Genomic DNA, 64,415 nt, shown 5'->3' with positions numbered 1-64,415 from the left:
TGCAGGTCCCTGGAGAGGACGCTGCACGTTAACAGACTTCTGCCGTGGTAGTAACTACATATCACACCACTACACAGAACCTTTATTTATAGTATCTTTTGTTGTTTATGGATTTTCATTTGATCTTTTCTGAATGGAGAATAAAAAACACTTCAGCACAAACTTGCCTCTCGCTTCATCTGTTCCGCTAACATCACACTCAAATCTCATTCAAACCAAATTTCACCCAAATTTAAACAGTGAGGAAAATAATGGAAAACGTGTGAACTGAGTATCACGGTATGACATCATACATGGAACTTCACCCTGTTTTATTCACTTCAGAGTTACAGAAAATGGACAGAAGAGGAGAGAATGTTGAGGAGAAAGACAGACTTCTAGAGGAGAGAAGCAAGCAGCTGCAGGAAAGGACAGATCCAGACTCAGTCAGGAGAACATGCAGTAAAGAGCTGGACCCTCCAAACAATGAGTAATTTTATATTTAAAAAAGAACTTGAACAAGTTTAGAAGGACAGTAGTTACACATGCTAAGCTGTAGTTAATTCAGAAGCAATTGAAAAATTATAGCTAGTATACTTTGGCACCTATCCTAGTAGATATTTAGGTCAAATACAATTTAACCTTTGAAAATAGTTACTCATAGTCTATCATATTTATTTAAATAATTAAGAGCTTATTAACTTTACCATTCTGACTTGTTCTGCGGTATTATAGTGAGTGGAGAGACTCCAGACTCAGCAGCACCACTCAGGAAGACAAACAGTATGGAGGGACTTCCTCCAAAGAGTAAGTGATTGGTACTTCATATACTAGCTTTAGAATTCTCTGGACAGCAGAGTCCACAGAATTTAGTACAGAATTATTAGAATAATTTGATACATTCTTTTTCTTTCCCAGTGGATGGAGAATCCTCTAGTTCAGACTCTCCAGTACTGATTCCTGTACCAGAACTCAGGCTGGTGCTGCTGGGGAGGACTGGGCCTCAAAAGAGTGCAGCAGAAAACACCACCCTGGGCAGAGAGGAGAGGAACCAGGATGGTACATCAACAGTGACCCAGCAGAGTGTCATACCAGTGAAGCAGCCTCCATGAGAGGAGAGAGTGATGCTGGAGAACATGAAGAAGATTTTTGGAGAGGGATGTTGGAGAAACACCATAATTCTTTTCACTGTTACTGATGAACATCAAGAGAAAAACATTAAACTGTCCATTCAGTCAGAAAACTAGGAGTTCCAGAGGCTTGTAGAGAAATGTGGGAACAGGTTTTATTATCTCAAAATTAAGGAGACTGAGGCTTGTTCTCAGGTCTCTGAGCTGCTGGAAAAATAGAAAAGATGGTAGAAGGGAACAGAGAGAGGAACATTCACAAAGGGAAGAGATGAGAAAAAAAGAATGTGAAGAAAAATAAATGATTGAGAAACAGGTAAAGGAGGTGCAGGATACTCTGAAACAGATGGAGATAGTTATACACGTGCATGAACAAGATATTGGACAACTTAACAAATGAAAAACTGAACTGGAAAAAAGTATGAAAGAAGAGAGGGATGAAAAGAAAAAGAGAGGGCTGGAAAAAGAACTAGAAATAGAGGTAGAACTAAGAACAAAATTGGAAGAAAAGTTGAAGACACTGAAGGTAAAGAGGAAGAGGGAGAGGAGTGAGATGGAAGAGAGACACAGACAGGAGATGGAGGAGATTAGGAAGACATAAAGTAGAGACCAGGATAGAGGCAGGACAGAGAAAACTCATAAAGATCTTCATGCGTCCCTTCAGCCAAACCTGCTGGTCTCCAAGTCAAAAATGCAGGAAGTGCGCTCGCAGATGGAAGAGAAGGACAGAGAACTGGAGACACTGAGACAAAGACTCTCAGAGATCAGTCAGTTATATTCACAGGTACTGGAGAGAAGCAGAAGGGTTGAAGTATGTGAGGAAGAGGGAGGAAAAAGAAAAGAAAGAAGAGAACCCAGGAAGAGAGAAGTGAAGTTGGAACTAATAGAATATACAATAGAACACAGAGAAGAGGATGGAGGAAATGAAACACAGGTACCAGCGAGACAGTGAGGTACAAAGAGAGGAGAGCGAGGAGGACAGGAGGAAGAAGGGGCAGAAGCAGGACCTACTGCACATCAAATGGAGGAAGCAGATGAGGTTGAGGATGGAGGAGCAGGTGATGAAGGGGAACAGAGAGATGTTATTTGGGAGGAGAGCATGGAGCTGATAGCCAGGTTTAGACAGATAATCTGTTGATGTTGTGGCTACCAGTCAAATGAATCTTCAAAGTATGCAACTTTGGTGCCAGACTAATCAGCTTAAAATCACAGCAATACTGAACATTATGATTATGGTCACATTATTCATACTCTCATCTGATCACTGGGTAGGAAGACTACAGAGATCAGAGAACAGGTGGATCTAGTTATCGCCCTCAACTAAGACTACGGTGAATTTGACGCAGCAGTTAAGAAATTATTTTTAAATTATTTTTAGAAAATTTGCAAAGACTGTAAAAGGCTCAATGTTTATTTGTATGTGGGAAGTATATTCAAATTAGTTTTCTAACAGCAGAGTAGAGAAGGAGAGATAGATCGTGGTATAGGATGATGTGGAGAGCCTCATTTCCACTAAACTTCAGCTCAGCAGAACCAAAATACACTGGAATAGAACAATTTATTCTCTCTAAAATTGCATAAGGAGGACTGCACACAAGTCTTAAAGAGCCAAAGACTGTAAAAACTACAAACCAAGTGAGTTTACTCTTATTTTTAAAAATTGTTTTTGTTGCTGTGATCTCCATTTTCATTCCAAACATAACAATAGAACTCACATAAATGCCACAAGGCAAACAATGTCAGAGTGGCTCTCTGCCAACACAACAAGTAAAAGAACCGTTAACTCCACCCCAAGACACTATTTTACTCTCACACAGAATTTAAAAAGTACAGACATTCACTAACCCAACTCAACAATAAGTAACTTAACCAGAAGAAAAGATGAAACAAAGAAAGATGCCATCCACACCTACAAGTTTTGAATAAAAAAAAAAGGACAAGAAAAAATTAGTTCCTAGATAATTACAGAGAGAGAGAGAGAGAGAGGGGAGAGAGAGAGACTTTAGGTCTCTTCATGTGTCTATCACTGTTGGAAAGACCACTCTTAAATGTACACCTACATTATGGAGGGACGACACATGCTACAACAGAGATCTGCGACGATAGGTCCAGAAGAGACATTGGAACACATGTAGCCAGTGACTGTTCTTTGTTATCCACATTCTGTGTGTAAAGCATGCATCCTTGACCTGAAGTAAGCTGATTACTTACTGTTTATTATAATTAGTATATGTTTTGCTATTGTCAATGTATAGTTGACATTACTGAGAATTATCTGTTGTAAACACGTTGTGAGATTAGCCTTCTGCATTGCTAATTCAATACTGATATTATTAATCCTCACTAATCACGTTACTTCTCACTAGTAATGTTGTAAATCAATACTAGTGTAGATATATATGGCATATCACTTTGAGTAGAAGTGTTAGCTCTTCATTGAGCTGGTTCTAGAACTTCACATGTAAGGATAGAGAAGAACTACTGCAGAGAAGAACTACTTAGTAAAAACTGTGATTGTATACATGTGCATAGCATTGATAATGATGGAATTATTATTGGACTGTATCTTGTTTCCAACTCTAGACCATACTTCTTATGTTCTTCATATCCTCCACATACTTCTCATTTCATACCTCATTCTCCATACCTCAAGTACATATCCTGTTGTCAATAATGGACAAACCTGAGTCTGTATATTAATGCTGCCTATTAAACATGCTAGTGTGTGAATGTGACTAATGTGCTGCATTGTTGAATCTTGTTATAGAATTGAATATAATCACTAACACTCCAGTGTTCTGACCGACAGTCCAAAGGAGGACAAATCACCCCTTCGAACCTGCCTTACTATACAGTCCACTTACCTTACCTCTATCGAACAGTCTGGTCCTTTGAGCCAAATTTGTGTTTCTTTGGCTTTGTTTCTACTAAGACACTGCTTAGATCCTTGTGTAGTGGTGACTATTCAGAGACTGGAAGACCAAGGGAATATTCCTACATACCTCAGGGATTATGACCTCTCATATCCAAGCCTTAGAGCAAGCTTCAAAGCCTGCTTCCCAGCACACATACAGGCTCGTAGAGGAAAGCCTGGTCACTTCAGAAGATGCCGTTAGGACCTACTTTACCTCTCACTAGGTGGAGTTTCAGTCCAATAAGCTAAGGTCCATGGGATACAGTAGATCAATGGCCAATCACATTGGAAAGCATGCACAGGTCACTACACACACATTCATGAGCTGCACAAGAGATTAGTTCACAATGCTTCTCACCAGCTTACAACAGTGGCTCCCACACTACAGTCTATGCCCTTCCACCTACCATGGGAAGACTACCACAGAGACCAAGGTGAGGGACCTCAACACTATATGCTTGAACAGCAATCCTACAATGAGATTTTTTTTAGTGAAATGTTCACTAAAAGTGGACATTATGCTACAGAAGTATGCAATCTGAGACACAACCTATGGCTAAGGAAATTACTGTGAAAGTCTTGTTAAATTTAGAAGTGAAAAAGTGTAAGAGAAAAAAAGGGGAAATATAAATTACACCATCACTATCAATATATATCTCTGTCTGTGTTTATTAGCATATATATATTCTCAAATGTTTGGTTATAAGTGCATTTGTTCTGAAAGTCTAAAAATTAAATTTGGTGAAATAAATGTGATCTTTCATCATATTACTGTTATTGTTGCTTAGTGTGACATTTGGTGAGGAGTGATCTTACACTGAGGAGTGGCTATTACACATTCTGTTCAAGCATTAATGAATTTTGAGATTTTGGTGTAAGATTGTAACAACTGTTTATACTAGCTGCTTCTTTCTAAAGCAGCTTTTCACTCAGTCATAATTTTGAAGTCTTATCTTTTTTTAGGCATTACTCTCACTGGCATATGCAATGTTTTTTATGTTTAAAAAGAGAAGGAAATCTTTTAAGAGAAAGATTAAATATCTGAATGCAGTAAAACATCTGAATATCTCTCTTTAGGGAATACCTTTTAAAATAATCTAAATACATTGGAGTAAGTAAAATTAAAATAATTTAATTAACAGGATTCTGAACTTCAGGTCATCACACGCCAGGTGAGTGTCATTTTAAGTATCTATTTTAAGTATCTGAAAAAATGTCTTCTGTATACAGTAAGCTGAGTAGGTAAATAGAGCATTAGCAGTTCAACATTATTCAGTTTGTGTTAAAATGAAGCCATTGTATGCTGGAAGGATATCCATGTTTAATAGTTTTGCACATAGTCTTGCACTGGACTCACATTGCTTCAAACCTCTCCCAGCCTTGGTCAACTCAGACTTGACCACTAGTATTGTCAACACCACTTGTCAAGTATAGTATTGACGGTGTTTATTAAAGGTCGTTCTTTTTTATTAAGTATCTAAATAAATGTTTTTGAAAATGTAATGCCTACTGAATATGGAATATTTTTCTATTCTTAAAATATACTGTCCTGTCCGTCCTTATATTCTGATACAATCCAACTCTGGTCATGCACGAGACATTTTGATATTAAATTTTATGTTCCATAGTGGAACATGAAATGGACAGAAGAGGAGAGAAGACAAATAGAAATATCTGCTCTGATAACTGCAGGGATGACTGGTGAGAGTAACACTCCCAAAGATGCATTTACAAATGGATAAAACATTCTTAGCATTCCTATCCACTTGTCTGTAAACAGGTAGACGTAATTCACTATGTTTTATTTTAACCCTCTTGTTATGTCTGGGGACAGTTAGCCACATTCAGAGTTCAACATGTCAAAAAATGGAACCTTACTTGATGCTTGTTTTTTTTTTTTGTTTTTTTCTCTCTCTAATAGGGTTGGTTAAAGGTCCAAACATACCACAATATAACACAAGCATTATGATATGTTTCTGAAGTTCTCTACACACTCTGATTTAGTGTCTCATGTGGTAGATGTGACTCATATGCTAAATATGAGCATAAATCTTAGACTAATGGACTAATAGCACATGGACTATTGTCCAGCATCCTTTCTGTTCTTTGTGTAATTTTTGTTGTTAATTGACACAGACACATTGACGGGCACAGGCACAGACATAAAGGGGGACAAAGCAACCAGTACAGTGATCGAGACAGGGATAGGTATGGTAATCGGGATGGGTATGAGAAATGACTACATAAAGCACTACTAAACAGTCCAGGGAAGGTAGCCGGAGACCCAGCCAGTCCTCCACGTGATGGTTGGGTTGGAGTCCGCCCCGCCAGCTTGTATGGTGGCAGCTACTGCGTCTTCAGCGCGCGTACATCTGGAGGCGCACCAGCTGATTGGGCCATCTCGGGGCCAGGCTCTGGTGATGCTGTCTTCTTACTTTTACGAGGCTCCAGTGTAGGCGCCTGAGCTCTGGAGCTGCGAGCCTTCGCAGGAGGAGTGTCCTTATCGGAAGACGACGACTCCCTGCGAGCCCCATTGGGCAGCCTACTTATTCTGGGTCGGCATCTCCTGGGTGGAGCCTCAGGTGGTACCTTAGGTGCCGGAGGCTCTTTGCTCTCGGAATCTGCTGATACGGTGTCCATCTCTGGAAGAGAATCCCTATGGATGGCCTCCTCAACCTCCACTGCCGGATTCTCCACCTGATGGATAGCGGAGCCCGATCGAAAGGTGATGTCGGTACATTCCGATCGGAGGCTGACGTCTGTATAGCTCCCACTTTATTCATACTCCCCATAGCTCTTCCAGTAGTCCCAGTAGGGATAATTGGACCCTGCGGACTCCGGACCTGGGTACTGGTCTCCCTTGTACCAGTTTTCATATTCCGTCAGGGGCCTGTAGGGCTCTGCGGAGTCCTCCCCTGAACTACACCCAGGGCTCCCCCAAAATTTTCCAGGTGCACTCTCCCCTGTCGTTGTGGTACTGAGAGTGCTGAGAGTGCATATGGAGGATTTCCCCATAAGGGCTGGGGAGGAACGGTTTTGTGCCTTCTTCCCCTTCTTGTTTTTCTTGCTTTTCCTTCCTGGCATCCTTCGGCAGACAATGTTCCTGTGATGAGGAGGCTGAGCAGGATGCAGGGAAGAGTTCGTAGGACAAACACATACGTTTATTTAGACATGTAAATATGAGCATAGCACGCAGACTATTGGGTTCAAACATTGACCCACACAGACTCAAACACAAGACTTATATGCAAGCACACTAACGCAACACAATGAGGAGAAGGTGTGAAACACAAGGAGGGTGTGGCCATACAGATAAAAGTGCACACACACACACACACACACACACACACACACACACACACACACAGATGTTCGGCAGGAGGGGCCGTACCGTGACAATAGGGTTAAGTAAATACAGTAACAAACCTTCTAAAGACTATTTTGACTATTGTGTTCTTTACTTCTAAACTACTAAAAATGTATAATGATAGAATAAACATAAAATAAAAATATTTTGTGCATGTAAATCTGTGTCTTCACTGATTGATGGGTGGAGCTTTTATTTTTAGTTAGTTTTATTTATACATTTTCAAAAATATTCATTAGCTGATCATGTTGGCTGTCACTGTCATTTGCATTTGAGGAAAGCTGTCATTGTTCCCCCCCCTGGTATCACAGTTACCAAGACGATGCGATGCAGCTATTGTTTTTATTTCAGTTTCCACTTCTTCTTGTATGGTTGACCTCCACCCCCTATACCTGTTTCACCTATGACTTGTTTCTATTTAATCATTTGTTTATTTATACCCTGTGTCTTCTGGTATCTCAAGACAAAATGTGTTCAGTTAAATGAAAAAAAAATAAATAAATGTGGAATTTTAGTATGACATTGCTGCATAAGTCATGTAGCCTACACTAATGAAAATATAATTACCCTGAACTTTCCACATCCCTAGGAGTCTCTGGATTTTGATATTACAATGTGTAACATTGATATGCTTTAGAACTTTACTGACTGTCCCCTTGCACATCTTTCATTTTTAATTTTTTTTTATTACAGAAATCCATTCTAAAAACAGTTGGCTCACACTGGCTCATGACAATGCCAACATTCACATTCACCTGAATTCTAGTGTCTCTTCGCTGTGCGTTTCCTCCCACCCATTCTTTGTTCTGTCTTATGAAAGATACAAAATCACTACCCTGCCCACTTTTCACACATTCTAATGGCAAGAAGTGGTGCACACGAAGAACACAACCCCTCATATACACACGAAGTCAAATCTGACTCGCCAACCTGCAAAACGTGTCCAGAGGTTCATTTTTTTTTCAATTAGATTTAAAACAAAAATATGTTGTTAAACTTTATTTCAAGTGGCCTTTTGCCAATTGGCCTGCAAAAAATATTTCCTGCACCAGTCAGATTATATCAAACGTGGATATGAGCCACATGTTTGAGCAAAGCCATAATCTTGGAGAATAAAACAGATTCTACCTTGACTGTCATGCATCCCATAAAGTACGCCTGCCCCAGCACGGCCGCGTCCACCCCCTCTTCCCACCCTCTGATCTGGTTCTCCAGAGTACTAACTAGACACACCTGTTGCCCATTCTCTCCCACACCTATGCTTCCTATTTAAGATCCCCTCTGCCCTTTTGGTGATTCTGACACAACTTTCCTGTACATGTTAGTTTTCCTGGTTACTGAACTCTGCCTATATTCTACGCTCTGTGTTCTGCTTGACTCTTGGATACCTCCCAGACTCTCCCCCTCGGCTATGACCCTGGACTGGTCTGACTTAGAGTACAGAAAATCTCCCTCCTGCCTGACTCACTACATTCAGGATCCTACTGAAACCTCTTTGTTCAGTAGAAACCTGCTTCAAAAAACTCAGTATAACTTCTTGCATTTGGATCCTATCTCTCGTGTGTTTGCATTTGTTACATCTACACATTCTACACATTGGTGAAGTGAAAGTGTTTTAGGTTTTCTCCCAGGGCTGCATCTACTCTTGACCTACTGTGAAATTATGATCTCACAAATGTGGACACACTTCACCTAAAGCAGTGCATATAAAAACAGTGTAGCCTATGTAAAACAAATAAATAAATAAAAATAATGGTAGGGTTAAGAGGATTTATCATCATACTAAAGCACTATTAACATGAACAATCTAGAATAAAATAACTTTAAAGTGTTAAAAGCAATATAGACATTTTAAGTATTTCAGCATTACTTAAAGAAGTAATAATGTTGAATTCTAGCAGCATTTGTCCTGGTTGGACATGCCCACTGCTGCTCAGGATCACACCACACACCTGCCTTGCTCCCAATCACCCACCTATTAACCTTCCTCACCTGTTCCTTGTTTTCTTTCTTTGCTATTGAAACTCACAGGTTCCTGCTGTCAGCACTGCACATTAGCTGACCACAGCGCTACTTGGAATGCCTGTTTCGGTTTCGGTTTCGGTTTCCTTGTTTGTCGCTGCTTTGCAGATGTATGAGTAATGGATAATAAAGAACTCTTTCTTTCAGCCTTGTCTCTTGCTCCCTCTGCGCCACCTCCTTCTCAGCATTAAGTATGGCAACTGCAAGCATAATTAAGTAAAACCTCCACACTTATCAGTACTTTGTTTACTCTACTTATGTTGTCCATTTAATACAAATCAATATTAAATCAACAGTTGTTTGTTTTTGTTATATAAAAAGGCAATTAAATTCAATTTGTTTACATACCTATCTCTATAGTGTTTAAACTGAAACTCTGCACTCAACATTGTCCAGCTGTCACTCTCATCCAGGTTCAACATCGTTCAGCTGTCTCCTAAAATCAGTGCTGTTGCCATGGAGATCAGATGGTTTAAGGGGACATACTGTATTTGCCCCTATAAGAACAGACAGGTGACAAAGGGGAGGGGCTACAAGGACTGAGTGAATCTCCTCATTGAGAAGCTACATGAAGGAAATGTCTCCTTTCAGTTGACTCGATGCAGGAGTTTTTCTTTGTTAGTTCATCAGTGACACATCACACATCAGAGATTACATTATGAATATATTGGGGTAAGTATTACAGGGCTCTACATAAGTTCAGCATCCGTGTCTCATCTCAGAATATGACATGAAAACAAACAAACAAATAAAAACACTGACATTGATATTTCTATATAAATATTCATTAATAATTACAAATCTGAGCAGATATCGCTAATCACATTATCAGAGTAGTAGTCTCAAATAAACAGAAGTGTGTTTGTTCATTTTGGGACTGTAATGGAGGCAGGAGGAAGTGAAATGCAAGTGTTTGTTTGGACCAGTGACAAGCTGGCAAAAGCAGAAACAGCCCAAAACAAAACAGTGCTGGCAAAATAACTTGAAGCATTTCAATTCAACACAGCAATAGCCTGTAAGGATAGCAGGAAGCAGACTCTGTGCATGTGGAATGCAGCAGCAAGGATTAATACACAGCACTGGATGAGCATTCCTGTGGGATTAAAATAGAGGGGAGAAACAAAGAAAAGCAAACAAGGGACAGGTGCAGGTAATCAGTAATTAGGGGATTGGGAGCAGGGAAGGTGCGAGGTGTGTGTGGGAGGGGGCAGTGGGTGTATCCCACAGGCTTGGTGCCTGGTGTGCTGTGACAGCCCCCAAGGGCCTGTCAACCTCTGAGAATGGCGCCTGCCTGGGTGATGGGGAGCTGGCTTAGACAGGTGTACCTGATGGAAGATGACGACAAGGTTTGGGTCCAGGATCTGTGAAGTGGGCACCGAGCTTCCCTCCTCTGGGCTGTGCACCTCCAAAAGACAATCCCAACTGGGTTCCAGCACCGTATGCAAGCTCCCATGATACAGAAACAAAAAAAAAGGAAAGAGGTTGAATCCAGTAAAAAGCAACTGGAGACACTGGGAAAGAACTGTAGGATAAAGGCAGGCAACTAAAGGAGATGATGAAAGACCAGCAGGTTTGAGGAGAAGGACAGACTTCTACAGGAAAGAAACAAGCAGCCGCAGGAGAGGACAGACCCAGGCTCATCAGTCCCAGTCAGGACAACACACAGCAAGGAGTTGGACCCTCCAAACAGTGAGTAATTTTTTTATTTTAAAAAGAAGCCTAAAATGTTTAAAATGACAGTAGTTACACAGTCACACATAAGCAACACAGCTACTGTATTGTAGAACTTAATAAGCTAATGGATATTTAGGCCAAAATGCAATTTATCCTTTGAAACTAGTTAATAATGGTCCATCATGGATTACTTTAATCATTTTGGCTGTATGTGATCTCTGCCTTCTGAAGAATGTGTTCCCCATTCTAACTGGTTCTGCTGTATTATAGTGAGTGGGGAGAATCCAGACTCAGCAGCACCACTCAGGAGGAGAAACAGTATGAAGGGACTTCCTCCAAAGAGTAAGATTAATGTTTCATCTAGTGCCTTTAGTATTTTATTAACAGCTCATTCACCAGGTTGCAGTAAAATATTCCATATTAAATTATTTATTCTTGTTTATTCTGAGTGGGTGGAGAATCCTCCAGTCAAGACTCTCCAGTGCTGGTTCCTGTAGCAGAACTCAGGCTGGTGCTACTGGGGAGGACTGGGTCTGGGAAGAGTGCAGCAGGAAACACCATACTGGGCAGAGAGGAGGGGAGCCAGGCAATAGTACCTTCCACAGACATTAACATTGAGGTTAGGTTAGCTAAACATTGTCCTGGTGAGTGTGTGTGAATGTCTGTTTGTCTACATGTCCAGGGTGTTATATTCAGTCCCCTTCCTGTGCTCTATGCAGTCCCCCAAGGGGCTGCGGTTTCAGGTTGAAAGCATGCTGTGTGCAGTTGGCTGCCACATCTTACCAGTGTGTTGGCTGGATGTAAAACCTGTCTGGTTGTAAAGCATTTTTAGGATTATATATAGGAGTACAACAATCTTCTAGACTCTCCTAGACTAAATATTTTTCAGTTATATCGAATATGAAGCACTATATACTTGCTGTCCTTGGGGGGACCTGCTCCCTGCTTCATTTCCTTGCCTGACATGATGTGTGTTAATCTGTTTGACTACCACATTTTATTTCACAACTTTGTTCTTTTATATGCCACAATGATCCACTTGTATTTGTATACTTCCCTATACCACTTCCCGTTTTCCTTACACACACACAATTGTTCCTTGTATATATGCATCAAAGTCACTATTTTTGTCTTAATAAATTTAAGAATAACCCCTAAATTCCTCTTTTAAAACCAACTCACTCACTCTGCATTTGCTAACTGCCCCTGTAGGGGCATGCAAATTTTGCTAGACCTCAAAAATTATGGAAGTTAGACTTTAAGTGGAACAACCATCTCAGCATAGTACCATAAGTGAATGTTAGATTTCAGTCTAACCTAATAGCACTATTGGAACAAAGTCTAGTTTTGGTGTTTTCTAGTACAGTTATGTGTTATGGAACTTCAAGAAATTCTTAATTGGGTAAATACTGCATTGTGTATCCAGCACCATAAATTGTAAACATAGCTTCTCATAAACATTAGAACAGGTTTTAATTATATATTTAGTAACTGTACATAAATGATAGAATAATAGGAACAAACAGTGCAATATATGTAATTCCCCTTTATAATGCAACATCTCTAGAGTCAAGTGAATGGAAAATTGTACTGAGCCTATATTACTCCACATCAATCTTATTCAGTGTGACCACACTGTTCTTCAGGATGCAGATGACCATGAGTGTGACCTTTTCACCATGACCCCTGAACCCCTGATGAGAAGCAATTGGAGAGGTATATATAAATATATAGACCAAACTGTATAAAAGTGAATGGTATCCAGGCAGGTATCTGTTGGCCCTTCTGAATGTATACTACTGACCACGCATACTACTGACCATGCTCACTGCAGTGTGATACACACTATTGACCCTATTCACTGCAGAGTGACACACTACTGTCCCTACTCACTGCACTATGACACACGCTATTGGCCATATTCACTGCAGTGTGACACACTACTGGACCTACTGGCCTATTGACCACACTCACTGCAGTGTAACACATGCTATTTGGCATAATTTTGTAATATGATTTAATCACTATAGGAATTCCAATGAGGGAGAGAGAGAGAGGGAAAAAATAAAGCAAGAACTGTGTTAGATTTAAAATCCAATGATTTTGTCATTACTTCAACCTAGCGGTGTTATTCACAGATGAATTTAAAGTCGCATGTAATGCTTTTCAAATGCTATTGAGATTCAAAATGAAATGCAAAATGAAAGCATTTTTATTTGCATTATTTCCTTCGCGTATGTGTTTTAGGCAGTTGCATTCCATAAGTATCTTTGACAATGATCTTCACGTCTTGGGCTGGGTTTCACATAAGGATCGTAACACGAAGACCATTGCTAAATGGTAGAGCGAGTATGAACATTCGCTTTCTCATTTAAAATCATTTGGGAAACGGGGTCCAGCGCTTTAAACCTCTGTTGAAATGATAAAATGAGACAAATGTGTTGCGTTTCTCCCTGTACTACTTTATTCTATTAAGAAGTTAGATACGTAGGACGACATATAGTTATTAGTAGATAGTAGTTTAAATATGACGCATGTCCATGAAATATCGTTGCATTGATTTAGAGGTACGAATAAAGAACAACATCGCATTTTCTTCATCGGCTCCGATGTCTTGCCTAAACATGACAGGATATAAATATGCTGAAACGTCCTGTAGTGTACTGTGGTATCCTGTGGCGTCACTTCAGAGAACTTGTAATATGAAAGTAATCCCCTCTAAGGATTCTATGGGCGAGGTAAGTCATGTAACGCAAAACGTGATACAAATATAGATAAATTGTTTCTAATGTTCTTTAGCTGAGCCTAATGAGTAAAGTACTAAATTCTACTATAATAAATGTTTTGAATAAGAAGAACATGTTTGATAAAGTAGTCTTCTCTTATAGTCTTGGACTTGGATATTTAATCGATGTAATAGTGAATAGTTGAATATTGTTTACAAATTTTTACATTATATTTTTTCCCCTTCTCTGTGGGATAGTTAGAGTATGAACCTTCAAATGTCTCGTATTTGGTATGAATTGTAATATACTGATAAATGAATGTTATAACTGTAAACTGTATACAAACGAACTTTATTATATCATAATATCTCACGTTTTACATCAGCTCCACTACTCTGTCGCTTCTTGCATGAAGTTATTTTACCGCCTTATGATAATATAAGTAATATGATAATAATAAGTAATAAAAAATAACAGTAGAACAGATCTCGTCCAAATACTGCCGTAACGATATAATAAAATATCCATTCAAAGTACACGTACAACAACGTATTCTTACGTGTGGCTACACACCGTCGTACATTATATAGACATTTAGTTATTTGTTTTATTTTAGTGTTATTGTGTATAGTGTTTAGTGTTTTAGTGAGATTTGGAATTGAAATGCCAAATGCCTTATTCATTATTTATGTATTCATTATTTTGTATCTAGTCAGTTTAAGCAAAAGGCCATGACTACATGAAGCTCTTAAAAAACATGAACATCTGCCTCAACTTCGGGCCACTCGTTTACGCTGCGGTATGAGCAACCGTAATATCGGGTGTATGTGCGTATTTATATTTGAAGCGTAGATAGTTTACCGCGCTTTACATGTTTTAGTTTTTACGGTTTTTTTGTTTGTTTGTTTGTTTTTTTGTAACAGGTTTTCTCTTTTTTTCTGATCTTTTAAAAAATGGTTTACAAGACATGCCAATTAATAATACTGAATTCCTGTATGCTTTGTTGTGTAGATTCTTATATTAAATAAAAAGTAGAAATTGTACATTTAACAGATTAATTTAAAAATAGCAATAAAAAGCACATATATTTGGAGCAAGATACCCCAAAACAATATACTTGGCTGAGCAATGACTCTTTAGATGCCCAACAAATTCCCCAGGTGACATACAAAAAAGTACTTAGGTTTAATTTCTGGACAACATTATGACAATTGTCAAGTATTGATCTCTTCACTATTTATTGTTGACACATTTAGCCAAAGTCACTGATTAAAAACTGGTAGAATAATAACTGAGAATACAAAAACATGTTTATATTTAGTGGGAAAATGAAGAGTTTTAGAACAGTAAATGATGCTATCGAGGTGTGTAGTAAAGGCAGAGGGCAGTTACCACTCTCAGCTTTGAACCTGCCTCTTCCAAGTCACAAACATGTGTTCTGACCATAGGAGAATCTTGAAGTGCAAGAGTGGGCTTTTGGACTGTGATATTAACAACAACAAGAGCACATTACAAGTGTGGGATGTCAGCAACATCAACAACAGTGTTGGTGTACAGTACTGAATAATCACGTTCTGCCCCCCCATCTCTCTTTCTCTTTAACCTGTGTAAAATAAAGCATGGCAAAGGCAAAGACATGTAAGTCAAACTACCATTGTTCATCAGTAGCTATTTTTATTTTCTTGGCCTACCAGTACTATGTATATAGATTACTTATTAAGAGTTTACTGTACACATTGGATAATAATTCATTACAGTTACATTTTATCATAAGGTGAGAACATTACATGTATTTGTGTGTCTATGTGCCCATACAGTGTTTAAACTCAAACTCAGCGCTGAAGCACCTCAACGTGGCTCGGCTCTTATTCTCTCCTGTCACTTGTGTCCTGAAACCAGTGCTGTTGCCATGGAGATCAGATGGTTTAAGGGGACAGAATGTATTTGCCTGTATAAGCATGGACAGGTGACAGAGGGGAGTGGCTACAAGGACAGAGTGAGTCTGTTCACCTGGGAGCTGGAGAGAGGAATTGTGTCCTTAAAGCTGAAGCAAAGCAGAAGTTCAGATGCAGGCATTTACCTGTGTCAGGTCACCAAGGATCACAGGGCAGAGATTACACTAAGATTATGCTGGAGTAAGTTTTCCAGAATTCATATGTACACTCATTGGTATCTTAAAAATTAAAGAGAAGAAACATTTGTACAGTAGAACATCTCATTTTCTATCTGTAGGAAATGCAGACCGTGAAATCATTTAACTCTTAAATACTTTGGAGCACTAGAAATATTAAAACCAAAAATTCTTTCTTTGTCAATAATCAGATCATAAACTTCAAGCCATTATACGCCAGGTGAGAAAATAATCTATTTATCTTTTTTATGAACATGTTTTTACCTGGTATTAAATTATTCACAAGTGATTCGATCACAACTGGACAGTCGAGAGGGACCACTATTAACACTTACCATTTTCTAGTAACAAATGCATCTGCAGTGATCACTTGTATTCACATTTCTTATTAACCTCTTCACTGCTGTTAAAGCAAACTAGAAAAAAACTGGTTTGGCATGCTTTTAAATGTCCTGAAATTAGTATTTTCATTAGATGTTAATAGTTTCATTATTCAAATTATTCAAATTATTTAACTGGACTCTGAGGAAAGTTAATCTTTAATTCAGTTCCACGTCTTTTGTAATGCTTTTCAACCTACTGAGATGGCCATTATGGTACTAAACTATTAAAATATTTTAAATCAGCCACAGTCATTAATAGCAACTGTCATTGTTTCACACTAACACACTAAGAAATGACTGTAATGGCATGTATTAGATGATGTTAATAAAACTGTTTTTCATAGTGGAACATGAAATGGACAGAAGAAGAGAGAAGGCAAATGGACATGTCTGTTCTGAAGACAGGTGAGATCAATACTTAATCCAATTGAATTACTGGTCAGTAATATGTTTTATACTATGGCTGGTTATTTTGCAACCCACTGGGTTCCTATTATTTTCAGTAACAGTGTTCATTTATGAAACTTGTCCATCTTAGACAAACCAAGTACTAAAACATCATGTCAGATAGTGTCCTGTTCAGAGGTTTGGGAAGAGGCAAATATATAATTCCTTATTTGTTTCAAATCTTTTGCTGTGTTTGGGCTCAGTTAGCCACACTTAGTGTTGCACAGCTGGGCATGGAGAAACAATATAAAACATTTACTGGAATCATCCCAAGTTTAAACATTTTTAATTGAATGTATTGTTATAAAAGAAAATATTGTTTTATTTATTTAAAAATAAAGAAATTTGGATAGCAGAAATAAGATACCAAGAAGAAAAACTTGAGGAAGCCCTTCAGGTGAAGAACTTGGAATTAAATGATAAAGAAGAAAAAAAGGAGGAGCATTCAAATACTGGTGAGTTTTCATATTAAACCATAGCAGTGCTTGAGAACTTTATTGATTATTTATAGCAGTGCTTGAGAACTTTACTGATTATTTATAGCAGTTCTTCAGAACTTTACTGATTATCCTTTTTAATATTTTTCATACTTTTCGATTACAGAAATCTGATCTAAACAGTATTCACTTTTCAGTAGCAAGCTTTCACAGATCAGAATCTGAAGTACCCAGTTTTCACTATTTTAACATTATCTACTTATTTAAACACCTTTCCAAAAATCTAATTGTAATTCAAAGTGTGACTGTTCAAATGGATTTAGAGACTAATACAAATATAACTGAATAAATAATGATAATGGTAGTTAATATAAAAAAAAAGTAATACAAGTAATAGAATGTATATAAAATATTAAGAAATATTTCATAAGAATAAATTGAGTAAAATGTTAAAAAGAAAACTAGAGTAGAATAAACATTAACAATGATAATAAATCAAATGGGTATAACTACTAAGATGCTAAATTATAAGACTACATAAAAGCCAGAATAAACACATGTGTTTTAAGTTTTTAGATAGAAATATCACTATTTTTCTGTTCCTCTCACCTCCACTAGCAGGCTGTTCCAGGGGCTTGCAGCATGAAAGCAGAATCTGAAAGCAGAATCACCAAATGCTTTTGTTCTGCTTTGTGCACCAAAGCACCCGAGAGGCCTTCCTAGTTCATAATACAGAAGCATGTCTGAGAGGTGGTCTGGTGCAAGACAATGTATTGCATTGTAAACTAATAAAATAATTTTAAAATCAATATGTAAACTTACATGTAACCAGTGTAAATACTTTAGAATAGGTATAATTTTGGCCTCAGGAAGTACACCAGAATGTTCAATTAATTGATTAATTAACTGCATTTAATTAATTGTAGGCCAGAAAGGAGGGTGTTACAATAGTCTAGCATGCTAGTTAAAAAAAGAATGCATCAGATATCTCTCTGTATTTCCCAGAGAGAGAAATGGACTGACTGATTTTGTAAACCTTGAAATTAACCTCAGAGTCAAAAATTGCTCATTTTGTTTATTTATTGACTTGGGTTAAATTCTAGTGTGTATAGTTTGTTGGTCAGTTTCTTTGTGAGCCTCTGAGCCAATGATCAGTACTTCTGTTTTATCCTGTTTGAGCCTTAAACATTTCTGTGACATCCAGACCTTTATGTCTAACATACAGTTAATAAGTGCTTCAATCAGCATGCTGTCATTACGAGACACAGCCACATAGTGTCATCAGCATAGCTGTGTAAAGAGATGCTATACCTGGTCACACTGTCCAGGGGTAGCAGGTACATCCTGAAAAGTAATGATCCTAATATTGATCCTGACCTTGTGGTGCCCTAATGGTAACCTCAGTGGTTGGTGCAGTTGTATATCTATAGATACTTAAAATAATTTCTTCCATGAATATATGAGGTAAACCAGTTAAAAACAGATCCAGGCAAGTAAAGATGATCACTTAATCTCTCTAAAAGAATCTATTAGGCCACAGTATCACAGGTCATGCTCACGTTAAGTAGTGCAACATAGTAACAGTTTAACTTTGTTATTAAAGTGCAAAATGTCTTGCAGTTTAATGGTGAATAGTTTAATGGTGATAATGGTGAGAAGGTCTGTAAATTCCTGGAGAACAAATTGGCTACACTCATGTCTTGGGTGTCCAACTAATTGAGAAAAACATATGCTTGCTGATTTTTATTGCTTGCACAAAAGCAGTGAAAAACTACGTTAAACATTTGAAATTTGTTTTATTTATTTTCTTCTTATTTGTAAACCATGAAGGTGTCTTCTGAAGTCTTCTGAAGAAATATAATTACCATTCTGATTCTGGTTTTACAGCATGTAAAGAGAGTTTGTCAATCAGTACAAGAACCAAAAGGAGGAACACAAGTATCAGTGTGGAACACCCTCTAAAGAGTAAGATATTTGTATCCGTTCTATAAACTTTTAAAAGTCTCCCATTAAGTTGTTTTGAGTTTAGTGCCTCATTTCCCCCCCCTCATTTACTGCAAGTGAAAAAGTGAAGTATAATTTATTTCAGATTCTCCACTGCCTGATCTCAGGCTGGTGCTGCTGGGGAGGACTGGGTCTGGGAAAAGTGAAGCAGGAAACATCATCCTTGACAGAGAGGAGAGGAACCAGGCTGGTACATCTGCAGTGACCCAGCAGAGTGAGAGCAGACAGAGGAGGGTGAATGAGAGGAAGGTGACTGTGGTGGACACTCCTGACTGGTTCTGCCCTGAACTCTCTCTGGAGGAGGTGAGACAAGATGTGGAACGCTGTGTCCGTCTGTCTGCCCCAGGACCCCACGCCTTCCTCCTAGTCATACCAGCGAAACAGTCGGCAGGAGAAATTAGATACATTCTGGAAAAAATGGAGGAGATTTTTGGAGAGAGGTGTTGGTGGTTTACCATGGTTCTTTTTACTGTTTTTGGTGAGCTACAAGATGACATCTTAGAAGAGCTTTTTGCAGGAAGCCCAGAGGTAATGGGACTAGTAGAGAAATCTGGAAACAGGTTTCACATGCTAAACATTATGGAAAATGGGAATAAAGTTCGGGTCCTCCGGTTGCTGGAGAAAATAGATGAGATGTTGATAGCGAACAATAATCGATTTTACAGCAATGAAGTCTACCTCCAAACAATGTGTCGGGTTAGGGAGCTGGAGAAAAAATGTGCAGAACGGAGAGGGCAAACAAAAAGGAGAGAGGAAAGAAAAGCTAAAGAGAAACTGGAGAGAGGTTTACAGGAGAGCTTGAGCAGGTTTACAGAATCAGCTGATAAATGCCATGCACAAATAAATCAACATGAAGATGAAATAAGTAAACTTGAGGGAATGATAACAGAGGAACAAGATGAGAAAAGAAAGCTAACACTAGACAGAGAGCTGGAGAAGGAAATTCAGCAGAAGAAGGAAGTTCACTTGGAGCTAGAGAGGCTGAAAGAGGAGTGCGCAAAACACAGGAGAGAGACTGAAGAAAAGTTCAACCTGGAAATGGAAAAGCTTAGGGAGCTGTATGAAGGAGAGGCCATGATGGAGGCAGAGAGAAGCCTCCTGAAGATCATCCTACCTGAACTCCAGCAGAGTGTTTGGGCCCACATGGAAAAGAAATGATGCTGAGGCTTGGAATTAGTTTGATTATAAAAGACAGAGATTTTATTCTTTTTTATACAATAATACTGTTGTAATAATTCCACTTTCAAAACTCTTTCAGTGAACTGTGCTTTACTGTGTTTGTTTCCATTGGAATAGCCAAGTACGCTTATTCAGTTCTAAAGTGGACATTGGTTCCATCACACCCTTAGCTCTGCACCTGGTTGTATCATTGCCAGCCTCCTCACCTCACCTCACCTCCACTTAATCAGACACTCCTGGCTTTCCATTCAATTTTGTTTTGGATGGGAACCCCATTGTACCTCTATTTGCATTTCAACTTTATTATTGTAGTTTTCAAGCTTTATCAGACATGTTTGATATGTTTGTGTTGTGCCCACCCAAGTTAACTGAGGATTGATTTAGTGATTTCTTTACTTTTTATTATAAATTTTAAAAATTAATTAATTAATTAATCAATTTATTTATTTATTTATATTAATTATTTTTGGCAGCCATTCACAGTTGAATCCCCCCATTGGTTTTAATGTATTTGAACAAGTTTTGTCAAGAGAAGATGAGGTTTGTTTAGAGGTTTCTAGTATGCAACTAGTCAATTATTTTATGTTCTCTTCCTGCTTTTCTGCATTTAGTTTGACATCATTATTTGCCTATAATCTTCCCTATCTACATTCCTGTACTCCAACTTTGCATTGTCTCTAGAAACCTGTTCACTTTTTTCTTTGTACTGTTTGATTATTTTTTAAATACATCATCCTGCACAAGTATTGTATGATTTGCATTTTTTTTTACTTCATTTTTAATTCTGACATTAACTTAATTTTAGAGAGGACCCTGTCTGGTAGTGTTTAATTATCTGAAGCCTTTTTCAACAGAGAACATTAGATTAGATTTATTTTAGTGTTCCATATGGAAGTTTGCCCTGGACACAGACAGTTCCATTTCCATAAAAAATCCCAGTTCATGCCTGCTTTTTTAATAAGTACCATTCCCCTATTCACTGCCCTCATTGCTTCCCTCTTTCTCCATCATTGATGCTAAAGAAGGTGCTGATGGCATGCCCATGGCCATCAGTGATCCACCAGCCAGCAATGACGCTGCATTTGGCTCTTCTAGTGCTGCTGCTGTGTTCAGCTCCTTCAGCACTGGCAGCTTCACACGTGAAAAGCACCTGTGGCCAATAGAGATCCACCAGCCAGCAGTGGCACTGCATTCAGCCTGTCCATGGAGGCTGAACAATACAGTGTTGCCTGTCCATGGAGTTCCACTGTCCATCCCTGTTGCTGTGAGTTCAGCACCCCACCAGCGGTTTCCCTTATAGGACACGAAGGCCATTCTGCCAGAAAGCACCACCTCCCCACCTTCAGCTGCTGCAGACAACTTCATTTGCCTCCTCTCTAAGTGCAGCATCTCTTTCTTGAGATCAATCACAGTTCTGGTCAGCATGAGGACTTCCAGGTCCAGTTTTCTTGTTGTTATGCAGCAGATCCACATGCACCTGTAGAGCTTTTCCTCACCAGATACAGCCATGCAGAGGCAGGTGGCAAATGTGTGGAGTGTGATTCCCAGGCACTGTCTTAGCGGGAAGACAGATACATGATGTCTCTCTCACTGGGCATCGGCCAGGCTCTGCTACTGCACTCCTTGATTTCCTCGCCATCTTTCTTAACAAGCCACCTCACTTTTGGCTGGCTAGACTCATCCGTCAGAGGGCAAGAATAACAGACATAGCAAATTAGTTGAAAAGGCAACTAAACTCAAAGGGGGAACTAGGGGAAGGTAAGCAAAAGACCATACGCACCACAAAGATGGCAGAAAATTTCGAAATGCTATTTAACTAACAAACGTTGAGCAAGCAGATGGAGAAATATTCAAATAAAGTCCATCAGCGATCACAAAATTATACTCTCAATTGTTTGGGAGAAGTAGAAGGGCACATTAGTAGGCTGCAAAGAGAGGAAAAAGAGTGAACACAAAGGAAGACAACAAAAAGGAACTGCAATCAGCATCTGATCCACATTCAAATATTTTTCCTTTGAGCTTCGTTGCATGCTATTGTTTGGGTGATGTCTGAGGCTACTGATGATTGAGTATAGTCCATCAGTAGTTTGTACAGTCAAACAAAAAATGAATTTATTTATTTAATATAAATTTCATATAAAATGTTTATCGTCACTAAAGCCAAATAAATGTACATATATAGGTAGTAAAATACTCTTATTTATTTAATAACCCCAGGTCTCTGAGTGTGGCAGACCAGGGCAAACTAGCTGAGCTTTAGTATACAAGCACATGGCAGAGTGAATAAGTAACTCATAAGCGTTAAATAAAACGAGTGATGCTGGCTGCTGGTAATTACAGTGTGGCAGCTCACTGTCTCCCTCTAGTGGAGATATAACTCTCAGAGATCATGGTCCTTTGAGGTCCCTACGTACAAACTTTGTTGGAGGGCCCCTCACACACACACACACACACACACACACACACACACACACACACACACACACACACACACACACACACACACACAACCAACACATGCGATTGTACTCAGTCATAATTGTAAGTCGCTTTGGATAAAAGCGTCAGCTAAATGCCATAAATGTAAATGTAAATGCTGTGTAAGGACACAAAGCCAAGAATAGCAGTATACATAGTACACACTGATGCCATATTAGTGCTTACTATGTATGTGGCTATTTCTTGGCTTTATAATATTACACTGTCTAAATGATCCATTTGAAATGTCAACAATAGTAATCCATCAGTAGTTGATTCAACATCTCAATTAAATGCATAACTAAAAGTGCTCCCACTCTTGACTTTTCTAATCCCTCTTGTGGAGTTTTCATGGGAAACACTGCCTCTTCATGGCCTTGTACTGCATGTATGTGTATCATTATGTGTTTTTGCTGTGTGTGTGATTAGAGTAGGTTTACAAAAACTGAACTGGAATAACACTCTTTCTTAGGGGCAGACAGTGGTAACTCAATAAAATAATGTCACAAATATTCTTTGTTACAGTATTTGAGGAGTTATCATTTCAACCCCTGAATCAGAATTAATTTATTCACCAAATCTACACAGGCATTTTACAGATGAACATGAGAACATATAATGTGCAAATAAGCAAATATATAAAATTACATAAGTGCAAATAATATAAAACTATAAATGTTATACAAATATAGAGATCACATACGACACGATGCAATAGGAGGTCGGTTCTGCATTTAGAAAGGAATCTACACATCATTTCACACTTCTCAGCTCAACACCACCTGTTATAAATTTTTAATGGCAGGCATTATTAATACCATCATGACACCATATTTTCTTACTGTTCAGTGCTTGAGACTTTAAAATATGGGGCTGAAGGAGATAGCTGTTAAAAGTAGACTATGACTGCACTGATCAAAGGTCACGAAATTTGTACAATGATGCTCAAACTCAACAATTTAAATCAGTATGAAAGTGAAAGCTTTTTAAACTTCCTGTCAGTCCACTGCAGTAATTTGCGAGATGACATGCAGAAACACTTTACCCAAAGCTATCACTGTGCAAGCAAGGAAGAGTAAAGGTGAGCCACAGCCTTCATGTTTTGTCGCAAATGTGTTAATATGATGCCATTGTTGTTGTGTAATTATTAAACACTGCAAAGTTGTGCTTTACAAATTTGTATAATGTGAACTTTTTTTCTTTTTGTGAAACTGTTCTCTCTCTCTGACTCTTTGTCTCTCTGTCTCTGTCTCTCTGTCTCTCTCTCGCTCTCTCTCTCTGTGAAAGATCTTATAAACTTCGACAAACTGAAAATATGTCAGATGCAATTAACAGTAAGTAAACCTTTTAGTCTGATCAGTAGGTTAACCTAGGATACTAATTTTTTATGCACTGTCTGACATATTGCCTTTTTAAACATTCACCTCATAACCCGTTTCCTGTTTATCTAGTGAGCTACATGATGGAGTTCAATGAAAAGCTCAAAAATAAAACATAAGAACAAAAGTTCTGTGGGCAGTATGGTGGCTTGGCGGTTAACATGTTTGCTGCTCAGTGCTAAGACATTGGGTTCATTTCTCCACCTGGGTAGAGTTTCCATGTTCTCACTGTGTCTGCATGTGTTTCCTCTGGGGGTCTCTGGTTTCCTCCCAGAGGAAAATGGAGGTTTGGTGAATTGGTTACAGTCATTTGTGCCTGCAGGCCTAATGATGGATGTTCCGGGTGTTCTCCTTCCTCCTTTCCCCTGCCCCTGATACCCAGTGATCTCATTTCTGGTTGAGGGTATGCTATGTATGACTGGCTGCCACTTCTCACTGGTGTGTGTTGACTGGATGCAATAGCATTGTGTAGAGTGTTGATTGTAAAGTATCCTTAAGTATGAGAAAGGTGCTATATAAATGTAACAAAAAAATACTACATTTACACTATGATTGTCATAGGCTCTTTACCAGAAACACCTGTAATAAACCTGCAATCATTCTTGTGGGTGAACTTAGAGTGTCGGCACTTTTAAGTACACCAGTATTTATATACATTTTATAGGTTTATTGGTGTGCAGTTACAAATTCTGTTGTGGTCATGTGGCCACGTGCCCACCTTCATCTTTGGAATGAACATTTGGAATGTTTGGCATCAGATGAGCAATAGTATTTACACCTGAAACAAGGTTCTAATTAGACTGTATTTCTGCCATTCTGCAAATGTCTGGTGAGTGCATATGAGAGAGTGAATATGTAAATTTGTATCAATTACCTTAATTAGAAAATGTCTGGTGAGTGCATTTGAGAGAGTGAATATGAAAATATGTATCAATTACCTTAATTAGCAAATGTCTGGTGAGTGCATTTGAGAAAGTGAATAAGCAAATATGTATCAATGATCTTAATTAGGAAATTTGATTGTATCTTACATCTAGCTTACACTGAACACACCAGGGGCATTGATGTCTGTCCTGTGTTAAGCAGATGTGTAGTATTTGTGTCATGATTCCCCTTCTCTGGTGTTGTGGTTCCTTTAGCTGTATTCCTTTGTTTTGGTTCTGTTCCTGGTTTAGCCTCGTTTCGTTTTTTTTTTGTTTTTTTTTTCATTATTGGTCATTGTACTGTGTATTATGTTCTACATCTCTGTGTTTGATGTTATGGTTTCTATATCCTGGTTATTCTGTGTTTGTATGCCTCGTTTTCTACTTAACCTTCTCCTTGTTTTGTGCTTACCTTCTGTTTTCTGTAATCGTGTATTCTTGTGTGTTCTTGACTTATATCCATGACTTTTCGACCTCAGACCGTTCTGTGGACTGTTACTGAATTTGCCCTCAGTAAAATTCACTCTACTTGCATCCTGTCTCTGCTTATCGATCATTACAGGCACAGTTTGTACATGTCAGCTAAAACAGTCTATGAAACATTTAAAAAGGCACTGTGAAGATCAATTTTAGTAGTCTATTAAATGTTATGTGTTTGGAATATAGAAATGGTTCATCAGGAGACGAAAGAGATAACATGATGCATGTGAATCGTGTATGTTTGTGTTTCCTAAACAGATGATTTTAAGCTCATTGGACCTAAAAATAAACAGGCTGCACTTGGCTCTCCTGCCACTCTCTCCTGTCACCTGTCTCCTGAAGTGAGTGCTGTTGCCATGGAGATCAGGTGGTTTAAGGGGACAGACTGTGTTTGCCTATATAAGAACAGACAGGTGACAGAGGGGAGGGGCTACGAGGGCAGAGTTAGTGTATCCCCTCAGGAGCTGGAGAAGGGTGATGTGTCTTTGCAGCTGAGAGAGTGTAGAGAGTGCGACATAGGACATTACTTGTGTCAGGTGATCAGTGGCGACAAAGCAGAAGAAGTTACGGCAAGAGTGTGGTGGCGTAAGTATTCCAAACTGCATCCTGCATAAACACAACATGAATATTAATGTTAGCATATTGGAAGAAAAAAGAGGAAACTGGAATGGACCCATTTCTATGACTTTGAAAAGAGATTTATTTAAAAAAAAAAAACAGCGATTTGGGATTATACATTTTGAGAAAGATTTTGTGTAAGGCTGACGTGTTCAGGATTTTACTCACTTAAAGGATTGCTAATACTGTAAAACAAATGCTCAGGAAAAAAAGTGCAATCACTTATGTCTGAACTCTCAACCATGGCCAGTAGCTAAAGCAATTATGCAAGAAGGCTGCACATATAAGTAAATTTTCTAAATATAATCAACAAAAGTAGTGTTCACTCATAAAGATGCTTAAGATTTATCTTAACTGATGGCTGCACTGGTAAAGTGATGCAGTCTGAAAATTTGTGGGTTTATATCTTACTTCCTGTTACATTTCCCTTGGTTGCAACAGGTTCAGCATGCAACAATTTGTGGCTTTTTCACATTGGTTAAACGTATGTGCCCTGCACTGACACTGACAAACAAATTACGTTACATGTTAACTCTTGACATTTTGCGTATGACCTCGCACAGGTCCTCTAAGAAGATTGAGCAGGGATGTTGTGGTAAGATAATAAGTACTATCACTATAATAGTGCTGCCTAATGGTATCAGTTGCCTTTGTGTACATTAACAACTTAATATTGTGTATAGTTATATAGGTTATAATGTTGCTATCTGGCCTGGTCCCTTGTTGTAATTTTCCGAGTTTAGGTTTTCAACAAAAATGAAAAAGTTCTAAATCACACTTTGCCCCTAATCAGATTCTCTTTTCCAGTGTGGAGTTGTTCCTTATGTCAGCATCCAGCAGGTGAGCACATTTCTGTATCATCCTTTCAAATAAGTGTAGCAGGTGATTTTTGAACCTTTAAGGGTTGACTTGCAAACTCTCTTTCAGCATGATTCAAACACATTTACACACAGTTAAGACATGTTGCAGTCAAATTGAAATTCTAGGCTCTCTTAGAGATGCTAGGCCCTCTTCAGTGGTAGACACTAGATAATCTAAACAATTTACCTAAATCCAGAGTTGTAGTCTGAAGGGTAAGTGCAAAAGTCACTATTCCAGCAAACCATCCAAAACAAATGCACAGTACAAAGAACATTCAAACCTGCTTCTTGTGGAAATGGATAAGACATCAAAAGAACAAAATGGGGTGCAATGAAGTAAATATACATGTTCAAAAAGAAGAAGTATGTGAAAGACATTAACGTAGGTAGATTAATATTCTGGTGAGGGTTCCCCCTGGTGGCTGGAGAGGGAAGTTCAAGGAGCCAGCACGACAGGCGGTTTGACAGTATAGTCCCTCATGGGAATAATATTTCCTAATAACATCCATATCTAATAATATCCATTAATATATTATTCATTCAGAAATATTATTGGCTACCCTGGAAAAAAAATCATTCTAATTTAGTGTCAGTCTTTCATGTCATAACCCTGAATTGTTCAGTCTGTGTCTGTCTGTCTGTGTGTGTGTGTGTGTGTGTGTGTGTATGTACGTGTGTGTGTGTGTGTGTGTGTGTGTGTGTGTGTGTGTGTTAATTTGGCTGCCATGGGACCCAGTGTACCACTAAGCAGTATACATAACAGTATGGACATGATGTATGCAACTTTCATATTTTTTTTCACTTCCACAGTGGGGAAGAAAATGGACAGTAGAGGAGAGACTGAAAATGGGGGAATCAGCTCTCCTGACTGGTGAGTTCAAAACAGCAAAAATAATTTAATTGTTTCATGATAGTCATACACACAACTTTCATTTGAGAACATTTTATTAATGCATAAAAAATTAATTAAAATTAAAATACTTTAAAGCTTATTTTAGTAATTTGCTTAATATGCTTTTATCAATGAACTGTCACTGTTATTAATGTTAATATGACTATTCTCTACGACTTGCTCTACCAGAGATGTTCTGTATGAGAGAGAGAGAGAGTCATGAGGCAGATGTTTTATACATTTGAGTAGGGAAGTTGCAGCCTTTTGACAGTACTCCTCAAATGCAATTATTTGATGAGAGCTGTAGATCATTAAGTACAATGAGCATCTTAATTTGAAAAGTTAGCAATCTTATTTTACACTTTTCAATGTGTGGAATTAGTAACGTTTAATAGAGGTCCTCCTTTTGAAGGCAGCAGATGTGTATTTTAAATTTAAGATGATTCCGAGATACAGAGATTCTGTGCGGTACTGGCTCAATACAGATTCCTTTAAAAAAAAACACACACACACACAAATTAAATAAACTAAACTAACTAAATGTAATAATTGCAGAATATAAAACGGATGTAAAAAGCCTCATGAAAGAACTTACAAAGAAGCATAGCATACTAGAGAAAACCAAAGAAGAGCTACAAAGCACCAAAGTGGAGTTGGAGGAAGCAGTGGTGGAACTGCGGGACAAGAAAAGGCAACTGCAGGACATTACTCTCCTGCTGGAGCAGCAGGATTCTGAGCTGGCAAAACACCCTGACCAGTCTGAAGAGAAAGAGACGCGTCTAACGATGAGAGACACACGGCTAACAGAAAGAAGCCACCAGGTTCAAGAAGAAGACAGATGTCTAGAGGAGAGAAGCAAGGGGAAGACAGATCCAGGTTCAGCAGTCCCAGTTGGGAAAAGACACAGCAGGAATTTGGATCCTTTTCTTGGTGAGTAGCTGCTGTGCTCCCTTGTACGATATTTCTTATTATGATTGGAGGTATTGAGATAGGGAAGTAGAAGTATTTAATTCCATTCAATTACTGTTAAATAAAATATAACACAATAATACAGTACTGGAAAATGGACCCTGACCAACAAAGCTGATTATATTAAAGGTCATTTTTATACCCAGCTTTATATTATGTTGCCTTTTCTAAAAATTTTCTGTTTTTTCTCCAGTTCAACTCAGGAGAAAAACTAAGAAAACTAATACGACAAAATATAATATTTAATCTAATCTAAATCGCCTATGAAATTTGGAACTTCCCTTTGCTTTAACAAACATAAAAGCAAATAAATAACTCAGGCTTATTTAAACCTGCAGGTATAAAATATTCTAGTCCAGACTCTTCTCTACAAGAACTCAGGCTGGTGCTGCTGGGGAGGACTGGGTCTGGGAAGAGTGCAGCAGGAAACACCATCCTGGGCAGAGAGGAGAGGAGCCAGGCTGGTCCATCTACAGTGACCCAGCAGAGTGAGAGCAGACAGGGGGAGGTGGCTGGGAGGAAGGTGACTGTGGTGGACACTCCTGACTGGTTCTGCCCTGAAATCTCTCTGGAGGAGGTGAGACAGGACGTGGGACTCTGTGTCCGTCTGTCTGCCCCAGGACCCCACGCCTTCCTCCTAGTCATACCAGTGAAGGAGCCTGCAGGAGAGGAGAGAGGGATGCTGGAGAAATTGGAGGAGATTTTTGGAGAGAGATGTTGGAGAAACACCATGATCCTTTTTACTGTTACTGAGGAAAAGAAAAGTCCTGAACAATTGATTCAGTCAGAAAGTCAAGAAGTCCTGAGGCTTGTGGAGAAATGTGGGAACAGGTTTCATTCTTTCAACATTAAGGAGAGTGGGGATAGGTCTCAAGTCTCAGAGTTGCTGGTGAAGATAGAGAAGATGGTGGAAGGAAACAGAGAAAGATTCTACAGCAGTGAGATCTACCTGGAGATAGAATTTCAGATAAGAGAACTGAAAACAAAAATCAATAGACGAAAAGAAAAGAAAAGAGAAGGGGAAGAGAGAGAACTGAAAGAGAAACTAGATAATGAGCTCCAGATCTCTCTAAGGAAAATAGAAGGACTGATCCAAGAGCAAGATAACGACATTAGACAACTTCAGTATCGAACAACTGAACTTGAAAAAAACATTAAAGAAGAACAGGACAAAGAGAAAAAAGGAAGAATGGAAAGTGATCTGCAAAGAGAAGTGGAGAAGAGGACTAAATTGGAGAGTATGATTAACATACTGAAAGAAAAGATGGAGTGGGAGAAAAGTGAACTGGAAGCAAGACACAGACGAGAGATGGAGAAGATCTGCAAGATGTATGAAGCAGAGTCCAGGGTGCAAATTGAGAGGGACCTCATGAAGACCATCCTACCTGAAATCCAACAGATCATATTGGTCTCAAAGTCAAAAATGCAGGAAGAGTTCAGTAGGCAGATGGAGGAGAAGGAGAGGGAGTTAGAGATAATGAAACAAAGACTCTTAGAACTCAAAGAAGCTCATTTACTCAGAACAGGTGTTTGTCAGGTGGTTAAGATGAGCACTGATCAGACAGAGACAAAAGACAAAGAATCAGGACAGCAAACACAAGCAGAGTCCCTGATGAATACTGAGAAGACAGTAGAAGAAAATGAAGAGAAAATGCAGTGAGATCTAAATGGAGACAAAGCATAAGAGCACGAAATAATGAAGTTGAAAATGGTGTAAAGAAAAATACAGTAGGAGAGGATTGAGATAGAGAACAGACACGGACAGAAGATCAGAGAATTACATAAAGAATAGATACATCATAAACTTCACAGAAATGTTTTGGACAAAGATTAAAAAAACTTCATCCTTCTTTATTCTAGGTAGTAAAAGCAAAGCTGTTTCAATTGTAATATTCAACAGTAATTTTGTATGTAACTAAGTATATCTTAAAAAGATTTATGATATGATTTCATGTCAGTTAAGGTATGACATTTGCACAGTGCATCATCTGTAGTTAGGTTTTTCATGTAGAAATATTAATTAGTTAATAAACAGTATAATTTCTTATATTAGTAATTTGAAAAAAAAACATTAATTAGTTGTAAAATAATTTTTCATGAGTGTTGAAATACTGCCTTACCCCTAAAATTTTTACCCCTCAATTTTTAAATGTTTTTTTTCAAATGGTGACTAACTTCAAAGTAGTGTCACCAAAAAAGCCTGTTAAGTTAAATTTGCAGTCTGGTAACAGACATGGGGGGGGGGGGTGTGTGCTTGAATCAGGAAAGAAGCTTAGAGCAATTTATTCCTATACGGTAACTAAAACATAACATGTATCCATTTTATAGCATATCAGTTACACATTAAGGTTATAGATTAATTAATAATATGTTGATCTGAAACTCTGATGATAGATCTCAACATGTAATAAACCCTGAATTCCCTCTATATAGTCTGTATTTTCTGTAAAGGACTTTGTAAACTGAGTTTAAGAAGGTTATACAAATAAAGTTTTTAATTATAATTATTATTTTTATTCTTATTATTACTACTACTACTACTACTATCTCTGACCTAACAACACTGAATTGTTTAACTGTTTAGCTGGCCGCTTTTTAGCCATCTAACTATAGAAACTATGTGCTAGTGTAATGTTTGCACACACACAGAAGAGGATACAATTGCTAGAGGTTTTATTTTAACAAACAAACTAATTCGTGGAATCAGACAGGGAATCGTGGTCGGGTCGGTCTGGGGTCTAAACACGGGGTAGCATCTGGGAGGTATCCAAGGGTCAGGCAGGAGTCGAGATCTAGAAAGCAGACAGGAATCAATAACTGGGAAAGCACTCAGGATAAGGAAGACTGTAGACCCATCTAAGACCCAGCAGAATATTTAACATGGTAGAACGCAGCGGCCACTCCAGGTCTGATAATGGTACTATTGTGCTACTATCTGTCGTCTCTACTACATTTTTCTGGCAACTTAATCCACAAATACATGGAAACAACCAACCTCCATGTATACCACCGCCATAGCCTGCTACACTTAAGACATAATGCAAAAACCTACCTGGACGACGGCGTACTTCAGACGATCTGTGAGCTTGGGTTGCTATGTGTACCAGGCTTGCAGACCACGGGGTCGCCTGAGTCCGAATGACGAAGGGGGAGACACCTCAAGCGTTGTGCAAGGAAGCAGAAGCGGGGGAAGCGAGCTGGGGTCCGTGCTAGGCTAAAAGCTAATCCTAGCAGACCAGCTCTACCATCTCTATTCCTCTCAAATGTCTGCTCCTTGGATAATAAACTGGACTGCATCAAACTCCAGCAGACTACACAGCGAGAGACTGCTGTGTTTTAGTCTTTACTGAAACGTGGCTCAGCGAGTATTATACCCTTCATCTGGATGGATTAGTCTCAATCCGTGCCGATAGAGACAATGCACTCTCTGGCAAAACACGCAGCGGAGGAGTATGCATTAATATCAATGAGTCCTGGTGTAAAAACTCTGTGCTTGTCGTTAAGTACTGCTCACCGCTGGTGGAGTTTGCTATTGTCAGATGCAGACCTTTTTATTTACCCCGGGAATTCACCTCCGTGTTTATAATCGTGCTGTACATTCCACCCAGCGCGCACACACGAGAGGCTCTCCAGGAGCTGTATGGAGCATTTAGTGAACTGCAGAACGTTAATCCAGACAGACTGTTTATTGTCACCGGAGACTTCAACCACGCAAATCTCAAGTCAATACTGCCTAAATTCCATCAACATGTGAACTTTGCAACGAGAGGAGCGAACATCTCCGGTGCGTACCGGGTGGAGCCCCGTCCCCATCCCGGCTACTCTGATCACATGTCTGTAATGTTGATTCCTGCATATAGACCATTCGTCAGACGCTCGAAACCGCTTCTGAAGCAGGTGAGAACCTGGCCAGCAGGAGCCATCTCTGCTCTTCAGGACTGTTTTGAGCAGACGACTTGGATCACGTTCAAGGAGGCTGCTACTAACGGTGGCACTGTTAACCTGGAAGAGTATACAGCATCAGTGACTGGCTACATCAGCAAGTGCATTGATGTTACTGTCTCCAAGACCATCACCTCATGCCCCAACCAGAAGCCATGGATGACTGCTGACGTGCGCATGCTACTGAGGACCCGTGACTCAGCCTTCAGAACAGGTGACAGAGAGGCTCTCAGAAAAACAAGAGCCAAACTGTCACGTGCGATCAGGGAAGCAAAGCGTGCACACGCACAGAGGATCCATGGACACTTCAAAGACACTGGTGACACACGGCGCATGTGGGAGGGCATTCAGGCCATTACTAACTACAGGGAAACATCACCTTCCTGTGACAGTGATGCCACCCTCCCAGATGCACTGAATGACTTCTATGCACGGTTTGAAGCGCAGAACAACGTTGTAGCGGAAAAGTCCATCCCTCCGCAAAATGACCAGGTGCTGTGCCTGACTGCGGCTGATGTGAGGCGTACTCTGCGTGTCCTCAACTGTGCTTGAACATTCTTTCCTGCTAAAAACAAGTTGTTACTCCCTGCTGCTGCACCCCTGCCCAGCAATAGTTAAGCGATAACTGTCATACTCCATCACTTCTCTATTCGCCTTTCTTGCAGACTGGTCAAGATGAGGGCAAAGGTCACATAAAGGTCACATATTCCTTAGTCCTCCTTTAAGCAAGCATTAAGCATTTTCCCTCACATTAAGATAGGCCTTATGTATTTTGTACTTCTAGGTATCAGCATTCATCCCTGTATTCTACAGTATTCTAGTTCATTGGTATGTTTGATTCTATCCTACTGTACTGTACTAGGATATTCTATGGGTAAATGACAAAGCACTTTTGTAAGTCGCTCTGGATAAGATCGTCTGCTAAATGCCATAAATATAAATGTAAATAAGGAAACGCTTGGTACACCACATAGGTTAAACAATACTTCACGACGTGTACACGGGGAAGGGTAGTTTATAAAGGGAGGTGGTAATGAGGGGGATGGGAATCAGGTGTTTGCTAGAATTCCAGTGAGTCAGATGGAGGGTGTGTGTGAGTGGGTGTGGCTGTGTGGGGCTGAGGTTTGTTCCTGGGGTTCGTAACAGCTAGCTAGAAAATGACTCATATGTACCCTAATGTGTGATGGAGAAAGAGAGCTTTTTGTAGCTTTCTTTCAGTCATTTTGTCAAGATCATCTGCCCCTCCATATGATTCCCTTCAAACCAAAAAAAGACAAAAGCATTAATTATTATTGTTATTTATTACCTGGAAATGTGGTGGTTCGTTTTTTATCTGGTCTACCAATATCGATTCACATTCACCGTCCTTTTCTTCATCTACCCACACATTTTTACTTCAGTAGCCCTTGTGTCTATTTGTCTTTGGTCCTTCCTTTTTCAGACAGGTTTGACTGGTCTGAGATTAACTCGTGGTGAAATGTGCTCTGGTACATGAGAAGGTTATGTATTTTAATTCACCTGTAACACACCACATAAAGATGTTTCTTTCACTATAGCACAAATACTCTGAATAACATCACACAGCAGCCATATTAGAGGTACTGACAGAGTCTTCCAGCATATGCACACACCATGAAAACAAAACAAATGAACACCTGCTGCACTTTCCTGGAGACCAGTAACATAAATGTATATCGCTATAGGTTATTTTATTCCGTTGTCTCAGAGAAAATTAGTGTCTTAGGTTCAAAATGTTGTTTAAGCATGTGCCATGTTACACTGCAGAGACAAGGGGAGAGGAACAAATCTTGATGCTCCCAGAATGATACTCAAAGACAACCAGTGAAAGTAAAAGTCTTTTAGTTACTTCCAGAACGATGTTACAATGTGCAGATCATGTATGTTTAAGAGTATTATTTTCCTTATGAATGCATGTCCCATCTGAATTGCTAATTAACCTTTGTTCACCTTTGTTCATTGAAAATTAATTCATCTTTGTTTTCAAATATTTAAGTAGCTCCTATTTTAATAATCTGTTATATATTAATAATAAGTTCATCATATTACATAAGCTTTTTGACATATTAGCTACCACAGAAAATGCTAACCAAGTTAGCATACATTACACTTAGTGGTAGATCATTTTTATGGCAGTAAACACATTAGGTTGAACTTTGAGTGTTTAAAGAGGATGGAACTGAACTCATTACACATTAACATTTATGACCAAAAAGCTACTAAGAAGGAGCGTTCATAGGACAGTCCTACCCCCAGCACTGGCCCTTATATTATATTACGTTTATATAAACAGTTTTTAATTAATCGCAGTAATATTAATGAGCTCATTAGCTCAGCAGAATCAGTCTGTTGAAATCCAAAAATATCATGGATTCTTTATATGTCAGGGTGCAGTAATTAGTGCAAGTGGATTTATTTACACATGCAAATGTTTATATTTAGTGGAAATATGAAGAACTCCAGAACAGCACATAACGCTTTTGAGGTGTGTAGTAAAGGCAGAGGGTAAAGACCACTCCCAGCTTTGAACCCATGTTTTCCAGGTGACAAGTGTGTGCTAATCACAGACAGGTTTTGGAGTGCAAGAGTGAGCTTTTGGACTGTGAGATTAACAGTAACATGAGCTCTTTACAAAACTGGGACAACAGCAACTTCAGAAAATAATATTGGTGTACTGTATTCAATAATCATGTTCTTCCCTTCTTTCTCTCTCTCTCTCTCTCCCTCTCTATCTCTCTCTATCTCTCTATCCCCATTCTCCATTCAGAACTTTGTTTGAAAATGCTTTAGAAAAATAGCAGTCACAAGCCAAGGTAATGGCCTTTGAATTATCATTATGGTAATGATTTTATGTGGTGCTTTTCATATGGTTTGTGTGAAGCTTGGAGCACAGTACAAGCACACAATCTTCTGTGTACATAGTTATAATTGAGTGTGTATGAAGCCAGTGATTGATAATGCACTCGTGTATGATAGTTGAAGTTAGAATTTGCCACTGAGGTAGCCTTAGAATAGGTACAGGTTAGGCCTCGAATCAGATTAAAATTAGGTTTAGGCTTCGGATTAGAAAGATTTAATTACAAGTGCAGTAATATTTTTGTGTCATGTCTTTGTGTGTTTTTTCTCACTACAAAAATTTATTTAAATAAATAAATTTAAATGTAACATTCCGTGTGATGAAGTTGAGTCAATTGGCTCTAGAGTCAGAGTGCGCTGTCACCTGTCTCCTGAAAGTAGTCCTGTTGCCCTGGATATCAAGTGGTTTACGGAGACAGGCTGTGTTTGCCTCTATAAGAACGGGAAGGTGACAGAGGAGATATGAGGGAAGAGTGAGTCTGTTCACTCAGGAGCTGCAGAGAGGAAATGTCTCCTTACAGCTGAGAGACTGCAGAGAGTCAGATACAGGAGATTACCTGTGTCAGGTCACCAATGGAGACAAAAACAGAATAACTGACAGTAGTAATGCAGAGTAAGTAGTATTAATGAATTGAACCACGTGTTCAGCTTGTTTGGGCATGAACCTGGCTTGCTCTTAGGGCAGCCACCTCTACCTGTGCACTTTAGCCCAGATTTTATGAAATGTATTAAGGATACATTACTATGTTATAATACATTAATAATTTGTCCCTTTCAATAACTACTGAAATACCATTTAGAAATGTCCTGAACACTGCTTGAAGTGGGGTGGTACTCATCAGTATGCATTATGCATTTTCTTGCGTATCGGCTCTTCCCAAGAGCTCCCTGATCGCTTTTCTGCCATATCAGATTCAGGGGGATTCATAATGACCTTATACAAACTACATTACCCAAGGGGCACTATGTAATGCTTACCTCTTCTCCTTTTGTAGTACAAGACAAATGTTAATGCTACTCAAGTCAAGTAACATGTTAATTTTGGTCTAAGTAATGTTAATACTAAATAAAGATGTTGGGGCCTGACTCCAAAAGGGCACAAAGAGAATGCATAAGTAAGTGACACGTTGTGTAAAACCGTTTATGTGTGTTCATGTTCACTGTTGTTCTTTTGTGTGAGAATAACGTCAGCGTTATTAATGTTAACCATTTGTGTTTTGTGTTAGTGCCAGCGTTGTCTTGTATGTTCTATGGTATTAAATGTCTCTAAGCGTCGAGGGGGTATATGCATCCTGTTCCGCACCCTGTGGCACTCGGGCCAGCGTTACAGCTTAACATTTTAGCTTAAAGATTTAAATGTGCCTTTATTTACTGGTTGAGAACCATGGTTTATTGGTTTAACCGAAACAGTTAAAATAGCAACAGTATTCTCGGCATCACGTTTTCTGTGAAGGTCAGGAACAGAAAATACAGGTATCATTTTATGCTTTTTATTGTGATACATGAGAAATAAGATAAATGAGAGGTCAGCATTGTTTCTTTGTTAAGCACGTTTGAGAATGGATTCAGGATGAGAGAATGAAAATGAAAGATTCTGTTCTGCTCACTGGTGTGTATGACATTATCTAGACCAGAAATAATACATTTCAGGCTTTGCAAAATTGGCATTATTAATACTTTTTTTTTTTTTAAGTGATTGCAGTTTATTTAAAAAAAAAAGAAAAAAAAGACATGGTAATTAAGATAAAATTCCCTTTATTGATCCCCATGGTGGAAATAATTAGAGTTAAAAGTAGAAATACAATAAAATACGGTAAAAATAAAATCTATGGGGACCATAACTATATTATATACTATATTACAATTGCCCAAGTGCCACCCCATCCACTAGTGATATACACTGGCTAATGGTAAGTAGTGTAATGAAAGTAATAGTGTGAAATAGCAGCAGGTATACAATGTGGAGGATTACTGGGACTATAGACAATATCAGTGCAACAGTGGTACACTGTACAATTAACATATACTATACAATAGTAGTAGAACATTCATATACATATATACACTTTTTTTGTTACGTCCCTATGACATATACCTGTTGTGAGCTGAAATTGTAGGACAAAAAAGTGCGCCGAAAAAAAAAAGAAACATGGAGACACACTCTATGCAGGGATTTTAGTGAAAAACAAAAACAACATATAACAAATATAAATATTATATATATATATATATATATATAATATATATATATATATATATATATATATATATATATATATATATATATATATGAAGGAGGAGATCAGGAAGAGGTATGGAAAGTTCTGGATGGAGGCAGAGAGGAGCTTTGAGCAAATTGCTATGCCAGAGCTTTGTCATATAGTTTGGGTTCTCCAATCAAAAGTGCAGAAACAATTCCTTGTGACGCTAGAGAGGATGGACCAAGAGCTCTTCACACTGAATCAGAGACTGTCTGAGCTCAGAGGGAATTACAGGCAACTGGAACAAGATTATCAGCCAGCTGGGAGGAGAACAGAAGAGCCACACATTTGACCCAGAGAGAACAGTACCAGACAGCTACAGACATGTGAAACAAAAGAACACAATCACAGTGGACTGTCCCTTCCATGAAGATAAAGGATTGCTGAAGTGTCGTAAGAATAATGATGCTATGAAGAAAATGACAAATATTAAAAAGTGGATGATATGTGAGGTATATTTTTAATCCTCATCTCCTTTTGATTTAAATTTTTACTTTTTGTATTTATCTTCTAACTCTACTAATTAGGATGTGGGTGCAGTATTTATTTCAAAATACTGATATATTGTTACCTCTGTAATATAAATCATCAAAATTAGCAAATGTAGTTCGAATGACCAATGTACTAAAGAGTGTGTGGTATTGTTTTTGTAAACATTGTAAACCTCTATTAAACTTCACTAGTAACAATTGATTGAAGGTAGTTAAAAAGGAAATATTCAAAATAGGATTAAAACCTTGAAAAATAAAAATAAATTTTAAAACAGGAGGTGTAAAAATGAAGATTTTTAAAACATATTCAACATGATCTCGCAGAATAATATTTAAAAATCCACTTTGTCAATAGCAAAGTTTTATATTTCAAAGCCAGATGGAGTTGAAAACGTCTGAAAGCAAACAAATATTGCATATTGATGGTAAGAACTTCAAAAATAAATAACATAATAAAACTAAGCTGAAATAGAGTTGTATGTGGCAATTGTGTGTATAACAACACCAACAATAATACAGGTATACGCAATTACGAGCAGGAAAGCATTCTCTACATTTACCTGCTGGCAATAGTGATGCCTTGGACCTTGTTTATAGCTACCATTGTTGATAATTACTCAATTAGTTGTCAGACATTAAAAATATTTTGAAAAGCAGTTATCAATACAGAGTACCCTGCACAAGATCGTCTATATAGTATATACCTTTCACTTCTTTCACAGAAATCAAGAGAGCTTTCTTGGAAATTGAAAAATAATTTGAGTGCTATAAAAAGAAAATAGAGGAAGAAGAAAAAAATCTTAAGTCTTCTGTTCTCATGACTGGTAAGGATGTGATTTGAACAGTGATTTTAAAAGTATTTCACCATTCTAAATTGAAGTCTTAAATTGCCTTGTCTGCTCTATTGTTGTGATATCACTACACCCCTGTATATACACTTAGTTCAGGTTGTCCACCATGCTGGACAAGACTTTTAGTGTTGTAGTGCCTAAACCTTAACTCAGTTACTCTGGGACTGCACGTCCATTTCCTCTTGTAGAACTGAACTTAAAATTTTCCTGTATAGTTTTCCTCTCTCCATATTGTTTAATTTTAGTTTGTTTTGTGTATGTTTATTTATTGTGGTATCCTTCAATTTGATTTGAGAAAGATCCAGTGGGTAAAAGACTGAGAAAGATTTAATATTGCATTAATGTCAACAGAAAATAACATCATAGTAAAATGTTTCCTCAGTTGTAAAGGAAATATCAATTCATAACAGAACACTTCTCTAAAAATGTACCATCTGAACCTCTCTTATGGTAAACTGCCCAGTAAAAAGCCAATCTAGATTGGATGATCTATCAAAATTCAAAAAGTTGAGATAAAATTCTCACCCATTTAGCTTACCGACAAATTTATTTAAGGTACTTGACTAGGAAGGTTACCAGTTCAAGCCCCACCATGCTGAGCTGAGCAAGGCCCTTAACTCACGATAGATTGAACTGTGTTCAGTCATAATTGTAATTTTTTATTTTTTAAATAAAAATGTCAGCTAAATACTGTAAAAGCCTTCTGATATTATGACTGGTGCTCCTTTCTTTAATAAAACCTCTCTGCTGTTCATTAATTGTAAAACCTTTTCAAATCTAAGGGCCAATGTTTTGGACAACAGTTTCAGTTTAACAGCGCTATTGGTCTGTATACGCCATAGTCTTCAAGGTTTTATCCTTTTGTAAAAATCAGTGTAATGTCAGCTTCTTTGTGAGACACTGGCAATACACCAATTTAAGAGTAATTTAGAATTTCCAGAATTGCCTGAATGATTTGTATACCTCATAGCCCAGACCATCTGCCCCTGGTGTTTTTCCTGACTTAAGGCTGTGAACAGCTAGTATGGCTTCTTCCTTTGTGATTGGAAAACTTAGGAAATGTATTTATATATTAAGACATTGAGCTTACACCTTACGAAGGGAATAATTATAATTGAATCCTATTCATGCAGTTGTGAGTTAAGTGCCTTGCTCAGGGGTCCAACACTCACAACTTGGCAGTGGTGGGGCTTGAACTGGTAATCTTCTGACTACAAGTTGAGTATCTTAAGCACTGTGCTACCATGAAAGACTCAACTAGGTCAAGCTGTGAAGCTTGAAGTTTGTCATTCATGATATCAGAAGATGATTTTTTCACTTTTCTTGGACTGTTTTCAGATTTTTCACAAAAGATTGTGGCCAAAAGATTTCCAAAGACATAATATTTCTCCAAAATGCTAACTTAATGATATAGAAAAAGAAGTTATAAACATATATAGACTGAGGAGCAAAACCATTTTGTTGCTCTGCCATGATTTAGAAGAACTGAAGTCATCATCTTGGTGCAACCATGCAGTTCCCATGTTAGTGAAAGTAACAAGTGCTTTACATTTTATGCAATAAGTCACAGGTGAATTTACTGCAACAGTAACTTGATACCGGTGCACTAATTATCACCACAGTTACATTTAATAAAATTCATTGGGGTTGTGTACACTGCTAAGAAAGACAACTGAAAAGTTATCTGACTCATGTTGGAACGTCAGTGTTGTTAAGTGATGACAAAGTATTAAAAAAGTATATTAAGAACACAAATTAATTTCAAGAGGTGCAAAGAATAAAAGTGCTAATAAAATAAATGATTCTACTTTTTTTTAAATCTAGCAATCTGTTGTCTGAGTATCTAAAAACAAAATACAGTTAATTTATTAGTGGTCAAAATATGCATATATTGAATTCAAAGTAACAGTTAAGAGTGTACACATGGGATTAAGTTGAATGTTGGCGACACATTGAGGTATACAATAGTACGCACAATACTTTATTGAGGCAGGCAACCAAAACAAATTCCAAATGCACAAAGAGATTCTGATTAAGAAGGTACAAGTGTGACAGGGTGGAAAGTTGCTACACATTGATAGAATGCGTACCAGCCCCAAAAGCTCCTGAGCAGGCCACAGACCATGATTGACTATGAGGATGACCCCTCGGTCAGGGTGTGAGCTCATCTGCAGGGACTTAGTGGGAAATCAAGGATGATGCAGGTCAATACCCCTCCCAATCCAGCAGATCCTGAAGGACACCATGCTGATGACTAGAACTGAGCTCACAGACAGAGCTGTAGAGATGAAGAGATGGTTCGATCTTGTTTTTAGTGCAGAACAGAATCAAGTTGTTGGTGTTTTCCCAGACCTACTCACTGGCTTTTAATTAATTATAAATAATTATTAAATAATAATTGTAATAATAATAATAATAATAGTCAAGTGTTTAATCATACAAACCTACCCATAAGCACAAGTTAATGGCATAGAATAACTTCTACATATATAGTATATATCTAATATATCTATTATATAAGTGGTGCTACAGGCAGGAATGTGCAGGAATTGTGAGTATCTAACTGAACAGTTTAATGAAACAAACAAAAATGAACCCATACATAAAAGTGCATTAACAGGAACAAAAGAAAGTCAATGTAACATTCACAATGACTGACAAATCGCCACAAAACACAAAGGTTTTATAAAGAGCATAACATAATGGCATAACATAAATGCAAAGCCACATAACGGAGGTTACCAACAGGAGGGATATCATTACAGGTGGAATTTCCTAGCATAGTTGAGCTGAATAACCTTTTATTTTATTTTAATTAATTAGCATTTTATTTTGAGTCTAAAGTTTTCTGCTTTAGATATGAAAACAGAATACATCATAAAGTACACCGAAAACCATTAAATATTTAACGCGGGGAGGCTTGGCACAGATGAGCCGTGTGACACACAACAAAGTTTATTGATAAACACTGAAGACAACGTAACGCTTAGGCTATTACAAGGTCAAACACTGACAATATTCACATTTAAACAAAAGACATATACTCACATACTAACAACCCCTCCCCCCCCCCCACACACACACAGGGAGATGTTTGGGAAGAGGGGCCATCCTGTGACAAAATACAAAATAGAATAATTAATAAAAATAAATAAAACAGTAAACTTCAATTTATTTCTTGGATTGAACTTGGAATCTGGATTTATAGATACCAGCAGAGCTTGTATTCATAATACATAATAATTGTGAACATTTCTTTTTCTATCTTTTGTGAGTACCTATAGCACAGCCTTTCAGATATTTATGACATACCCCTTTCTGGTCTGCATAATTTTCCTGCTTTTTTGTATGGATGAGCTGAACAAGTGTCATCTACAAAGTGTATCAGTAATGCGTAACCTCTCAGTTTTTGAAATTGAGTCTCTGTTCTGAAACTTTCCAGAACCATTCCGTAAGTTTGATCAACTCTCTGTCTTTACCCCCATTCATACATTCATCCTGCCTTCTGGCCACTGAAAGCCATACGGCATGCTGATTGCCTGGTTACATGACCTTAATGAAGTTTACGTCCCTCTCCATCCCAATTACTTTCTTATACATTGCTATAATTTGCTGCCCAATAATCTTCTTGATCTCATTTAATACCGTGTCTTAATCTTCTTGATCTCACACATGTCTTTGAGAATTTTGATGATTTCCTTTTGCTCTACATCATGTATTTCCAATATATCCTTTTCATATTCCTTAATAAATGTATCATTTTTTTTTAGGGCTTCCTGCATTTTGTGACTATCTTCTCTTATTCGTGTATCTCTCTCCTCTCTTTTCCTCTCTATATTATTAATTACCTCAGAAACCTCATTTCTAACCCTGTTTCCTTCTAACATCTTCTCTATCTTCTCCAGCATCTCCAAAACCTGAGACCCTATCCCGACTCTCCTTAATGTTGAGACAGTGAAAGCCTGTTCCCACATTTCTCTACAAGTCTGTGGAGCTCTTGGTTTCCTGATTCAACAAACTTTTGTATGTCTTTCTTTTGTTGTTCATCATTAACAGTGAAAAGGATCATGGTGTTTCTCCAACACCTCTCTCCAAAAATCTCCTCCATTTTCTCCAGCATCCCTCTCTCCTCTCCTGCAGGCTCCTTCACTGGTATGACTAGGAGGAAGGCGTGGGGTCCTGGGGCAGACAGAAGGACACAGAGTCCCACGTCCTGTCTCACCTCCTCCAGAGAGAGTTCAGGGCTGAACCAGTCAGGAGTGTCCACCACAGTCACCTTCCTCCCAGCCACCTCCCCCTATCTGCTCTCACTCTGCTGGGTCACTGTAGATGGACCAGCCTGGCTCCTCTCCTCTCTGCCCAGGATGGTGTTTCCTGCTGCACTCTTCTCAGACCCAGTCCTCCCCAGCAGCACCAGCCTGAGTTCTGCTGCAAGAATGAACTCTGCAAAGCCTGGAACAAAAAAAAAATATTGAATGCGCATATATATATATATATATATATATATATATATATATATATATATATATATATATATATATATATATATAGATGTGTGTGTGTGTGTGTGTGTGTGTGTGTGTGTGTGTGTGTATCTGTGTAATGTTTTAAAACACTGGACCATATATCAGAGTAGTTTGACAAAATGCACTTCCATTATGCTAACATCCTGAGACATATCACAAGAGAAAAGTATTAATGTACAACTATTACCTATGTCAGATGAGTAGCCAAATAGTGTGTGCACATTTATTAGGCAAGTTGTATTTTTGAGGATTCTTTTTTTTTATTGAACAACTACAGTGCTCTCAGTCAATCTAAAATTTTAATAAACCTCAAACCTGAATATTTAAGAAAGTAAAAGTGTGGTTTTGGCTTTCTTAGGAGAATATCTATGTGTGCATAATTATTGGGCAACTATTAGTGTGCGGAATTATTGTGCAACTAAATGAAAAACAGAAATTCTCATCTCACTTGTTTACTTTCATCTGTTAAAGTGACCATAATAAGCTCAGAATCAACTCAAAATTTACAAATAAACATTTCTGACATTTAAAAAAAAAAATCAGTGACCAATATAGTCACACCTCTTTTTAATAACAGTCATAAGCCTTCCATTCATGGAGTCTGTTAGTTTTTTAATCTGTTGACGATCAACTTTTTGTGCAGCAGCAACCACAATCCTCCTAGACACTGTTCAAAGAGCTGTACTGTTTTCCTTCAACGTAAATCTCCTGTTTAAGAAGGGCCCACAGGTTCTTAATAGGGTTTAGGCCAGGTAAGAAAAGGGGCCATGTCATTATTCTTTCATCTTTAAGCCCTTTACTGGCTAGCCACATTGTGGAGTACTTCGATGCATGCAATGTCAGTTCATCCATCCTCTATCTATGCATGTTTTTATTTTATTAACTTTAAAGAGGAAACCAATCAACTTGTAGTATAGCTACAAGATATGCATCTGTTTTTTACACTCTTTTTTGTGCCTTTATTTTTTATCCAAAAACTTCCATGCACGTTTCATTCTCCTATGGTGTCTTGTAGATAATAGTTTCTATGTTAACGGGTGATTAAATGAATGACTGAATAAAGAAATGGATAGTTTGTAAGTAGTTATGTCTTGAAAAGCTTTGCTAGCTACAGAAGAAGCAATTCTGCTTAGGATGACTCATCAGTTAGAAATAAAAAGTACATTTTTGCTTACATTCTTGCCCCAAACTTCATAGGTACCATAATTGATAATGTTTACATGTATCCATACATCTGAGAGACATACAAGTGTCTTGAAATACCTTTAAATAAGGGTACAATTTGCATAATATTATAGTTATTCTGTTAATGTTTACAGTTCACCTATGCTCACATATTGCTATGAAAACATACTCTTATATAATCTGCCTCAAAATCAAAAGTAATATTTTGTCAGATAGCATAACATGGATTATTTAAAAAAAAAAGACATGTTAAAGTTTGTATTGTTGTTAACAACAATAATAATATTAATACATGATTGACATATAGGATTCATATAACTTGACAGTAACCATGTTATGCCACACATAATGTGTGACACGGTATTAAATGGTTGGTGATGTCAAAGGAATAATCACATTGAAAGTTATGCGTAGTCTGTTACTGCAGTGTGCAAGTATGTGGTGGACAAAAGCAGAACCCAACAACTGTAAGGAAGTTGAGGGCAAATGTGAAGTCACGGACATGAGCAATCTAAGAAGTAATGCACACTCTGACAGCAGGAGATAACCGGATAAATAGTAGAACATATGCAAACAGGTGATGCTAATCAAGGGAGACATAGGGAGTGTTCACACAGACAAGGATTTTGACATGAGGACATGAGGCAGGGAGTGATCACTGTGCAGATGTGATATAGTTTATGGTGTGGCATAACAAGTGGTCACATCCAGCAGTGGATGTGTTATTTCAGAGAACCTCTACTCAAGGATTTTGTGAACATTTAAAAAGCTATTTAGGTCAGTGTGGTTGTAGTTAATCCTCTTTCTTATTACTGATAAGTAAAAGCCTTAGCCAAAGCATTTTTTTTCATTCATACACAAGCATGTGTGTAATAGAATTCAGTACCAAGTGTTAGATATAAATTGCCTTTGTTTACCTGCATTTTCTTTGGATTAAACTAGAGTTAAACTTAATATTTGCTGTAGCCTTATTTATTTGAAACCTAATGGAGGAGTATAATAGTACTTTTTTAAAACTATATGTTATGCTGGTGCCTTTGATCATTTGCAGGAATCAGTGCATACAAACTACAGTCAAATTACAGAGCGTTGTAAAATGCAGCGCTGAACTGGACTGGAGATACAGGATCCCAGTGCTGATTTATCTTCAGTGAATCTGTTAAGCTGAGGATTTGATTTCTTAAATGGCAAACATGAGGGGCAGCCAAGTTCTTGTCCCCAGCACTTTTTAAAGCAAAGTTACACCCATGGTCCGAGATTATGCAAGCTTGTGCTGATAATTAAATCGTTTGTGTGGTTAAAACTGTTCCTGGTGAAATCTTAACTGTAACCTGAACAAACAAAGTGCAGTAGAAAGTGATAGTGATAGCTTGAAGCTTTCTGAAAGTTACACTGAAGCTCGATATGCTTGACCAATGTGACTGTAAAGATAAGTGTAACATTGAGTGGTAAGGAGGCAAACGCATGTGCGGAGAAGAGAGAGATTTATTAAAGGCAAATCCAGAATCATAGTCGTAGTCCAGAGTCACAGAGCCAACACTGAGCTTACGGGGATCTATGATCAAAACAAAAGTACAAGAAGGCAAACAGGGGAATCAGGCTATAACAAATGATGCTAGGAAAACTCGGAGCTAAGATACACGACGTACAAACCAACATTCAGTACAACCTAACAATGAGCCTAATGCATCAAACACGAAGAACATAACAATGAACAGCCAAGACACAGCGCACATGACAGGGTTTACATACATGAAGGAGGGACAGGTGTGGAAAATTAAACGAGGAGTGTAGAAAACGAAACTACGGAATAGAACTGAAATATACAAGACAGGGAAAATGGAACACAGAAGCTGGGAGGGACTAATCATGACGATAAGAGGTAAGGAAGATAATTCAGTACTGAAAAAACACAGCCAATAATACGGTTAGAGAGTGCTGAACAGTGGTGCACTTGAAATTAAGAATGAAAGTGAAAGCTTTCTGTATTCTTTGGAGTTTTTTTTTTTTTTATCTGTCTCAGGGGAATGACTGAGACACGTGACACTATGTCTGAACATACATTAAAGCTAAATAATGTAAAAAGCTCCAAGGCCTAGATATTAAAGCTAACAGACCTAGACCCCATATAGGCCCTGGGCATAATTTAAAAAAAAGCACAGGTTAGATCATAAATAATTGTATGTGAAAAGTGATGGTTCAGCAGATATTAGTAAATAATGATGGTTGTTCTCAAGGAAACTCCTTTGTTGTATACCTTGTTGGTGTCAATAGATTAGTTTCTAATTTTCTCTATCACCCTCGTTCTGACTCTCCTTGTCTGCTGAGTGCTTTGAATTTTTGAATGACATCTACGTTCTTCACTTGTTCTGAACCTAAATTGGAGAAGAGAGAAATTACCTCCACGACAGAACAGGTTCACCGTATCAACATTAATGAGAATCGTTTTGGTTTGCATTTGTGCTTCACTCTCTTCTCGATGTCACACTAGTCACACCGGTGGTATGAATACTGATGTTTAATACACACCACATAAGCGAGGCGTGGACACACACAAACGAAATGTGAGAGAAACATGGACATAACATAAACCAGCCCACGTATGCCGCCGCATGTGAGATTGGATTTTATGTACTTTATTTTTATTTTTGCCCTGCACAATACTGGTTTATTCTAAACATTCAGCCTGAGCATAGCAATCACTGAAACATGGGTCCATGGTCAGAAGTTAGGCACAACTGGTAAGTTTTTATTTAGTACAAAAAGACTAAAGACAGAAATGATTAACTCTAGGCTCCCTGGTAGATAGTCCTTCTTTTAGATCATCATTTTCATTTAAAAACAATAACAGTGCTTCATGATGATTATAAATAAGTGTAAATAGAGAAACACATGGATAATAAACATGTTTTCAAGGTTTACTATAAACCTAAAGTTTATAGTAGGAAATTGCAAAACTCAGGAAAAACATTCATTTATACTGTGTATTTTCATTTGCACTGCAAGATGCACTATATTTTTTTATTACAGGAAATAAATATACAATGATTCTTAGTGGACAGACCCTAAATGCCCATAAAGATTTCACAGCAAAGCTCCATGAACAAATACCAGCTCTAATGAAGGTGTCAAGAAAGGAGGAATTTGATTTCATTCTGGTTGTCTACTCTGTGGTTTCACGAACTGGAACTGACATAGAAGCAGCTCTGCACGAACTTAATGGCATATCAGGTAACATTCTGTAATGATTCTGGAGCCTTTATATATAATCATGAATGAAATGCATACTATATTTATTATGTTATCATGTTGTTATTTGACATTCTTATGCTATCACAACTTCTGTCCTTCATTCTTTAATATAGACTCAAAACCTACAGTTTTGGTGGTGCTCCATCACACATTTGACCCAGACTGCACTGTGCCAGACAGCAGCAGATGGGTATCCAGGGAGAACATGATCACAGTGGACTGTCTGTTCCATGAGGATCAGGGACTGCTGCAATGTCAGAGAAATAATGAAGCTCTATCCAGAGTTATCAAGCATCTAGAATGTCAGGTAATTTTTTTCTTTCTTTTTTTAATAGAAGTTTTATATTTTAGGGAGTGACATCATTAAGCTATAGTTATTTTTAACCCTTTGCAGTTGACCCACTCAAATTTTAAAAACATGACTTAAACTGTTTTAGCTCTGCTGTCCAATCATGGGTGCCTTTTTAAGAGGCTAAGAAAACTACATTTTGGTATCATTAGTTAAGAGGTTTGTGGCATATATTTGTCTCCATATGTAATTATATGTTGGGGGATTTTTCTCATTTACCTCTCAATTTTTTTTTTTTACCTTTCTCATTTTTCTCATAGATTTCTCATTTACCTCAGTGCACTCACAGAAGATGACTGGGAGATCATGTTTAATTTTATGTCAAAAAGGGAGAAACCTGCTCCAACAATTGAGATTTTACAGTTTTGTGTTACCTGACCTCTCTGTAGAGAAACAGTAAATTATTCAAATGTTGGCCATAGGTTCTAAAAATATATATTTATATATTTATTTAAGTATTGCAAAAATAAATGATCACTCACAAAACTCACTCACAAAACTTCAAATAGTTCCTCTTTTTTAATCTATTTTGAAAAATAATGTGATTTTCTTAATGAGCAAAATTATATTTGGACTTCTTTTCAGTTTATTTTTGAGGGTGTTTTTTTCAAATTTAAAATTCAGTCTACATAAACACATTGAGTTTTATTTTAAATAAATTATTCTATGGGTTAAAATGGTAAGTTATTATAGTCTCTACTTTGCACCATAATCAAACAATTGTTGTTGTTCTTTTAAATATGTCCACTGCCAAAAATAGAAATGCTCAGATAGCATAATTTTATAGATAGATAATTTTAAGGATATTTGAGGATTTATGTCCCAGTCATACAGATTGCATTATGGAGGATCCAATTCATTCCCAGTTATGCATTGGCCTTATAACACTGTGCTGTAGATTTTTTTTTAATTGTCTTATCTAAGAGCTGTAAAATATCAAGTGTTTTAATTGAACTCTCTTATACTGTGCATGTCAAGTGCATTAATAGTTACTTAAACAATCACTTCAAGAAGTTGGTTACTTTTAGGAAGGTACTAAAATCTTGCAAAATTTGATTTTGGATGAACCTACTTTGACTACACAAGCATAGTCAATACAGCTGCTTATTGCATTAAATTCTATGCAGCAATAACATAAAAATGCTGACAGGTTGTATATAGCTATATACATACACTTTATAACTAAATAAGCACTATATATATAATGATTATGTGTTTTTTAAGCATGAGTAATATTTTTGGCATTATTTCACTTTTTATCTTCTAGATGGAAAAACCAAAGTCATGTAAGTCAGACTCTACAACAACTGGTAGTTTTATCTTTATTTTCAAATTAGAACATTATTGTGCTTTCAGCTGTCAGGAAAATAGAACTGAATTGCCATTCTTATACGAAAAAGTCACTAATATATTTGCCTCTCAAAAATTGATTGACTTTGGAAATCACAGTATAAAAGGTTGTTTACTATTTCTTCTAGCTTATTCAAGTTACCTTGGAATCCGGAGCTGGTTATATCCCTCATCAACAAAGTCAACGGCCCAGGTGATCCTCTGGAATGACAAACTAATGGAATACAGTGTAGATTTGGGAAACTAAAATAGAACAAATGTAATCTTATCATTTGCAAGAATGGGCATGAGCATAGGGATAATTGGATTTCCTAAGTAAACTGAAAGGGGTAAGGTGTTCTAGCAGTGTCTACTTAGCAGCTGCAGCACTGAATTTACTCCTATAATGTTATTTTCTCCCTACATTTATCATTTTTACATTTCCTGGCTCAGGTGTGCTCTGATACCCATATCGTAGAACATCTTGTTGAAAAAGGTCTGTTTTAACAATTCTTCTGTGACAAGATGAGGCATTAAGAAAGAAAGAAAAAAAGTTTGAAATTGAAAGTAAATAAAACATGGGGGGGGGGGGCGTACGAAGGCTACAAGGCAGGGACATCCATATTGTGCCTAATTATACAGATATAACTAGTGCTATTAGAGCGTTCCTAATTTTAATGACGCTTGTCTTAACCAATAATTAGATATTAACTAATTGTAATGGTGATGTTTAACAGGTTAAGGAGGATGCGGGGACGAGGCACATTAAACACAACATACGTTTTAATCACAAGCACGACTCAACACACACACACAAACACACTACATGGGTCAAACACCGACAACCTTGACGATACGACACGAGACTTATATACACTCATGACAATTACACACAAGAAGGATCAGGTTGTCTGAGGGCATGGCAATACGGACACGCACACACATACACACACACACAGACACATTTGAGGGGGGAGGGGCCATATGTGACAGTAATTAATAACTCATTTCTTGATTGATTGTTTAAAATCTTGCATTGCTTTATTCTTAAAATTATTGATTACTCATAGATAATCTTATTATATTATCATAAATCGTTTGATTAATTTGGTTAATTTTTTGACAGTGTTACTAAACTAGGCAGCACAAAGTGGCATAGAGTTTGAAGGTTTAATAATGTTTAGTAGAACCATTCGAACCAAAAGACACAAATAGTATAAGCAGTCAGACAAATCCAAAATGAAATGAGTGAAACAGGGACCGGCACTCTCCTGAGGAGAATCAGGAAATGGAACAAATATAACAAATACAGGTCTAAACAGAGCTAAATGGATACTAGAGAGTATCCAGGCTCAGAAAAACGGCAGAGCGGCAGAACATTGATGTCACCTACATCAGACACTTGTCTAGTCCATACCAAATCAAATCAAAGGTTTTCTTTGTGCTCATGGAGGTATTACATGCTATTAGGTCTGTTTCAGTCACAGGTGACTGATGTTTTGTCCTGTGAGCATATATATATATATATATATATATATATATATATATATATATATATATATATATATATATATATATATATATATATATAAACTATAGGCCTAAGACAGGAACCGTAGGCCTTACACATGAGACAGCACATTGTCTGGTTTCTGAAAATGGGAAGCAGATGCAAAAGCTGAGAAGAGAGAGATTTATTAAGGGCAAATCCAGAATCAGAGTCATAATAATGGTCCAGCAACACAAAGAGATTCAGGATACATGATGAAACAAACAAGCAAACAGAAAGAAACAACAGGAAATGACCATGACAACAAAAATGACAACAGAATGACCAGAGACAAGACGGGAGGAACACAGGGTTAATATACGTGTACTAATGAGAACTACACAAGAAACTGGTGATACAATGATGGGTAGAGAAAACCTAAATTAGGGGTGAAACAACAATAAAGCAAAAGACAAACAAAGGCATGAGGCAGGGTTACCAAGGAGACAGGATGATAGGAGGGGCCAATTGTGACACTTAGGCAAACATTAAAATATACATTCAGTTCAGGTAACACAATTCATAGATTTAAGTTGCAGATCCTCATTATTTAAAAATGTTGGCCAATTTAAAAAAATATTGTGTCTGGATTTTTTTTTTTTTTGTGTGTGTGTGTGTGTGTGTGTGTGTGTGTGTCTGTCAAGAGTCCAAAATACAGTGGACAAAAAAACAAACAAACATCTGATAGAGAGACAATGCAGAGATTCTGATTAAAACTTAACTGTAGTTATTAAAAGATGAAAAACTGAAGATGAGCTGCCTCTGTTTTGCACAATTATGAAGGTGCAGCACAGGTGAGTTCTCCTTAACAAACAGGACAAATATGTTTTTACTCTCTCATACTCCAGCAGTCACTAAGCCACAGTACAAAAAGTCACTGGAGAGTCATGGCCACACCTAAGCCAGAGCTCAGTGGTAAGTCAATGTGGATATTTTACATTTGGGTAATTAAAATTATATATTTTTAATTTGACATATATAATTTATCAACTAATGTTACGGTAAAGCTGAAACATATCAGGTTTGCACTACATTGTTTATACACAATGTGGATACCTGTAAACAAATCACAATAAAATACAGTGAGTTAACATTTATTATTGCAATTTGAAATACAGTAAAGACCCAAAACCACCCTAAGCCCCATCCTCCTCCACTGGCATGTGGTTCTATGCTAGCATTTACATTTATGACATTTTGCTGACACTTTTATCCAAAGTGACAATTATGACTGAATACATCTTGAGCAATACATCTCAGCTAAGGGAGTTGCTCAGGGGCCCAACAGTGAACTGGCAACCTTCTGATTACTAAATGATTACCTTAACCACTGAGCAACCACTGCCCCCTACTACTACTAGCTACTAGCATGAAGTAGTATGACAGTCTACACCAAATTAATTAGTAGATTTGATCTATAAAATTAGGAAATAATTCTCAATCTCAAGTGGAAAAAGGCAAAAACTCAGAAGAGAAATGGAATCCTCAAACAAATAACGCTGGTGCAAGTGTGAAACTTTACAAGTGAGGAAGAATGGGATTATGAAAGCAAGCTCCCAGAAAAAAACCTGAAGAACTGCCATATCTGTAAGAATACCAGTAGTCAAGTGGTATTCATTGTTATTTGACATTCTTATGCTATCACAACTTCTGTCTTTCTTTCTTTAATATAGACTCAAAACCTGCAATTTTGGTGTTGCTCCATCACACATTTGGTCCAGACTGCACTGCACCAAACAGTAGCACAACTGTATCCAGGAAGAACATGATCACAGTGGACTGTCTGTTCTATGAGGATCGGGGACTGCTGCAATGTCAGAGAAATAATGAAGCAAATTTTATGTTTTAGGGAGTGACATTAATCCATAGTTATTTTTTAATCCTTTCCAGTTGGCCCAATCTAACTCAACTAATAACTTAAACTGTTGTATATCTGCTGTCCAATCATGGATGCCTTGCTAACTTACTAACAAAAATGTAATCATTGGTTAAGAGGTTTGTGGCATATATTTGTCTCCATATGTAATGATATGTTGGGGAAAAAAATTTCCATTCATCTCACTGCACTCAGAAAAGACTACTGAGATATCACACTTCATTTACTTTTATACCATCAAAGGAGAACCCTACTCCAACAATTGAGCTTAATTGAACAATTAAGAAATGTTTACACTTTTTAGTACCAGTCATTTTGTTTGTCAAGTAACTCACAAAATTATAAATAGTTCATATGGTTTTTTATATATTTTGAGCAATAATGTGAATTTGAATGAGCAAAATATGTGGATATCTTAAAATTTGATTTACATAAACATTTTTAGAATTTTTTTAATATCATCTTATTATCAATTTGATCAGTTTTGTATCATTTTTAAAATGTTATTTCATTTTAAAGAAATCTTTCTATAGGTTAAAATGGTATATATTGCCTCTACTTTGTACCATAAGCACACAAGTGTTTTTTTCTTTAAATATTTTCTCTGCCAATACATGGAATGCTCAAATAGTGATAGATCTGAATTTGAGGATATTTGAGGACTTTTGTCCCAATCACACCGAATGCATTATGGGAGATCAAATTCTTTTCTAGTAATGCAGTAACCTTATAACAATGTGCTGTAGATTTTTCTAATGTTACCTGTAGAATATCAAGTGATTTACCCAGCTGAACTGTCTTACACTGATCTGTGCATATCAAGTGAAGTAATAATTCAATTAGTTGGTTACTTTTAAGAAATTGTTAAAATCTTGCGAAATTTGCTTTTGGATGAAGCCAGCTTTACTGCACAAGCATATTCAATACAGCTGCTTTTTTGCATTAAATTATATGCAGCAATAATGCAAAAAAACTGATAGGGACTTTATGTACATGGTTTTTATTTAGTTATAAAGTATTTTTTAGGCATCAGTAATAATTCTGGCATTTTTCTCTTTTCCACTTCTAGGTGGAAAATCCAAAGTCGCATAAGTCAAAGTCTCCACAAATACTGGTAGTTTTATCTTTATATTCATATTAGAACATTATTGTGTTTTAGTTGCTGGAAAAATAGAGCTGAAGCTCTACATTAGCATATACCATTTGATTAATTAAAGCAGGTAGGATAAAGTTGCTTAAAGTTTGAAGGTTTAGAAATGTGTTTAAAAAAACTGAGGTTCTGTCAGAAATAGAGCTAAAGTTCCAAGCCAGGAATGGATTGAATTTGGACATCACAGTCTAAAACCTTGTTTATCGTTTTTTTTTTAGCTCTTTAATTTGGGATATTCTGGAGCTGGCTATTTTCATAAACAACGTCAGCGGCCCAGGTGATCATCTGGAATGACATACTAATGGAACACACTGTAGATTTGGGAAATTAATAGAAGAACTAATGTAATATGTATTAGAATTTGAAAGAATAGCAATGAGCAATGGAATCATTAGATTGCATGAGAGAACTTGATCCTACTTCATCCTTTTTGAAGCAATGTGTTTCCAGTGTTAGCCTTTAAAGTGAAACTGATTATTCTAGTGGACATTCACACTAAATAATAGTGCTATGCACTTGAATTCCATATATCAGAACATGATTTGTTGTCTAAAAGCTTCTTTACCAACTGTTGTTGTATGACATATTTGCTTCTACCATGTTTTTTTTCACACATTCATTAATTCAAACCTTGTGAGTTAGGGTTGAGTCATTTACTGTGACCTTTTGAACATCATGCACAACTATGTTTCCATAGACCATTTATTTATTAATGTTCTAGTCTTATAGCTTCTAATGATGACAAAATATTTTTATTGCTAAACAATAATGGAATAATTAGAAATAATCAGAAACCTTTTTTTCTCATTATATCTCTGCTTCATAACTTTCTGGGAATGCTTATGCTCTCTGAACCTGTCCATAGCTCATTTCCAGCTTGCATGAACAAGGCATTTCTGTGTTTTCGTTTACATCCTGCACTAGAAACAAAATGTGCCACTTGGGTTAACTGAGTACTCTCCATTCAAAATATTCAAATAATTCAGGCTGAAATGACCTCAGTCAAAAAGCTAATGAAAGGGCATTGGGTAATGTCACGATTAGTCCCTCCCAGCTTCCATGCTTTCCCTGTCTTATGTATTTTAGTTCCATTTCGTAGTTTCTACGCCCCTCGTTTGATTTTCTACACCTGACCCTTGTGTCTAGTCTTGTTAAGTTCATGTATTTAAATCCTGTCATGTTCCCTGTGTCTTGGCTGTTCATTGTTTATTTGAATGCATTTATGTGTTTGGATGTTTGAATGCCTAGATATTTATGAAAGCCTGTCTGTGTTTCAAAGCCTTCAATTATGTTAGCCAGTTTTGTTATCCTAACCTTTGTTCTTCCTAGCATCTTATAGCCTGCTTCCCCTGTTTGCCTTCATGTGTTTTTGGTTTGATATTACTAGCTTTTTTATCCTAGCCCTTAGTTTATTCATCATGTATCCCAGTAATCTCCATGTTAGTAATATGACCCTGGACTACCCTCATGACTACAACGCTGGATTTGTCGTTAATAAATCTCGCTCTTCTCTGCACATGTCCGCCTCCTCACCACTCACCGTTACAGGAAAGTTTTAACTTTTAGGACCCTGGTTTTAAAGTCCACACAAGTTCTCATCAAACTCCTCTGTCCTTGCTGAATATTCTTTAATACAAAGAATTAGTATTTATTGCACTTTTTTAAACAACTGATTCCTCAAATACAAAAATGAGAATGAAATGCATTTCATTTCAGAGTCAGACTTCTGTCCAATTATGCATCTCACCAACCTACTTGACTGACAGGACACAGGGCCACAGAATTGAAAATCTTATCCTTTTATGATTCTGTTTTATTTATTTATTTACTGATAATAGTCAACAGTTATTTATTTTTTTTTGCAAACAGATTTAGACACACTGACAAAGACCCAAACAAAACATGTTGATTAGCATCACATAGATGAGGAGGTATAGAGGAGGGGGCCATTACACTTGTTTGATTTTCTGTTCAACATATTAATTTTTCTACTCATTTACTATTTTACTGTTCTACACCCAATTCCTTTACTATCACATTATTAATACTAAACAATAGAGTAGGATACTACTGTAATGTGGTGATTCTTAACATTTATCTCCTGTTTTTGGCTTTTGCATTCATGAACACACACTCACCAGTGCCTAGGGCAACTGTATCTTCAGTTTCAACCTGAAGTTTCACACTTGCATCAGAGTTATTGTTTGAGGATTACATTTCTCTTCTCAGTTGTTGCCCATTTCCACTTGAGATTGAGAATTATTTCCTAATTTTATACATCAAAGCTACTAATTAAGTTGGTGTAGACCATGATGCTACTTCATGCTAGTAGCATGGGGACAGTGGTAGCTCAGTGGTTAAGGTACTCATTTAGTAATCAGAAGGTAGCCAGTTCAAGACCCACAACTGTCAAGTTACCACTGTTGGGCCCCTGAGTAAGGCCCTTAACTCTCAATTGCTATTGTAGTTGTATTCACTTATAATTGTAAGTTACTTTGGATAAAAGTGTCAGTAAAATGCCATAAATGTAAATGCTAGTGTGCAACCACATGCCAGTGGGGAAGGATTGGGCTTAGGGATGGTTTTTGGAGGTCTTTACTGCATTTCAAATTGCAATAATAAATGCTAACTCAATGTATTTCATTCCTGCAAGTGATTTGTTTACAGGCATCCACAGTGTGTATAAACATTGTAGTGCAAACCTGATATGTTTCAGCTTTATTGTAACATTGTTGACATTGTATTCCACATGTTTAATTAAAATAATAATAATTTTAATGACCCAAATGTAAAATATCCACATTGACTTGCCACTGAACACTGGCCATGACTGGCCAGGTGTGGCCATGACTCTCCAGTGACATCATGTATTGTGGCTTAGTGACTGCTGGAGTATGAGAGAGTAAAAACATATTTATCCTGTTTGTTAAGGAGAACTCACCTGTGCTGCACCCTCTTAATGATGCAGCCCATCTTCACTTTTTTATCTTTTAATAATCACAGTTGAGTTTGAATCAGAATCTCTGTTGGGATTTAGATTTTTATTTTTTATCCACTGCACTTTTGCCACAAAATAAATAAATAAATAATAATAATAATAAAATAAATCAATCTGGACACAATATTATTTTTTTTAATTGACAATGACCTACATCCTATGAAAATTAAATCTATCAATTGTTTTACCTGAACTGAATGTACATTTAAATTTTTAGCCCAAGTGTCACGATTGGCCCCTCCAAGCATCCTGTCTCCTTGGTAACCCTGTCTCATGTCTGTATTTCTTCGCTTCCTTATTTCACCCCTAATTTAGGTTTTCTCGGCCCGTCATTGTATCACCAGTTTCTTGTGTAGTTCTCATTAGTACACGTATATTAACCCTGTGTTCCTCCAGTCTTGTCTCTGGTCATTCTGTTGTCATTTTTGTTGTCATGGTCATTTCCTGTTGTTTCTTTCTGTTTGCTTGTTTGTTTCATCATGTATCCTGAATCTCTTTGTGTTGCTGGACCATTATTATGACTCTGATTCTGGATTTGCCCTTAATAAATCTCTCTCTTCTCAGCTTTTGCATCTGCTTCCCATTCTCAGAAACCAGACAATGTGCTGTCTCATGTGTAAGGCCTACGGTCCCTGTCTTAGGCCTATAGTTTATATATATATCTATATATATATATATATATATATATATCTATCTATCTATATATATATATATATATATATATATATATATATATATATATATATATATATATATATATATATGCTCACAGGACAAAACATCAGTCACCTGTGACTGAAACAGACCTAATAGCATGTAATACCTCCATGAGCATAAAGAAAACCTTTGATTTGATTTGGTATGGACTAGACAAGTGTCTGATGTAGGTGACATCAATGTTCTGCCGCTCTTACAATAAAAATAATTGCACAGTTCAGCCAGATTTTGTGGATTCCTTCACTGGCATCTGACTCATTGGTCCAAATTGTCCCACAGATTTTCAAGAGGATTCAAGTCTGTGGCCAGTCCAGTCCAGAGGTGCAAATGCTCCTAAATGTTCATTATGCCAATCAATCACATTTGTAGTCCTGTGAACGCAATGCAAGGTTTGTCATCTTGAAATACAGGGACAGGAATGTTATGTTCCAGGCAACAGCTGGTTATCCAGCAGCTCAGTGTAGGCATTGTGGGTCAAAATTGGTGTCACCTCAATAAAATGACTCATTTGCAATTAATTAAGGAGCCAGAAAATACTACCACCTTAAACACACAGGTGACTAATTTTTTTTGGACCGGTGAGCTTATGTATATGGCTATGTATTTTTATGTATTGTTGTGCTGTTATTTGTGCTGTTGTCACCAGTAAGATGTGGAGATATGACTCATCGTTATAACGTGGATGACCTGATTGGCCCACTATTTAAATATCTGTGTTGATGACCCGTGATGTCTTGTCAGTTGTCACCATGTGACCACAGTAGACGCAGCTCTGTAGGGTTCAAATCTGTACATCGCTGTCAGCTGTAGGCTTTCTTTGAAATAGGGTGTTATGAGTTTGCATTTACCCTCATCCATACCAGGTTCTTTGAAGTTCATACTTTGCTGTCTAGGTAGGTTCTTAGATAGAGCCTTACAAGTATGTACTGAATGTAATGTTCTTTTGGGTCTTAGGAATGTTTACTTGACATTTACTTGCCTTTTGCATAAGGTTCTTAAACAACAGCTATTTATTGATTTTGGTGACATGGTAATTTTACAACTTTGGAAGATGCCATGCTGTTTAAGCTACAGTGCTGCTTGAACATTAATTCCTGCATACATTTTACAAGGGAAACAAAGTGAAGACAAAAATCTTAAAATGCCTCACAGATACATAATATTAGATCATTTACCTCAGTATATAAATGACAAAGTCTAATATTTTTCTTGTTTGTTTGATTTGGTTCTCTTTATCTACTTTTAGGATTTGTGTGACAATCTGATAAAGTTTTAGGTAAAATTTATGCAGAAACTTTAGAAACTTGCGAAAGGGTTCACAAACTTTCAAGCACCACTGTAGGTACAATATACTTGTAACGTGTGGTGGCCCGAGTGCCGCAGAGCGAGGGGCAGGACGCAGGCTCTCTTCGACATGGAAGAACATTTAATTGAAACAAAGATGATGGCACTCACATGTGTTACAAACAATGAACACAACACGGTTACCACTGAACAAATACGATTACATTTAACAACGGCAAGAAAAACATTTAACGTTCGCACATTACGCCAACAATAACCGACAACACTGCACACAACGACAAGAGTTTAAATACACAAAGACTAACACTACAGGTGTGTGCAGGTGTGGCTATGGAGATGACCCTCCTACTGCACGTGGCTGGCCAAACCACGTGCCTCGTGGGAGGCGAGCGTTCTGTGACAATACCATTAAGCAAATATATGTGTTAGCTATAAATACAAAACGGCAAATTACATTTCTAAGATCTTTGGGAAGAAACATTCTCAAATAATTGTAATTTGATCAGAGTTTCAGTATTTCATATGATGCATTTAATATGTAGCTTCAATCTTCAGACTATTCATGTCCCTAGAGTGTTTTACTTGACAATCGCAGATCAAAGTCCACTATCACTCTGACTGGAAACTGCAGAATCACACAGTAAGCAGAATATAATAACTCAACTGATCTTCAAATGAATTTTTATCTTGTTTATGATTTATATAAATGTTTTAGTCTGTGTAACTATTCATTTCTATGCTGCATAATTATTCTTTATTTATTTTTGCTTTTGAAATTAAACCTTACAGACATCATATATCTCTATCATCTTATTAATCTAACTTAGTCCTGTTTCCTAACATCTTCTCTATCTTCTCCAGCAGATCTAATACCTGAGATCCATCCCTACTCTCCTTAATGTTGAGACAGTGAAACCTGTTCCCACATTTCTCCACAAGTGTCTGGAACTCCTGTTCTCCTGAATTAAAAAAATACCTCATTGTCCTTGTTTTGTTGCTCATCAGTAACAGTGAAAAGGATCATGGTGTTATTCCAAAGTTGTCCTCCAAAAGATTCCCCTATTTTTTTCAGCATCTCTTTATCCTCTTCAGCAAGCTGATTCAGTGGTACAACCAGGAGGAAGGCAAGTGGTCTTTGCCTAGACAGGCAGCCCAGAATCTCACTGTCCCATTTAACCTCCTCCAGACAGAACCAGTCAGGAGTGTCCACCACAGTCACCTTCCTCCCAGCCACCTCCCCCTGTCTGCTCTCACTCTGCTGGGTCACTGTAGATGGACCAGCCTGGCTCCTCTCCTCTCTGCCCAGGATGGTGTTTCCTGCTGCACTCCTCCCAGACCCAGTCCTCCCCAGCAGCACCAGCCTGAGTTCTGGTACTGGAACCGGCACTGGAGAGTCTCAACTAGAGGATACTCCACCCACTGGATATGAACAAGTATGAATCATTTAGCAGATTTTACAATAATTTTGCACATTATTACATTATTACATTATTACATTATTCTGAGATACATTTATGGATACAATAAATGTACTACATGCAACATTAATCATTTTCTCATTGGAGGAAGTCCCTCCATACTTTTTCCTATTCTGAGTGGTGCTGCCAAGTCTGGAGTATCACCATACACTGCAATACAGCAGAATCACTTAATAAACAAGCAAAGTTATCAAATTAATATATGATAATCATAGCCTAACTAATTTGAAATAATACATTGTATTTGGTCTATATATCCACTAGGTTAGGTTGCATAATAGAGTATATTAGTTGCTTCAGTTGCTTCATATTAATTATATTCACTTGCTTTTGTATGAACTACAGCTTAGCATGTGTAACAACTGTAAACTTTTAAGCCTTCATTTTTAAAAATAAAATGACTCACTGTTTGGAGTAAATTGGTGCATCTCTGTATTGTGTCTTCTCCTGACTGGGACTGATGAGTCTGGATCTGTCCTCTCTTGCAGCTGATTGCTTATCTCCTCTAGAAGTCTGTCTTTCTCCTCAACCTGTTTGTCTTTCTCTTCAAGTTGTTTGTTCTTTTCTGCCAGTACAGATTTCTGATGTTCTAGTAGGATGATCATCTCCTGTATTTGGCTCTTCTTGTTCTGCAGTTCCTTTTCCAGTGTCTCCAGTTGCTTTTTGCTGGTTTCCACCTCCTCCACTGTGTGCTCTGGTATTCTCTCTTTCTCCTTGACCAGTTCATCCTTCTCATTTATTATTTTATTTCGGTTCTCTATTGTCTTTACATGTCCTTCTAATTCAGTGTCTTTTTGTTTAAGTTGTTTGTTTTTCTTATGTAAAGTATTTCTCTCCTCCAGTTGATTTTCTTTGTCTTTCTCCATCTCTGCTAGGTTTTGTTTCAATTTCTCTAATTCTTTGTTTTTTTTATTGATATCACTATAAAATTCTATGGCATTTTTTATAAAAGCCCGAGTAATTAATTTAAATTTGGAACTAATCCAGCGTGTGTCTGCCTCTTCTGCACTCTTCTCTCTGTTCTCCATCTCCAGTCTGTGGTTCTTCACCATCTGTCTCCACTTCTCCTGCATCCTTTTCAGCTCCTGTTCTTCCTCCTTCATCTGCTGATCTTCTCTCTCCAGTTCTCTCTCCAGCTCTCTCTTCTTTTCATCATTTCTCTCCTCTGATAACCTTTTCACACATTCATGTTTTTGTTTATGCTGGTTTATCCTCTCTATCAGTTTCCCCATTTGTTCCGCTGAGCTCCTCAAAGCTTCCACCACAGCAGTCATTGTGTCTCTCATTTCCTGCTCTTTTCTTTGTCTCATCTGCTCTCTTTCTCTCACCATTCTTTCCTCCATCTCTCTCATCTCCACAATGATCTTGTTGATGTTCACTCTCTCTTCTTGTTGCATTTCATCCTCTTCTAATTCTTCTCCTTTATATGGTGCTTGTTTGTCTGTTTGCTCCAATACAGTCTCAGCTTCTTTTGGCTGATTCTTCCCTGCTGTCCATATGTCCATTAAAGTCATTATGATGTTACAAAGAAGTTGAAAAAAAGATTTCCATTTCAATTCTGAAATAATTATAAATAAAATTATTATTTTTTGCTGCTTAGATGCCTTTTTTATTATCTTTTTTCAAACCTATAAGTACAAATCCAGTTACTCAAACACAATTCACAGGTATGTCTGGAAAATTCAAGCTATTAACTAAAACACGTTAACTATGCTCGTAATAAAAATTTGTGTTTAAAACAAATTCATAGAGACTACTGACCAACTAGACACAAGTGCAATTAATACTATTAAATATAATTGTAAATCAAAAGATGTTAATTAATTAATAACAATTGTGTAAGAGGAAAAAGCATAAATATGCATGTTGGTTAATTCCAGGTAAAAGGTGAGTGCCGTAGATTGAAATAATACAAAAGAAGATCCATTATAAACTACTCTTTATGGAAATGGAAATGAGCTTTTGGTACAAAAGTACAAATTGATCATAGACATTGGACAACAATGATCTTTTGTCAGAAAGAGGAATGTAGCTTTATTCTGCCATTGTATGCAAAATTTCTTTGAAAGCATATAAATATGGTTCAAAAATTTCCTGAATATGTACATCTGTGAAGGTTGAGCAAGTGCCAGTGATATCTGTTGAATGGTATGTATTGGATATTCAATCACTACAACACATGATGCACACAAGCTGACAACAAGACTGAGAACAGACTAAGAACATATCTCAAAGTAATGAATGGATTGTGCACAATCAAGACCCCAAGTGGTAGAAGCCTATTAATTTGGTGACCACTTGAACTTTTTCAAGGGCCATCGTAATACAACATAACCAGTCAGAATGTGGAACACAATCTTCAGAAGCTACAGATATCAGACAGCTGATTTGTCACACCAGCTCCCAGCCATGACTTTGCCTACCAAACTGAAATGTTAGTGGATTCTCCACTTGCTTTTTCTTTAAAATCCTATTTTTACTGCACATATAGTATGTTGTGTCGCATTGTACATCCGACAGTTTTAATTATTCGTTTTTCAAATAGGCCACGCACCCTGCCTCCCCACTCATCTCCTTTCAGTGCTCTGCTTTACTGGCCTATTAACCAGAGGCCCTACATTCCTTACACCTGTTCCTCATCATGAAACCAAGCACAACCTCTCTTACACATGCAGGGAGTCTCCTGAAGGGAGGCTGTACTAGTTCTTCTCTAGTATATGAGTTACTGATTCTGTGCTAGTGTTATGATATTTTTGGTTTCCTTTGGTTGTTTTTGTTTTTCTGAGCCTAGATTCTCTCTAGTATCCATTTAGCTCTGTTTAGACCTGTATCTGTTATATTTGTTCCATTTCTTGATTCTCCTCAGTAGAGTGCCGGTCCCTGTTTCACTCATTTCATTTTGGATTTGTCTGACTGCTTATACTATTTGTGTCTTTTGGTTCGACTGGTTCTACTAAACATTATTAAACCTTCAAACTCTATGCCACTTTGTGCTGCCTAGTTTAGTAACACTGTCAAAAAATTAACCAAATTAATCAAACAATTTATGCTAATATAATAAGATTATCTATGAGTAATCAATAATTTTAAGAATAAAGCAATGCAAGATTTTAAACAATCAATCAAGAAATGAGTTATTAATTACTGTCACGTATGGCCCCTCCCCCCTCAAATGTGTCTGTGTATGTGTGTGCGTGTCCGTATTGCCATGCCCTCTTGTGTTGTGCACCTGATCCTTGTTGTGTGTAATTGTCATGAGTGTATATAAGTCTCGTGTCGTATCGTCAAGGTTG

At 37.4% G+C, this 64,415-nt stretch overlaps 3 protein-coding genes and 1 pseudogene across 6 annotated transcripts in view; 2 read left to right on the top strand and 2 right to left on the bottom strand.

The window, feature by feature from the left end:
• Positions 1-10,377: 10,377 nt before the first annotated feature.
• LOC113590598 (uncharacterized) lies at positions 10,378-21,136 on the top strand (annotated as a pseudogene). The gene is made up of 11 exons (XR_014124914.1): positions 10,378-11,098; positions 11,354-11,425; positions 11,533-11,702; positions 12,730-12,799; positions 15,428-15,447; positions 15,627-15,944; positions 16,132-16,160; positions 16,668-16,728; positions 17,112-17,225; positions 19,095-19,172; positions 19,297-21,136. The product of XR_014124914.1 is annotated as an uncharacterized LOC113590598 (transcript).
• A 2,683-nt stretch (positions 21,137-23,819) lies between these two features.
• Positions 23,820-31,417, top strand: LOC118240066 (uncharacterized). Of its 3 annotated transcripts, none has more exons than XM_035527246.2 (8): positions 23,820-23,949; positions 24,156-24,202; positions 25,909-26,235; positions 26,832-26,863; positions 27,076-27,108; positions 27,939-27,999; positions 28,576-28,950; positions 29,328-31,417. In XM_035527246.2, the coding sequence occupies exons 2-8, from the start codon at positions 24,184-24,186 to the stop codon at positions 30,647-30,649; spliced, it is 2,169 nt and encodes a 722-aa protein (XP_035383139.1). In that variant the 5' UTR covers positions 23,820-23,949; positions 24,156-24,183; the 3' UTR covers positions 30,650-31,417. The 3 variants fall into 3 exon arrangements, with proteins under 3 accessions (XP_035383139.1, XP_035383140.1, XP_035383141.1); XM_035527247.2 differs by having other exon boundaries at positions 23,911-23,949; positions 24,320-26,235; XM_035527248.2 differs by lacking the exon at positions 23,820-23,949 and having other exon boundaries at positions 24,169-24,202; positions 24,570-26,235.
• An 11,740-nt stretch (positions 31,418-43,157) lies between these two features.
• On the bottom strand, positions 43,158-43,891 carry LOC118241528 (GTPase IMAP family member 2-like). The gene is given in 1 exon segment (XM_081719811.1): positions 43,158-43,891. A coding segment is annotated over 1 exon segment (543 nt). The 3' UTR covers positions 43,158-43,348.
• A 16,612-nt stretch (positions 43,892-60,503) lies between these two features.
• Positions 60,504-64,415, bottom strand: part of LOC113585948 (uncharacterized) — a 7,697-nt gene continuing 3,785 nt past the window's right edge. The window contains exons 8-9 of the mRNA XM_081719345.1: positions 61,529-62,680; positions 60,504-61,063 (exon numbers count right to left, since the gene is read on the bottom strand). Of these exons, the coding sequence (XP_081575471.1) occupies positions 61,041-61,063; positions 61,529-62,680 (1,175 nt within the window). The 3' untranslated portion in view covers positions 60,504-61,040. The remainder of the gene's footprint in view (positions 61,064-61,528; positions 62,681-64,415) is intronic.

Source organism: Electrophorus electricus, chromosome 8 (genome assembly GCF_041902795.1).
Source record: "Electrophorus electricus isolate QZ-2024a chromosome 8, ASM4190279v1, whole genome shotgun sequence".
NCBI lineage: Eukaryota > Metazoa > Chordata > Actinopteri > Gymnotiformes > Gymnotidae > Electrophorus > Electrophorus electricus.
Note: the sequence above shows the minus strand (reverse complement) of the source record. Positions and strands in the feature narration are given on the sequence as shown.

Excerpts from the sequence above, each read along its gene's own strand:
- LOC118240066 (XM_035527246.2), top strand. Across the intron at positions 26,864-27,075 it reads GATTGAGCAGGGATGTTGTG|TGTGGAGTTGTTCCTTATGT; the intron begins GTAAGATAATAA and ends TCTCTTTTCCAG. Across the intron at positions 27,109-27,938 it reads CTTATGTCAGCATCCAGCAG|TGGGGAAGAAAATGGACAGT; the intron begins GTGAGCACATTT and ends TCACTTCCACAG.